At 33.0% G+C, this 72,089-nt stretch overlaps 2 protein-coding genes across 2 annotated transcripts; both read left to right on the top strand.

Annotated features, from left to right (window-relative positions):
• The first annotated feature begins 10,578 nt into the window (after positions 1–10,578).
• LOC107418832 (cytochrome P450 CYP736A12) lies at positions 10,579–13,651 on the top strand. The gene is given in 3 exon segments (XM_016027518.4): positions 10,579–11,082; positions 11,084–11,503; positions 12,634–13,651. Coding segments are annotated over 3 exon segments (1,521 nt in total). The 5' UTR covers positions 10,579–10,821; the 3' UTR covers positions 13,474–13,651.
• A 38,245-nt stretch (positions 13,652–51,896) lies between these two features.
• LOC107418833 (cytochrome P450 CYP736A12) lies at positions 51,897–54,860 on the top strand. The gene is made up of 2 exons (XM_016027519.4): positions 51,897–52,710; positions 53,844–54,860. The coding sequence occupies exons 1-2, from the start codon at positions 52,030–52,032 to the stop codon at positions 54,681–54,683; spliced, it is 1,521 nt and encodes a 506-aa protein (XP_015883005.1). The 5' UTR covers positions 51,897–52,029; the 3' UTR covers positions 54,684–54,860.
• The last annotated feature ends 17,229 nt before the right edge of the window (positions 54,861–72,089 follow it).

Genomic DNA, 72,089 nt, shown 5'->3' with positions numbered 1-72,089 from the left:
TTGGATTTGCAATTTTGTTGTTAATTCTTGCTACTGTAGTTGAGTGAATATCCTATGAATAAAAAATAAAAAAAATAAAAAGAGAAGAAAAGCCGAAGATTAAAAAAAAAAAATTCAGTTTGTTGAAATTTCGAGTTGAATTTGTGTGCTGGAATTTTGTTGGAACTGCTGAGTTATTGCTTATTCATCAATATTTGGAGTTGCTGAAGTTTAATTTTGCTGCTGGATATTTGAATTTTGGGTGCTAAAATTATTTGGATTAAAATTAGTTACAGGATTTGATACAAAACTTGAATTACAAAGAACAACAACCAACAACTATCCTATATTCTTGTTCGATTTGATTCTTATTCGTGTTTGAATTTCTTCTCTATATTTTATCCTTGAATTATTGGCTCATTCATATTCTAGATAGCTTTTATTTCATTCCAAAAATTTTCTTATTGATTTACCTTGTTTTTGCTTAGAAAAGCCGAGAACTAGGCTTTATTAATTCACTCGGTATTACTTGCTTTTTGCTACTGTTTTGTTGATAAGTTTAATTAAAACATACTTGTAATCTAATTGCTTTTTAGTGGGTGTTTTAATTAGAACTTTGAGATAATTCTTTAAGTGGAAAAAGGTAAGAGTGTGTGAGCTTAAAAGAGGGTCAAATGCCAAAACTAGTGTGCAACCATGGGTGTTGAGACCTTATTTAAGTGAAACACGTAAGGGAGTGATTTGGTAAGGATTTATTTTATTTTTGTATTATTTATACTAACATGGCAGATCCAAGGGTGAAGAGAGGAGATACACCATTAAGAATTAATGAAGAAGAATCCGTAGGGTTCAAGGGTGATTCCCGAGCTTCGGGGAGTGGAGGTGAGCGCACAAATATGATGACGATCATGGAGCAATTACAGCGGATGAATGCTCGTTTTGATCACCTAGATCAAAGAATGGACAGGTTAGAGATTTCTCAAGGTGGACCAAATTCGAGGCAAGAATTCCATGAAGGCCGAGGATGACCTAGAGAGGAATTTAGGGAAGGTAATTTTGGAGATAATTTAGAGGATGAATTTGATGAAGTTTTTGCTTACCAAGGAAGGCAAAAACATGGGAGACCAACAAGGGAAGAAGATGATGATATTGGAAATAGTAAGGTCAACATACCGCCTTTCATGGAAAAAAGTGATCCGGAAGCCTACTTGGAATGGGAGGAGCATATGGAAATGATCTTCAATTGCCACAACTATTCGGAGACTTAAAAGGTAAAAGTGGTAGCAATGGAATTTGGACATTATGCACTTCAATGGTGGACTAATGAGCAAAATACCCGAAGGAGAGTAGGTGATAAATTGATTACTACTTGGCGACAAATGAAAGGAGCCATGAGGAAGCGATTTGTACCGACTCATTACCCTAGGTTGCTACATCAAAGACTCCAATCATTATCACAAAGTAGTAGGCCCATGGAGGATTATTACAAGGAGATGGAGATGCTCATGATGAGATTGAGCATGAGTGAAGAAAAAGAAGCAGTTATGGCATGGTTTCTAGGTGGATTGAATCATGAGATAGCTAATCAATTGGAATTGAAACAATATGTTAAATTAGAAAAGATGTTACATGTGGCTATCAAACTTGAGAATCAATTCAAGAGGAGAGGTACAAGCTCATGGTTTGGAGGTGTTACAAATAGCGAAAGGTCACATCCAAGTGCTTGGAGAAGCAATCCTGTCTGTGATTCAAAGCTAATACCGAAGTAAGGTGAGGAGAGCTCCAATCGACCAAAGAAGGAAGCCAAGACCGAATCTGTCCAAGCACACGAAAATGAATGTAAATTTGATCCATAACTTACTAGAACTCATGAAGTTGTGTATTTTAAATGCCATGGATGATGACACATTGTCAATCAATGCCGAATAGAAGAATCATGGTGCTGAAAGGTAATGGCAAACTAGAATCCAAAAGTGAAGAAAGTGATGCTGAAACCAAAATTGATGGTGGGGAAGTAGGAGATGAAGAACATAATGAATCTGAAACACTCAAAGCATCTAGGGCTGATTTGAGTTAGGTAGCAAGGAGGGTTTTAACCGTATAAAAAGATGAGAATCAAATCCAAAGATAGAATATCTTCCACACACGATGTGAAATTCAAGGTAACATTTGTAGTATAATAGTTTATAGTTGAAGTTGTGCAAATGTAATTAGTAATTTGGTAGTTGATAAATTGGGGTTAGCAACCATTAAACATCCAAAACCATATAAATTACAATGGCTTAGTGACAGTGGTGAGATGAAAGTGAATAAACAAGCCAAAGTAAAATTCAGCATTGACAAATATGTGGATGTTGTATTATATGATGTTGTTCCCATGCATGCAAGTTAGGTAGGCCATGGCAATTTGATAAGAATGACATACATTATGGGAGAGAGAATTCCATTATATCAAAATTTAAAGGAAAAAAGGTTAAGCTGGAGCCATTAACTCAAAAAGAATTATTTAGAGATCAACTTCAAATGTAACCAAGGAGGGAGGCCGAAAAGCTTAAAGAAAAGGCTAGTATGGCATCCACAGCTTCAACAACTATTCAAGGGAACAAGGTCATGCAAGAACAACCAGGTAAATGTCCTAAACTCAATGGTGAGGAGAAAAACAATGATAAAGCTAAGAGTGAGAAGAAACTTGAAAAAGCCGAGAGTGAGAAAACAAATGGAACCCGTGAATGTAAAAAAATAGAAAGGAAAGAAAAGAAAAAGAAAATTTTTTATCTTAGCTTAGGTGAACTTAAAAAGACATTTGTGAGTAATAAACCTATGCTGGTTATGATTTATAAAGATGCTTATTTAAAGATATTTTTGTTGTATAGAACTTTATATGCATTGTTGAGAGCTTTACTTAGTAGAAATTTAAAAATTTGGGAGAGATTATTTGTTAACTTTAAAAAGTGTGATTTTTGTAAAAATAAATTGGTATTTTTAGGATTTATTGTTATAGTGTTTGATCCATGAGATTTGGTTTGGTTGCACTTAAGAAAGGAGAGGTTTTCCGAACAAAAAAAGTCCAAGTTTATGCTGCGTGAAGATGGACCCTTTCAAGTTTTGAAGCGGATTAATGAAAATACTTACAAACTTTATTTATTGGGTGAGTATAATGTTAGTGCTACATTTAATTTTGCAGAATTATCTTCTTTTGCTGCAGGTGATGATTTTAATTTGAAGGTAAATCCTTTTTAAGAGGAGGGGAATGATGAGACTCCGCCCGTGCCCACACAACCGATAACCCGCTGGGGTGCTGACCCGATACGGATGAAGACCAGGCCGATCACTAAACCTCAAGCTGAGTGATTTAAGAACACCTGGCTGGTTTATATAGGGAATAATTAATTCTCAAAAGGACTTGTCAATACCCAAAAATACAAAGCATGTTTTAAGCATCCAAGTGGTGGAAGCTGCTACAGACCCGAGTAGTTGTTTTAGTGCAAATATTGACTCTGGGCAGCAACGAATGAATCCAACACTTCTTGGATTCAATGGATATCACCAAAAGGCCATGGAATCATGTCAAGGCAGAATCAAAAGCAGCTAAAACCAGCTTGTAAGGACAACATCTTAATTTGGCCGAAAATGTGCTGTTTAGCCACTGACTTTGACTTTTCTTCTTGTTCAAGCAAGTTTGACTTATTTTAATCAAGGGGCAATGTGTGGGAATCTTTATTACTCATATTGGGCATCATACATGGCATATGAAAGCTGATTTAGAGCTCAAATAAGCTGAAAATTGGTCAAAGATACCTTAGTAGTCAAACTAATCAACTGGTTTCCTAATTTGATTTTGACATTTTGTTTTAGGAAATTAGTCTTATATTTTGTTTCTATTTATTTATTTTCTGGATAAATCAACTTACAAAAGTTATTATTTTATTATTTTCATTGTAAATTAATTAATTTCTAATTCAAAATAAATAAATTAATTAATCCAAATTAGTTTAGGAAAGTAGATGAACTTCGGCCAACACGTTTCCTTTTCTCTTTGGTGGCCAATTTTAACCTCAACTTTTAGGGTTTATTATTTTGTGACTCTAGACTATTTAAGGGCTTGATTTTAAAAAAGAACACACCATTAATAATATTCAAAAAATTAATTTGTGAGATTGAATTTTTCTTTGTTCTCTTTGAACACCTAAAACATCATTAGAGAGTGAATGTTTTAGTTTTGAATTATCAATAGGAAATCCATCACCTATTGTGGTGTCCTCATTATACCAAGGTTTTTAATCATAGGTTAGTTAGGGTTTAAGCTTTTTCCGTAAAAAGTTGAACTTAATTGAGATCCGGACTTATATAATATAGGTTTAAGCGCGAATCGACCTAGGTTTGTATCAAATACTGGGGTCTCCAAATTGGGTATTTAGTTTTAGTAGACTAGTGGGTACTGAGGACAAGGCATATACGTAAGCAGACTTCTGATGCTCAACCAGCATTTGGTAGCAATCTGCATCTCAAGCCATAGGCATAAGTCAAATGGAACAACTAATTGGCAAGGGCAGGGTGTATGCTATAACTAGATAAAAGGCACATGCCACTTGTTATTTTGTGATAGGTACACTTCTTATGTTCTTATTGACCCAAGGGCCACTCATTCTTTTATTACACATAAGCAGGTTACATAAGCCGAGATGACTCATATTCCTTTGGGTATTTTTTGGAGAATTCCACATCCATAAGAAATCAAATTCTCAATGGTAGTCTATTTTGTATTAAGGGCCAAGCTATGGAAGCATATTTGATATTGTTAGATCTTTAAGGGTTGGATTTAATCTTTGGGACGAACTAACTTGCTTCAAATAATATTTTAGTTGATTGTTTCAACAACGAGGTAACATTCAAATGACTGGGTTTGCTAATGGTAATCTTCTATGGAGAGTGCAGATAGACACCCTTAGGTTTGATTGTTATTTTTTTTTGCAGACATTACTTCAAAAAAGTTATAAAGAGTATCTAGCCCATGTGATTGATAACCGAGTTAGTGGGGTAAGGTTAAAGGATGTACCAGTGGTGAGTCACATTTTAAATGTATTTCTAAATGAGCTCCCAAGTCTACCTTTAGAATGGGAGATAGTCTTTCCTATTAATTTAGTTCCTGGTATAGTTTGGATTTCCTTGCCACCTTATAAGATGACCTCAATAGAGTTGAAAATGTTAAAAACTCAGTTTCAAGAGTAAGTGTACAGAATGCTTATCAGACTTGGTGTCTTACCATAGAGAGCACCTGTTTTATTAGTAAGAAAGAAGGATAATACTTAAAGGTTGTGTATAGACTATGGATAATTGAATAAGGTTACAGTCCACAACAAAATTCCCTTTGCCTGATACGAATCTAGGTCAACTTACTCCTAAACTCGTATTACACTAGACTGAATCAAAATTAAGTTCAGATTCTAATTGTCACCTTGACTCCTAATAAACTTGTGATTAGAAATTTTGGTATATGATGAAGACACCATAATAGGTGATGGATGTCCTATCGATAAGTCAAACAAAAATACTTGATATCTTTTAAATGTTTTAGGTGTTTAAAGAGAACAAAGAGAATTCTTCTCACAGATAGTTTTTGAATAATAATCTAAGCTGCTTTCTCATTGAAAAATAAGCCCTTAAATAGGCTAAAGATACAAAACAAAAATCCTAGAACATTAGGGTAAAATTCAGCCAACATAGATAGGAATTAGGAAAGGTCAAATTTTTCTATGTTTCCTAAAACTAAATTGGATTAATTAATTTCTTAATTTTAAAATAGAAATTAATTAATTTACAATCAAAATAATAAAATATCAACCTTCCTAAAGTAATTTTTCCAGCAATTAGATAAATAAAAATCAAAATAAAAGACTAATTTTTTAAAACAAAAGTCAAATTTCAGATTAGAAAACTAGTTGGCTAGTTTTACAACTAAGCTGTCTTTGTCCAATCACCAACTAGTTTAGGCTTCAAATCAGCTCCAATATGCCATTAAGGATGCCAAATAGGATTAATATTGATTCCCATACATTGCCCCTGATTGGAATGAGAAAAACATGCTTGATCCACAAGAAAGGTCACAACTAGCGCCAAAACCATGCATTTTTGGCCAACTTGAACTCCATGCACAAATGATGGGTTTGAATGCTTTTGCTTATGCCTTGGCATTATTTTATGATCCCTTAGAGTACTCAATCACATCCATAAGTCAACAAATTCATTTCTTGCTGTCCGAAGTCTATAAAAGCATCAAAACAGCTTGCCAAGTCCATTTCGACCTTCATAACTTGGATGTATAAGATGGGCTTTAGATCTTCTGGCATCATCATGCCCTTTTGAGATTAAATCACTTCTTGGATAAAGCTAACCAGTCTTTGAATTTCCTAGCTTGTGCCCTAGTGATTGGTCCAGTCTTCATTTGTATCGGTTGTACGGGTACGGACGGATTCTCATCACAGCTATCCCCCTCCTTGGGTGCAAAATGGTTGTTATGGACTAGTGCTGAGGTTATATTCATGATTGTCCTTATGAGAGTAGGCAGATATAATGCAGAGTGAGCATCAATCGTCTCCTTTCGTTGGCCTCAAGATGGCTGTCATTATAGATTAGCATGTATGTATGTATGGCCATCTTGTGGGAGTTATGGGCCCGAGATATGGCAGGTATAAGGCAAAGTGAGCATCAATCGCCCTCTCAGTCGAAGGACGATTGTTTTAGCCATGGCAAGTTATAAGCAATCGGCACCATAGGATGCCAAAGTGATCGATTGTACGTTTCTCTCTTTAACCTCCTCATCAAGTAGTAACGGGACACTAGGTACTATTTGGCATCACTAGCATATCATATGTTGCATCAAGTATTTTTTTCATTAACGTATATATATATTAAGTTATGTTATGTTTGTATGTACCACACAATTCAGAGACAACGATCCAATCGGCCCTTGAATAACTTAGCTTCATGACTCTACTGCCTGCGAGTCCAGGGGATCGGATAACCATTATAGGCAACTACCCCGGACTATATTGGTAGCAAGGTACCGGCAATAGCTGATATCATGGGATTATGTATTAACATGCTATGCGGTATCGTATGTACCACCGATACAAGTGTGCATATTTTGTAGTATATTTATGAATTTTAAAATTTTATTTTACTTTATCTTATTTTATCTATTCATTATTATGATTTTTAAGTATTACCTTTATTTGCCTTTATTATTATTATTATTGTTGTTGTTGTTGTTGTTGTCGTGATTAATATTGTTATTATGTGTTTATTATTGTTATCATTGTTATTATTATTATTATTATTATTATTATTATTATTGTATTTTTTATTTGTATTTATCACCATTATTTTATTGTTATTTCTATTATTTATTATCATTATTGTATTAGTAATGTTACTGTCATTATTATTGTTTATATTTTTTATTTATTCATTATTGCTAACATTACTATTACTTGTATTTATTATTATTATCATCATTATTATTTTTATTGTCATTATCATTTATTATTATTATCATCATCATCATTATCATTATCATTATTATCATACGATAGCTTTGGGCAGGTGTGATAACTCTTGGACAAGTATGATTATGTGATAGCCCTTAAATAAGTAGTAGCTTTCGGGCAGATACGATAACCCTAAGGTAGCTTTGGTTATATGGTAGTCTTAGGCAAGTTGTACTAATAATATTATTGTCACTACTGTTATTAATATAATAATAATTATTATTGCTATTGTAGTTGTTGTTTTGTTACATTCCTTTTACATTGATGCCTTGGTATGTTCATTAAATGGTATGGAGATATGGAGCTGTACTAAGTGGGTGGTATAGACGGATATGAGTATTTAAAGGTATTTGTTTGTTAAGTTATTTCTATTATATATATTTTTATATGTTGGTATCGAACTGTTGCTATTTATGGAATTATTTGTAGTAAGGTGGGAGGGATAAGGTAGTACTTTTAAAAGTGTGTTTTATGTGCACGAAATTTTGTGGCATGTCCAATTCTTATGGGAAATGTTGTCGAATTTTCCATAGGACAGTCCGGTAGGATTTCTATTGGGATCAGGACGTATCTAGGATTTCAGAATAAGATCCTAAATGGGTCCTGACATATGTATTTATATATTTATAACAAGATTTCTAGTATGTTGCAGAAGCTACATATATAAATATATATATATATATATTATGCAGATTTTGATACTAGTACTATTGGCAATCAGACATTTTATTTCTCTTTCGTGGGACATGAATTACACTTTTTATTTTTTATTTGGCGTAATTGATCTTATTGACATACAAATATTTCTAGGTTTGGTAAGTTGCAAGTGATTATCTTCGATTGTTGACATTCATAAACTTGTATTTGGGATTAAGGAAAGTGTTAGAGACATTATAAAAATATAACATATGAATTGGAGCAAAAGTATATCATCTGGACTATCCGCATGTGGAACTAGAGAAAAGACGATGGTTTTTAAAAAAATAACATATTTTCTCTCACACAGAAGGAAAAAAAACCATCATCTTTTCTCTGGATCCATATGCGGATGGTCTGAATGGTAAAATCATCCTTTAAAACTATATAGAAAGCTTAGAAATAAAATAAATGACAATAAATATAATATATATATATATTTAATTTACATGAATATCTAAAGTATATAATTTGGACAAAATAAAAAATAAACAAATATATTAATAAAAACAAGATTAATATGAGAATCAAATATAAATATATAATATATATATATATATATATATATAAAGAATCCGTCTGTGGTGCGGACAGTCCATATGTAAACCATGAATACTGACAATGGTTTTTTATGAAACAGTCGTCAATACTATCATATAGAAAGAGTATTAACGATGGTTTCTTCAAAAAATCATCGTCAATACTGAAGTTTGCATGCGGACCATCCGCATGGTAAAATTTTCCTATATATATATATATAGTTAGAGAGAGAGAGAAAGAGAGAGATTAAAAGAAAAAAAGGGGGGAAATCAAAAGTGCACTACACGTCTATGGAAGTGAAAGGAATTGATTGGGAGTGACAGGGCAGAGGGGCCGGGGGCACAATAGAAATGTATGGGAAGAAAGCAATGAATGGCAGCGTGCCCTCTTGGCCCAATATTGGTCCACCCATGCACAACACGAGTTAAACGTATAGTAATTGACCGTATGCCAATCTTTATATCTATAAGAGGCCCATACACCAGATTTTAGGAGTACACATGAGTTTCAGTTTTTCTCTTTACCTTTTTCCTAAATGAAAAACATTAGAGTTTATCATGAATTCTAATTTTATATAGTTAATTTTAAATATAAATAAATTATTTATCATATTTTTCTCTGCTTAATATTCTTTTCTGCATCAAATTAACATTACTTCTTTGGTGGTGTGGCAGAAACCATTCTTAAAAAATTTTCGGTGAACTTGTATTGAAGAATTAGTTCCAACAATAATGTCTCCTTATGCAATGGCCATTCTTTGTGTTTTCCTTATACATTTGTTTACCTTCATCTTATGGCCTAAACACCAGAAACATGGTTATAAACTTCCACCGGGACCCTGAGGTTTACCGATCCTTGGCAACCTCTACCAATGAGGGATCCGATGTTCAACACAGTATTCTTTAAGACATATTCCCTCCTCATTAGTACTTGTGAATCTACATGCGTCTATCTTCTAGGATATAATGGACTATAGAAGTTTCACGTTACATCTTTGAGCTTCTCTTGGCGAATTTGAAATTATCCTCCATCTACTACACTGAAAGACCCTAAACAATTCTAAGAATAATTACATAAGGATACGTGAAAAAGGTACAAAACTCCTCTAGCTCTCCCTCTGTTCCATCTCAAATCCACCGTCAAGATTGAAGAAGGAGGTTAGGCTATAGGTGTCACCTTTAAACCTTCGCTTGTAAAAATATTTATTTTACTGATTAAATATAACTGACAGAGAAAAGTTTCTTGACATATCTTAGTTATTTATGTTTGTGTTGACCATGAACATCTTCCTAATTCTGCAAGAATTCCTAATTCTGCAAGAATTCTTAAAAACTAAACTCCCACAATTGTCTTTTGAAATGATATTATTAAACAAACCCACCCCACACCCCCCCCCCCCCCCCCCCCCCCCCCCCCCACCACCACCAACCAACAACAACTTCTTTCTCCCTTGCCGTCCTCCATTTTCCTTCTTTGCAAATGGATATATTATATAAATATAGATATATATATATATATATATATATAATTAGAGAGAGAGAGAAAGAGATTAAAAGAAAAAAAGGGGGAAAACCAAAAGTGCACTACACGTCTGTGGAAGTGAGAGGAATTGATTGGGAGTGACAGGGATTGACAGAGGGGCAGGGGGCACAATAGAAATATATGGAAGAAAGCAATGAACGGCAACGTGCCCCCTTGGCCCAATATTGGACCGCCCACGCATTACACGAGTTAAACGGTACAGTAATTGACCATATGCCAATCTTTATCTCTATAAGAGGCCCATATACCAGATTTTAGGAGTACACATGAGTTTCAGTTTTTCCTCTTTACCTTTTTTCTAAATGAAAAACATTAGAGTTTATCATGAATTCTAATTTTATATAGTTAATTTTAAATATAAATATATATATATATATATAAATTATTTATTCTATTGTTCTTGTGTTTAATATTTTTTTCTGCACCATGCGTTTAAAATTTTTTTCTGCACCAAATTAACATTAATTGTTCGGTGGCGCTGCAGTGTCCTTGTATTGAAGCATTACATCCAACAATAATGGCTCCTTATGCAGTGGCCATTCTTTGTGTTTTCCTTGGACTTTTGTTTACTTTCATCTTCTGGCCTAAACACCAGAAACATGGTTATAAACTTCCATCGGGACCCTGGGGTTTACCGATCCTTGGCAACCTCTACCAATTAGGGACCCTACCGCACCACACCCTTCGAAACTTAGCCCAAAAACATGGACCCATAATGTCCATTTGGCTAGGTAATGTGCCAACCATAGTAGTCTCGTCCTCTATTGCTGCTGAGCTCCTTCCTCAAGACCCATGACTCTGTCTTTTCTTCTCGACCCCCAAATCAAGCTGCTGATTATATTCTATATGGAAGAAAGGGCATTCTATTTACTGAACATGGTCCGTATTGGCGCGCCGTGAGGAAACTGTGTGCTTCGCAGCTTCTGGGTTCGTCGAAAGTGGAGTCATTTGCGCCCATAAGGAGGGAGGAACTGGGTTGTTTGGTCCAAACACTTGAGAAAGCTGCTGTAGAGCATGAGCTGGTAGATCTGAGTGAGAAGATCAGTGAAGCTATGGAGAATATAATTTTTAGGATTGTTTTGGGACGGAGCAAAGAGGATGGTATGGATTTGAAAGGGCTTGTTGAGGAGGCATTGAATTTGGTAGGCGCTTTCAATCTTGCAGATTTTGTGCCTTTCCTTGGGGCGCTTGACTTGCAGGTGAATATATATATATTTTTTTATATATATTTTTTTTTGGCTTAAAGACTTGCTGGTGAATTAATTGCACAAAATTATTAAAATTAATCTCTTCTTAATAATCATAAGTTTTTTTTATATTAGGATGTTGTACATGTAGCAGTTTTTCGCAATTTTTTTTTTTTTTTATTATGAAATATACATTCATCGTGTATATCCTATGATCATTATTATCGTTTACACTTTACACGTGTAAAACGTGCTTGGCCAAGCACATGGCAAGAGTATAACATCACTTGTGTTGTGTTATGCAAGGCAGGTAGTACACCATGTATGAGCCTTAAAAATTGGCACCAGTTAGTTATAAATAAATATTTAGTATATTAATTAACATGTATTAAAAATTATTTTCTTAAAGGAAAAGATTCAATGTATCTAGGTATTTAGGAAGTTGTAGATGGTTATTTTCACGAATTATACACCATAGATCTAACATCCATTCAATAGACGAGATTGAAATTTATCAAAAAATTTTGTCGAATATATTAGTACATAAACCGTCTTCTTTGTTAATATTTTAAAGTTGATCAATATAAAACTTTATTAAATATATTTTAAGATTTAAACTTTTTATTTATAAGTTTTTTTTTTCCAAAAATCATTTAATTAATTAACGGTGAAATTGTTTGTTCCTCTTTTTTTAAGTAATAAATACTTGTATAATAAATCATAAAATTAGTTTTTCTTCTAGTAAATTTAAGTTAATGAATTAAATAAATAAATAACTATAGTTTATGTAGGTACAAATATAAGACGGATATAAATACTTATTAGCATGGTACTAAAAGTAAACACGTTTGTACAAACACAATATGATAAATAAATGAATCCGTACAGGCATAACACAAACACCAATGGCCCAATAGTGCTGCACCACCCATTCGACACCTCTACACTTCCGTTATACTGATTCTTCTTTCTTAATATTATTTTGACGCCTCTACACTTTCGTTATACTGATTCTTCTTAAATGTCCTCTTAATTTAAGTTTTCGCTAATATTGCTGAAATACCAAACCATCTTAGGATCATATTACTTTAATCAATTTAATTCGTAGTATAATAAATTAACATGACATTTCTTTTTCACAGGGACTCAAAGTGAGAATGAAGAAATTCACAACAAACTTCGAGAAAATCCTTGATAAAATTATCAGCGAGCATGAACAAGATTATGGTAGGATGCGTCAAGAGAAGCCTAGGGACTTCATAGATGTGCTGCTTTCATTGATCAACCAACCCTTGAATCCACACGACGAACAAGTACACATAATCGAACGATCAAACATCAAAGCTATCTTGATTGAAATGCTTATAGCTACATATGACACTTCCACCATTACAATCGAATGGACTTTCTCGGAACTCATGAAGAATCCATCGAAAATGACCCGTCTTCAACAAGAGCTTAAAGATGTCATCGGAACACACCGAATGGTGGAGGAAACAGATTTACAAAACTTGCCGTATTTGGATATGGTGGTGAAGGAGACTATGAGATTGCATCCGGCAGCGCCATTGCTTCTTCCGCGCCAATCCACCGAGGATATCGCCATCAATGGCTATTACATACCGAAGAATTCTCGTGTTTTGGTGAATGCATGGGCTATTGGGAGGGACCCTAATGTGTGGTCGGAAAATGTGGAAGAATTCTATCCAGAAAGGTTCATTGATAGCAAGATTGATGTTGGAGGACAAGATTTGGAGCTTATTCCATTTGGGTCTGGTCGTAGAAAATGTCCTGGAATGCAGTTAGGGCTCGCAACAGTTCGCTTTGTTGTGGCTCAGTTGGTGCATTGCTTTACTTGGAAGCTTCCCAATGGAACTCTTCCTAAGGACTTGGACATGAGTGAGAAATTTTTCATCACTAGCCAACGAGTTCATCACTTGCTTGCCTTGCCAACTTGCCGTCTTGTGCATACTTGTCCATGAGGACTTGTGAATTGTGATATTATATAACTAGCAATTTATAAATTGGGCGTAATGAATCCAAAGTGTTATAAACTAATAAAACATGCATGGAAGGTTAATTAACTTGCATGTTGCAATCTATGTTATTAGAAGTGTATTTACTTATATTAAAATAAGGATTTTTGTTTGGTTAAGAAGATATAGATATTCAAAAAAATTTCGTTATGGTACCAAACAGTAATGAAAATATCGGTATCGATGGAAATATCGAAGGTACAATTTTATGGAAATGTCGATATCGACGGAAACGTCGATAAAATTATGAAAACTGTAAACATGTGTTGATTGTTGATTAAAAAAAAAAAAACAAAATATAGCATTAAAATTCCATACTTTCTAACATGCTTACAAGTTTTAAACACAAATACATAATTTATTTTTAAATTTTTAGAATCTATTTTAATGAGTATTTATTTTTCCTTTATTTGTTAATTTGATTTTATCATTTTTTAAAATGATATTAGTATATTTATACTTATTTATATATTTATTATATTTAAACTTATTTATATATTTTTGTTACCAAAATATTTATATATTTTAAAAATTTTAGAACATTGAAACCTTTTGAAAAGTACTAAATCTATTAATAATGCATTATTCAAAACATAAGCTTTATATAATAATAAAAGAATGATAACTTTATAATATTGCCACAATAACCCTGTGCCGCCATCGAGCAAGATGCAAAGAAGTCGTTCTGTTTCAAGTCATGCAGAAACTTCCACGGATATTGTTCGATATTTACCGTTGACAATATCGATGTTGTCGTCTATTTTTTCTTCCATGTCCCTCGAAAACCCGAAAATCCCACTGACTTCAAACGATATCGGCGAAACTTTTCGACAACGGCGATATTTCTCTGACACATCTAACAGAAATTTCTTCCCCCCCCCCCCCCTCCTTTGTTGATGTTGCCGCTGGCCGAAACACGATAATGTCATCAACATTTCAAAGGTCTAGCCAGTTTTTTCTTCCATGGTCCCAAATAGGACAAGTTGCTAGACATTTAATATTAACACAAGTTGCATGATATTTAAGATTTAGATACAAGTTGCCAGATATATAGATCCAAGTTGCAAGATATTCATACAACATGTCAAATAATTCCCGTTTCTCAAATAGCACAAGTTGCTAGATATTTCAAATAATTCCAATATCTCAAATAGACTACTTGCTAGATATTTAATATCAATGCACACAACTCTCAAATCAAACACATATATCAAGTCAAAGCCCAATTCCAATTTCTCAAGCAGCACTGTTTGCTAGATATCTAATATTAATGGACACAACTCTCAAATCAAACCTATGTATCAACTCAAAGTCCAGCTGACAGGACTGCTCCTAAAGTCCTTTTTGGACATTCAAAGTAGTTCTATTTAAAGAAGCTCTAACAAATTTTCTATCAAAAATTCTAGAAATTTAAATATAACCTAACAATATAGATAAATATCGTAAACATTGTTAAGAGAATCTCACAAAATCACCAATCAAAAACAATATAAAAGGCATAAATATTAGGTTAAAATAAAAATAAAAATGAGAATGCCTGGACGTAATGGATGCAACCTGTCAGTTGAGGTCTAGGGAAACAGTTTAAAAGCCAAACTATGAGATAAATTCAGTGAGGGAAATAAAATAATATAATATGAAAATAGTAATCAAACTTTTCACTCAACATCTCACTTCCACTCTTTTAAAAAGTTTACCTTTTTAAAACCTTTTTCATAAAATCCAACATATATCCCAAATCAATATTATAAAATAAACATTTCATAATTAAGAAAATTAAAATATTAATAACCAACTAAAACATCAATTTAATGTTGGACAATAAATAATAAAATCATAATCATAAAAGTGATAATGAAAACGTAGCAAAACCTCCAACATATGTATATCTGCAAGAAAATCAGGCAATGTAGATGTAAAATGGGGGATTAAAGGCACCAGCTAACACGTGCCATGTGTCAGTGTGAGAGTCATTCCTGTGAGTACACAATAAGCCAAGGAGTGCTTTAATTTGTTTTTTTTTTTTTTTGGGTGGGGGTTTGGATTTCTAACCACCTCTACCTATCTCCGGCCACCTCCCTACCGCACACTCTATCCCACCCTGAACTTGACCGAAGGACCAAAAATCTTGGCGAAATCGATTGCAATGCATTGAGATTGGGCCATTCCGGTCTTTTCCCAAAATTTTATTACCAGTGGACTGCTAATGCACCGACATCGATGACTTTTTACGACGACGATAGTGATTTGTTGATCTCCTATTTTCAGCAAGTTTCCGATCAACCCACCATTTTTTACCCTCCTAAACCTAAATCTGAGATCTACTTAGCTTAATTGGTGCTAGTTTCTTAGATCTGAGAGCATTAAGTTAGCCAGATCTTTCCGGCGAGATTTTGACCATCACCGGTTAAATCTCCAATAAGTAAGAACCAATTCGTGATATTCATACTCTAGGCTTCAATTTGGTATATAGGTTGTTAGTTTTGGTTGAGGTTTATACTTAAACCCCCAAGTAAATTATGTGATAAATATTTGATAAAAAATAATATTTTAATGGATGTCGCAATTTGTTGGTAGTTTGGGTGCCCCTATAAACTGAGAAACAGATTCCATTGAAGATTTGGAGTGATTCTCGATTTTAGGTAAATGGTACATTTTCCCAAACATTTTTGGGAATTAATTTATTTCATGCTATTATGAATGTTTGTTAAATATTGTGCTAATTAATTTTAAAAAATTGTTATTTTATGTATGTGTGATAAACATGTTTTTATAATTATTTTTGTTAAAATGGTTGACTGAGATTTATCAAATAAATTTTAATAAAAAAATTATATATATCTTTGGTAAAAGTCGTGATTTTTATAAATATGATTTAAATCAACTAAATAATTCATATGGGTTTGGTATATTGTAATAACTCGGTAAAAATTTATAAAATGGAATTATGGTGAGATCTATATATGTATACTATTTTTAGATGCACCATATAGTATTAGTGTTCTGTATTGCATTGTTATTCAGTAGCGCACATGTATTATTTAGCCATCCTCTAAGAGCTAGGTGAGAGAGGGTTGATACGTATTCTGCATTGTGAGTATTTGTCACCCTCCCCTTAGCCATAGAATGGCAAGTTGTTAGCATTGGTGCCTTAGAATGCCAAGGAATCCAATTGCATGTATTTCTTTCGATCTCTTTTTATCAGGGGGTAATTGGGATGTAAATGTCACCTGACATCATGCGGTATATTATGTGGTGCATCAAGTATATACTTGGTATATATTCTTAAAATTGTTTTGATATATATTTATTTAACTTATGGTTTTAAAATGTTTGATTAATTATTTATTAATTTATTTAATTGTTTGAATATAATATTTATTATATTATATTATTTTCACCTTACTTTTACTTATTTATTATCTAAATAATATTTTATTTCATCTTCCATAATAATATTTAAATATTTAGGGATGTAAAATTATGAGTTTTATGAAAAGAAATTTAAATAGGGAAACATTTCAAAATTTTGTGAATTAGTGATGGTTTAGGGAGAAAATTATTTTTCTAAATTTTTAATTTAATTTTTCAAAATTGTCTTTATTAGTAGTATATTTATTATTATTATTACCGTTATTAATTATATGGGTGCCACTTGCTAGGATGATTAACATATCATTAGTTTTTCTTTATTTTTCAACCAATTCTCCTAGATACGGATTACTAGTGCACAAATTGCCAAGCTGCGTGCCCTTTTGACTACCTCTTTCTGTTGTTGTATTCAAGTAGAGTTCTTCTTTGCATCCCTCCTCTATATTGTTATTTTTATTTCTTCAGACTCTAACATTTATGCTTTTTTAAATAAATTTTAGACTGCTCTAACACTGAACTGTGGACTAAAATGTTTTGTATAAAACTATTTTGGTTAATTATTCATTTCCACTTTGTTTCTTTATTTTTTTGTAGTGCTACAATCTTGTGGAAATTTTATAGTAAATGGGGAGGACTAGGGAGGTTTAATATTTTGGAATGTATTTTCTGTGCAGGAAATTTTTTGAAAAAGTCCAATCCCAAGGAAATACTACTAGATTGTCTGTAAAATTTTCGATGGGGTTTCCCATAATCAGAGCTAGCCTAAGGTTCTTGTAGGGAATACTAGAAGGGTTCTAACAACCACAATTCAAAATTTAATATTCAATCCCAATCAATTTTTCAAACATTCCAAATCATTATTTTATGCTAAAACATAACTTATTTAGGCACCTTGAAATACAAAACACTTATATATACTTCGAAATATACAACTTCCAAATTTCCTTCCTTAGAACCAATTATTTTCTAAAAACAAAAAAATAAAATAAAAAATCAATTCAAATACCATGATATTTAGATACCAAGATTTTCAAGTTTATCATGAACCAATTTGAAATTAAAATCATTAAAAAGCTTATCAAAAGTCACATGAATAACTCCCTTTGGTATTCTATGCGTATTTTTACGTGAACCAATACGTCTATTCTTACGTGAACCAGTTCTTGGTATACGTTTTGCCATATTTTATCATCTCATAAATATAAGTACTTAAACCAAACCATAAATATGAAATATTCAAACCATATATATAACACCTCGCCTTCATTAGCAGACATTTCACTCTTTGTCGATATTGTCTCTAATTTAGGAACCGCACTCAATATAGGATTTTTTTTTTTTTTAATTTTCTCAAGACGTCACCCAGAACATTTAACTTCAAAGTTCTCTCAAATCTTGAAACAACCGCTTCGAAAAGACCTCAGTATGCGATTTTTTATTCAAAGCTTCCCAAAACATCACGTATCTCTAGACTGCTCTCTCCTAAGCATACTCAACTTTGGATTCTCTTGAATCCTAAAAGAACCGCTCTGAAAAGATTTTGGTGTTATGAAAGTGATTATCATTACATTTGAATCATCACCAATTACTACCCAGGCAATATGGGATTGGCTACTAGGTAGCTTACTAGTGCATCTTGCACCTCTCCACACTAGTCTTCATAATCCACCCTCATGGGGTCCAACGTCCTTGATACGTTTCCAATTAAGTACATGCTTTGATACCATTTGTTACACCCTGCCACCATTGGCATACTTATCATTCTATGTCAATACTGTTTCTAATTTAACCATTGCACTCAGTATGAGGTTTTTTGTTTAGAGTTTTCAGAAAGTCATCTATCCCTGATTTACTCTCGCCTGAACACGCTTGACTTTGAAGTTTTAAACCCTAAAGCTAACCGCTACAAAAGGACCTTGACATTATGAGAATGACTATCATTACATTTGAACCAACCACCATTTCACACTAGACGAAGTCGGATTGGACACCACTAACATGCCAGTGTCTCTTGCACTAGCCCACGCTAATCGTCGTAGTACATATATATTTTACTAATATGCCAAATATCATTTAAAAACAGAAGCCACTCATAGATACAGCTGATGTCTACTCCTACTCATCCGTAAAGTCACCTCCAATCTCACTACAAGTGCCTAAAATATAATAAAAATATTTCTCAAAATTAAAAAATCAAATCCAAGATATTAATCCATATCAAATGTTCCAAATAATTTTAATAGCTTGAAAATTTCTAAAATTGGACGTCAAACAATTCAATTATATCGTGGGCCTTAAATACTTAACACCCAAAATTTGGGTTTTCACTCGAAGGCCAAACTTAATAAAAGTAAACCTTCCATTGGGTCGTTAACACTTAATTATACTAATCCAACTTTGATTTTGTCCAATTTATCCAATTAGCCCTAAAAATAGTTCAAATTTACCTAGTATTAAACTAATTTGATTCAAAAATAGAAAAATTATCAAAACATCATTCAAAATTTAAAAATTTAAATCGACAAAAAGCCCTTAAGATGAGAAATATAATGCTTTATTCATCTTGATCCAAAAGCCTAGTCAGCGGTTAAAAAACCTTTTCCAAATTTTGACCATACTTGATATTGATGGATCTCTCAAACCATGAGAAATTTCAATAAATACAGGCCAGATTCAAGCACAGAGGGTCCAAAATAGGAGGAAGAGGTGTATGGCATGGCTTGAAATGGCCGAAAAACACATGAACTCCAGTGGCATAGCCAAACCACCATCATCGGCTTTACCAGGCCAATACAGTCAATTCCAGTGGTGGTTGGTGGCCAAGGTCAAAGGGGGATAGGCAAAATGGATGGCCAACATGTGTAGGGTTCCGGTTGCTTGGGATGGTAAAATCCAATTGACTAAATGGGTCTTAACAAGTTAGGTTGGGATTCCACAAGCCATAATTTGGGAAATTTTTAGGTATTTTCTGAATCATTATATTCTTGACACACTTTTCCATGTACTTATAGACTTTTGGATTACTAGTGGATAAAAATCTGAGACTGATTCGGACATTAATATAATATTGACATTTAAAAATTTCCCAGAACAATAAATTTTAACCATAACTTGGCATTAGGTGTGTCACTAGTGTATGAATTTGTATTGACAAGCTCCACGCTATGGTATAAGAGTAAAAGTCAAATCAATCTCCAAAGAAAATTCAAACTTAGTCCCACTTAAAAGTCCAATTTAGATAAACTTGGTCAAACCATCCAAAATTTAAAATTCTTAATGTTTTTGCGAGATGGATCATTACAACCTACCATTTCGTCTTGAAAATTCATATTAAGACATCAAAATATGCTAACCTTGCTTGGTACAATCGTTCAAAATCCATAACTCAACTTTTCTCAAAACTACAAAATTTCCATTAGCAGAAACTACTTGTTTGTAAGATATCACTCATCCCAACCAAGCTCACACTTGGAAAGCATTAATACCACAATGCAAACCACTAAGCACTCTTTTTCCAACCCTAAAATGATAACACCTTTGACTTCACAAAATAAAATTCGACATCTTGAATACCACAACCACAATGTAGAACCAACTTTAATATCTCCATAAATGATCCAAAAGCAAGAACCAACCTAAAAAGATAGACAACGAATCCACAAAAAAATACAATGGTAACAAGAGATCTTTATTAACTCCACAAACATAATAGTACAAAAATTTATCTTCTAATGATCAATTCCAAAGTAATCCCAAAGCCATTAGCACCATTCTTACAAAAAATCACATCTTTTACCATTTATAATTAACCTTTATAATCTATTCATCCCTAAAAGAAAATTTATATTTTAAGTATAATTCCTCAAACTAAATACTAGTGACCCAAAATTAAAATAGAGATCATTCATTTTGCCTTTTCTCACATCCTCTCAACTTCTTGTCTTTCTTATCCATAATCTTCATTAATTTTCTAATTCTTCAAATCTCAAACAACATAGTCTTACCAATTATTCTATTAGCGTCAAAACTCGCCTCAAAAAGTCCTATAGGACTCCTAAAGTGACCTAACTAAGAGAAATCCCATCAAAAATTTTATAGGAAATCCACCATAACCTCTTTAGATTATGGACTTTCCCCAAATTTTGGCCTGCAATGAAAAATAAACTCCCATAATCATAGTAGCTGCCCTGCATGTAAGAACCATACTAAAATACTCCTATGATATAAATTTGACTGAGTTTGACCAAGTGAACCATATATAGGTTCCAATTGACTTTTTTCATAGTAAAGATTTTAGTTTAACTGATGTACTATTGAGAAAGCTCACTAATATGAGTAAATAGGCTAGCCGCACTTCAAATTTTGAGTTATAGTTAAAAGTTATAGTTTAGAAAAATTTTACACATTGATATTATATCATTATCCAAATTAGTCTTGGATTTTAGTTTGCTAATGATGTAAGGCCCTATATAAGTTTTGGAGAGCATGCCTAATAGTTAACACATCCCAAAATTCCTATTTTATCCCCAAAATATGAAAAACCTCTTTCCAAACCCAAGGATTGGAGTCGAGTTTACCCAAAACCGCTTTAACGCAAAATTAGGTCAGCCCGATTTTAAGTACATTGTAACACCCCGACCCGAGGAAGTGCTCCAAATTTGAACTTTTGACCAAGTTTGATCGGGATTAATCAGGGTTAACGAAGTAGGTTCCACGGTTGACATATTGGTGCAAGAGGAATTTCGCTTTGAATTTCGTCAATTCAGTGGGATCTTTCCACCCCACACACTAAGACAGGAAATTCAAATAAAAAAATGATAAGTTATTGAATTTTTTTTTTCTGTAAATTTTTTTGGTTCAAAGGACAGGCCAAATCTCTTTATCAATGATTGCTTCGATCAAATATTTCAGAGCTATAATGAAAAATAATGGAAAGAAATTAGGGTCGACCAATCTGGAAACAATTCATTACATTGATACATTTAGAACACTATAGAATATAGAAAAGTATGTATAAGATCTTAGTCAAAATTAATAGATCATTGAAACTAATTGATTAAGTTTAAAATGTGTCTTATCACTTTCTAAATTATTATTTCTCTAAGTTCGTATCACTATATATCTCTAACTTTCACCCCAATTAATAAAAACCCTTTTATCTTTAGAATGCTTATTGCAATAGCATTTTCATATGGCATGGAGATACATCAAATGGATGTATTAAAAAAAAGAAAAAAAAAAAAGAGAACATTTTTAAATGGTGAATTAGATGAAGAAATACATATGGAACAACTGGAAGGTTTTTTGTTACAGGTCAAGAAAACAAAGTCTATAACATGTTAAGTTTTTATATGGATTTAAATAAGGACTAAAACAATGGTATGAGAAGTTCGATCGTTCAATGTTATCACATGGTTTTAAAATAAATGAATGTGATAAATGTGTATACATGAAAAATTTTAAAAATTCATATGTAATAGGTTGCTTCTTTATTGATGTCTTGTCAATATTGGGAACTAATAAAGATGTGATTTTGTCGACAAAGAGAATTTGAATACTAGTTTTGACATGCAAGACTTAGGTCTAGCTTATGTCATTTTAGGAATTCAAATTAAATGAAATAATTTAGGTTACATACTCACTTAATCCCATTATGTAGAAAAGATATTAAACAAGTTTGGTCAATCAAACTTTAAGGTTGCAGTAACTCCTTTTGTTGCAAACTATAAACTACCAAAAAAAATAAAGGAGATGCAGTTTCTCAATTAGAACATTCTCAAATAAATGGGACCTTAATATATTTAATGAACTCTACTTGACCAGATATAGCTTATTCAGTAAGTAGGCCTAGTAGATATACTCATTGTCTAGGGCATGATCATTCAGAAGCATTAGCAAAGTTTCAAGATATTTAAAATACACTTTAAACTATGGATTATATATTTAATGAACTCTACTTGACCAGATATAGCTTATTCATTAAGTAGGCTTAGTAAACATACTCATTGTATAGGACATGATCATTGAAAAGCATTAGTCAAAGTTTTAAAATATTTAAAATACACTTTAAACTATGGATTATGTTATACAAAATATCCACCAGTACTTGAAGGGTATAGTGATTCCAATTGAATTTCTAATAGCTTAGAATCCAAACCCACCAATGGATATGTGTTTATATTAGGTGGAGCTGCAGTTTCATGAAAGTCCACTAAACAAATTTGTATAACAAGATTTTAATGGAATTAAAATTCGGTCCTTGATAAAAGGTTGCCGAAGAAGGAAAATGGTTAAGGAATTTCTTAGGGAACATTCCAGTATGTCCTAAATTATGACTGCTATTTGTATATATTATGATAGTATGGTAGCTCTAGTCCAAGCAAAAAGTAGTATGTGTAATGGCAAGTCAAGTCATATAAGGCGAATGCATAATACTCTTAGAAAGTTTCTATATAATGGAGTAATATCCATTAAATATGTGAGATCAAAAGAAAATATAGTAGATCCTTTGACAAAATGATAAGGATCCGCCTGTACCCGTACAATCAACTACCCGTTAAGGTGTTGATCCTTTACAACTGAAGCCGGGACCAATCACCAGGGCACAAGCTAGAAAATTCAAAGACAATCTGGTAAGCTTAATCCAAAGAGTGATTCAATCTCATGAGGGCATGACTTTATTCAAAGATCCAAAGCCTGTCTTGTGTATCCAAGTTATGAAGGCGAAAATGGACCCGGCAAGCTATTTTGGTACTTTTTTTTTTATTTCGAACAGCAAGGAATGGATCCAACAGTTCATGAACTCAATTGATATCACCAAGAGGCTATAGAATCATGTCAAGACCTTAGGTAAGCCATTCAAATGAGGCATGTGCGCATGAAGCTTCATAACGGCCAAAAAGCATCAATTTAGGTGATGACTTTGACTTCTTTTGTTGTTCAAGCAAGTTTGACTTATTCCAATCAAGGGGCAACGTATTAGAATCATTATTAATCCTATTTATCATCCTACATGGCATATGAGAGCTAATTTGGAGCCTAAACTAGCTGGTGATTTGATAAAGATAGCTTAGTTGTCAACTACTCAACTAGTTTCCTAATTTGAGTTTGACTTTTTGTTTTAGGAAACTATCTTTTATTTTATTTTTTGTTTGTTTATTTGCTAAAAAAATTAACTTAGGAATGTTATAATTTTATTATTTTGATTGTAAATTAATTAATTCCTAATTCAAAATAAAGGAATCAACTACTCAACTAGTTTCCTAATTTGAGTTTGACTTTTTGTTTTAGGAAACTATCTTTTATTTTATTTTTTATTTGTTTATTTGATGAAAAAATTAACTTAGGAATGTTATAATTTTATTATTTTGATTGTAAATTAATTAATTCCTAATTCAAAATAAAGGAATCAACTACTCAACTAGTTTCCTAATTTGAGATTGACTTTTTGTTTTAGGAAACTATCTTTTATTTTGGTTTTTATTTGTTTATTTGCTGAAAAAATTAACTTAGGAAATTTATAATTTTATTATTTTGATTGTAAATTAATTAATTTCTAATTTAAAATAAAGAAATTAATTAATCCACATTAGAATATGAAAGAAGGTGGAATTTGGCCACATTAAGGAAACCACTATGGTGGCCGATTTTGACCTAACTATTTAGGGTTTTATTTTGTGTTTTCAAAACTATTTAAAGGCTTATTTTCTCAATTAAAAAAAGAGAGTACATATTCATACAGAAAATAATTAATTTGTGAGAAAGAATTCTCTTTGTTCTCTTTGAACACCTAAAACACCATTAGAGAGTGAGTGTTTTAGTTTGACTTATCAATAGGGCATCCATTACCTATTATGGCGTCTTTGATATACCAAGATTTCTAGTCACAGGTTGATTAGAGGTTGAGGTGATCATAAGAACTTGAGCTTAATTTTTTGCTCCGGACTAATATAATACGAGTTTAAGCGCAAGTCGACCAAGGTTCATATCATTTGGTATCATAGCTAAGATTTTGTTCGAGTTTGATCAATCTTATTTTTTTTATTTTGTTTTATGTTAATCTGCAATTTTAGCATTAGGTTAAGGTTGCATCTATCTTCTTCACGTTCTGCTTTTAAAAAAAAAAATTTTTTTTTCTTCATAGCCGAATTTGTTCCTTGTTTTATCTAAATTTTTGCTTCCTAGTTTGTTGGTTGTTTTACATATTAGTTCTTAGTAATTTCGTTTATGGTTGATTTTTGTATTCCATTTTAATCTCAAATTAGTTACATTCATATATTCAAAAAAAAAAAAAAAGGAAGAAGGATTTACGGCAACATATTGCAAACTCACAAAATTTGCAATTTGTGTGGCCACGGCTTTGAGCTTGTGTTTGGTTTGGAATTGCAGTTTGTGTACTGATTGGTGCTGCTGGACATTGTGTTTGCATCATTCTATTTGTGATTAAAAAAAAAAAAAACAAAGAAAAAGGAAAAGCCAAAAGCCGAATAAAAAAAAAATTAATAAGCCTGTTTTGGTTGAATGTTTGGAATTTGAATTTATGATATTTGGAGTTGCTGGAATTCAATATTTGCTCCTGGATATTTGAATTTTGAGTGCTAAAATTTTTTGGATTTAAATTGGTAAAGAATCTGAGACAAAAAATTTTGTCAATTCACTCGGTATTTGTTTGTTTTAATTGCTGTATTGCTGATAAGTTAAATTAAGATATACTTGTGATCTAGTTACTGTTTTGTGTGCTTTAATTGGAACTTTGAGATAATTCTTTGAGTGGAAAAATGTAAGAGCGTGTGAACTTAAAAGAGGGTTAAAAGCCGAAACTAGTGTGTAAACACGAATGTCGAGATCTTGTTTGAGTGAAACACGTGAGGAAGTGAATCTAGTGAGAGTTTTCGTGTTATTTATACTAACATGGCAGATTCAAGAATGAGAAGAGGAGTTGGTTCATTTAGAATAAATGAAGAGGAATCCGTAGGGCTCAAGGGTGATTCTTGAGCAACGAGAAGTGGAGGTGAACCTAGCGACATGATGGCAAACTTGGAACAACTCCAAAGGATGAATGCTCGCTTTGATCACCTAGATCAAAGATTGGATAGAGTTGAAAATTCTATAGGTGGCCCGAATCCAAGGATCGATGTACATAGAGGGCAAGGTCAAGGCTGAAGAGGCCGTGTGCGACCTAAAGAAGAATTTGGGGATGATAATTTTGGAGATAATATTGAACAGGAAATTGATGATATATTTGCACTCCAAGAAAGTCCAACTCATGGGAGACAAGCTAGAGAAGAAGATGATGACCTTGGAAACATTAAGGTTAACATAACACCATTAATGGGAAAGAGTGATCCGGAGGCTTACTTAGAGTGGGAGTAGCTAATGGAGATGATATTCGATTGTCATAACTATTCGGAGGCTAAGAAGATCAAATTGGCTGCTTTGGAATTCGGACATTATGCACTCCAATTGTGGACTAATGAGCATAGTACCCGAAGGAGAGTTGGTGATGAATTGATTACTACTTGGCGACAAATGAAAGGAGCCATGAGGAAGAGATTTGTGCCGACTCACTGTCATAGGTTGCTGTATCAAAAACTCCAATCATTAACTCAAGGAAATAGGACTGTGGAAGATTACTACAAGGAGATGGAGATGTTCATGATGAGGTTAAGTATGAATGAAGACCATGAGGCAACCATGGTGAGATTTTTGGGTGGTTTGAATCATGAGATAGCCAACCAAGTGGAGCTACAACAATATGTACAATTGGAGGAGATGCTTCCTGTGGCCATCAAGATTGAAAACCAATTCAAGAGGAAGGGTACAATCTCACGGTTTTGAGGTGTTTCCAACAGCGGGAGGACTAATTCAAGTATTTGAAGGAGTAATCACCTATGAAACAAAGCCAAAACCGAAACATTAAGAAGAGAGCTCCAACTGGCCAAGGAAAGACAAGCTGGCCGAACACCCACCAGCACCTAAATTGAGTGGTAAGCTTGACTCTAACCCTTCTAGAACTCGTGACATTGTTTTAAGTGCCAAGGTTGGGGACATTTGCCAATCAATGTCCAAATCGAAGAATAATGGTTTTGAAAGGCAATGGGGAGTTAGAATCTGAAAGTGAAAAGAGTGAAGGAGAAACCAAACTTGATGAGGAAGAAATTGAAGTTGAAGAACATGAAAAAGCCCAAACTCTCAAAGATTCAAAAGCCTAATTAAGTTTGGTTGCAAGAAGGGTTCTAACCGTGTACAAAGAAGGGGACTAAGTTTAAAGAGAAAACATCTTCTACACCCTATGTGAAATCCAAAGTAAAATGTGTAGTATGATAACTGATAGTGGAAGTTGTGCTAATGTAATTAGTAATATGATAGTTGAGAAATTAGAGTTAACAACCATTAAACATCTCGAACCATATATATTACAATGGCTGAATGATAGTGGTGAGATGAAAGTAAACAGGCAAGCCAAGGTAAAATTCAGCATTAATAAATATGTAGATGTTGTTTTATGTGATGTTATTCCCATGCATGCCGGCCATATTTTATTGGGTAGGCCATGGAAATTTGATAAAGATATTATACACTATGGTAGAGAGAATTCTATTGTATTTAAGTTTAAGGAAAAGAAGATAAAGTTAGAGCCATTAACTCTAAAAGGGGTGTTTAGAAACCAACTTCAAATACAAGAAAGGAAGGAGGCCGAAAAGCTAAAAGAGAGGGCAAGTGTGGCACCCACAGTTTCACCAATTGAAAAGGGAAATAAGGCTGACTCATTCATCCAAGATAAGTGTTCTAAAACTGAACTTGAGGGAAAAGAAAGAGAGGAAGCCTAAAGAGAGAAAATGATAGAGAAAGCCGAGAGCATGAGGGTGAGAGAGAAAACCAAGAGTGGGAAGGAAAAGAAAGGAAAGGAAAGAAAAGAAAAAGAAAAATATTTATCTTAGTTTAGGTGATATTAAAAAGGCATTTGTGAGTGATAAATCATTGCTGGTCATGATTTATAAAAATGTTTATCTAAATTATCAAGCTAATTTTGAAAATCTTGAATTGCCAAGTTCTATTTCTCCTCTTTTGCACGATTTTGAAGATGTCTTTCCGGAGGAGATTCCTAATAGTTTACCATCTATCCGAAGGATTGAACATCAAATTGATTTTGTGCTAGGAGCTACAATTCCTAATAGCCTACATATAGGAGTAATCCCGAAGAGACAAAGGAGCTCCAAAGGCATGTAAGTGAGTTACTTGACAAAGGTTATATTCATGAGAGCATGAGTCCATGTGTTGTCTCTATTTTATTAGTACCTAAAAAAGATGGTTCATGGTGCATGTGTGTAGATTTTAAGGCCATTAATAATATAACTATTAAATATAAGCATCCAATTTCTAGGTTAAATGATATGCTTGATGAATTACATGATGCATGTATGTTTACTAAAATTGACCTTAGGAGTGGATATCATCAAATTAAGTTGAAAAAGGGTGATGAACAGAAAACCGCATTTAAAACTAAATATGGATTGGATGAGTGGTTAGTTATGCATTTTGGTTTAACTAATGCACCTAGTAATTTTATGAGGTTAATAAATCATGTCATGCATCCATTTATTGGAAAATTTGTGATTGTATATTTTGACGATATTTTAGTATATAGCCAAAATCTCGATGAGCATGTAGGACATCTTAGGCAAGTTTTAAATATTCTTAGGAAGGAAAGGTTATTCGCTAACATGCAAAAGTGTGATTTTTGTAAAAATGAACTTGTTTTCCTAAGATTTGTTGTAAGTGCTGCAGGAATTAAAGTTGACCAATCTATAGTTCAAGAATTCAAAGGTGGCTGAAACCTACCTTTATTACTTAAGTGTGGAGTTTTCATGGTTTGGCTAGCTTCTATAAAAAGTTTGTCAAGGATTTTAGTACAATCACAACACCTTTGACTGAGGTTGTGAAGAAGAATGTTGGGTTCAAATAGGGTGAAGCACAAGAGAAGTCTTTCAATTTGTTGAAAGAAAAATTATCTAATGCTCCTTTATTAGTATTGGTGAATTTTGATAAAGTTTTTGAAATTGAATGTGATGCTTCAGATGTAGGTATTGAAGCTATTTTAATGCAAGATGGAAGACCCATAGCATACTTTAGTGAGAAGTTGAATGGGGCTACATTGAAGTACCCAACCTATGACAAAAAGATGTACGCGTTGATGAGGGCTTTGGAGACATGGCAACATTACTTGATGTTGAAAGAATTTGTGATTCACACGGATCATGAATCATTGAAGCACATCAAAGGCCAAGGGAAGCTTAACCAATGGCATGCTAATTGGATTGACTTCATTGAGACTTTTCCTCATGTTACCAGCTACAAGAAAGGTAAGAAAAATGTGGTTGCCGATGCATTATCCCAAAGGTATGTATTTTTTTCTACCTCAGATGCTAGATTGCTTGGATTTGAACAATTGAAAGAATTTTATGAGCATGATAGTGATTTTGGTGAAATTTTAAAAATTTCTCTAAGCATGGTTATAATAAATTTTACATCTTTGAGGGATATTTGTTTAGGGACAATCAACTTTGTGTACCTAATTGTAGCATTAGGGAGTTACTAGTTCGGAAAGGTCATGGTGGGGGTTTAATGGATCATTTCGGTATTTTAAAGACTTTATCCTTACTGTAAGAACATTTTTATTAGCCTAAAATGATGAGAGATGTGGAAAGAATATGTGAAAGATGCCTGAACTGCCGAAAATCCAAGTCAAAGTTGAAACCGCATGGTCTTTACATGCCTTTGCCGATTCCATCCTTTTCTTGGTTAGATTTGTTTATGGATTTTGTTCTTTGTTTACCTAAGTCTAAAACAGATAAGGATTCAATTTCTGTTGTTGTGGATAGGTTTTCTAAGATGACATATTTTATTGCATATAATAAAACTGATGATGCAACTAATGTAGCTAATTTATTCTTTAAGCAAGTAGTGATACTTCATGGTATGCCGAGAACTATTGTTTCAGATAGGGATGTTAAGTTCTTAAGTTACTTTTGAAAAAATTTATGGGCTAAGTTAGGGACTAAGATTCTATTTTCAACTACTTGTCATCCACAAACTGATGGACAAACTAAAGTAGTAAATAGGATTTTATCTACATTGTTGAGAATGTTAATAAGTAGAAATTTAAGAACATGGGAGGAATGATTGCATTTGCTTATAACAGATCTTTACATTCAGCTATTAAATATACTCTATTTGAGATTGTTTATGGTTTTAATCCTTTGACTTCGTTAGATTTAACACATTTACCTTTAAGTGAATGTGCTAATCTAAATGGAAAGTAAAAAGCTGATTTTGTCAAGTAGATTCATAAGAAAACAAAGTCAAATATTGAGAGGAGGACGGAATAGTATGTAAGGAATGCTAACCAAGATTGAATTAAAGTTGTTTTTGAACTAGAGATCAGGTTTGGTTGCATTTAAGAAATGAGAGAGTTTCCGAACAAAGAAAGTCAAAGCTTATGCCTCGAGGGGATGAACATTTTCAAGTATTGGAGAGGGTCAATGAGAATGCTTACAAACTTGACTTACTGGGTAAGTATAATGTGAGTGCCACCTTTAATGTTGCTAATTTATCTTCATTTTCTGTAGGTGATTGAGGGAAAATCCTTTTCAAAAGAAGGGAAATAATGAGAATCCGTCTGTACCCATACAATTTACTACCCGCTGGGGTGCTAATCATTTACAAATGAAGCCGGGACCAATCACTAGGGCACAAACTAGAAAATTCAAAGATAATCTGGTAAGCTTCATCCAAGAAGTGATTCAAACTCAAGAGGGCATGATTTTATCCAAAGATCCAAAGCTCATCTTGTGTATCCAAGTTATGAAGGTGGAAATGGACCCAACAAGCTGTTTTGGTACATTTTTGGACTCCGAGCAGCAAGGAATAGATCCAACACTTTATGAACTCAATTGATATCACCAAGAGGCCATGGAATCATGTCAATACTGAAGCTAAGCCCTTCAAATGAGGCATGTGCACATGAAACTTCATAAGGGCCGAAAATCATCAATTTAGATGCTGACTTTGACTTCTTTTGTTGTTCAAGCAAGTTTGACTTATTACAATCAAGAGGCAACGAATGGAAATCATTATTAATCCTATTTGGCATCCTAAATGGCATATGGTAGCTAATTTGGAGCCTAAACTAGCTGGTGATTGAATAAAGATAGCTTAGTTGTCAACTACTCAACTAGTTTCCTAATTTGAGTTTGACTTTTTGTTTTAGAAACCTATCTTTTATTTTGGTTTTTATTTGTTTATTTGCTGGATAAATTAACTTAGGAAAGTTAGGATTTTGTTATTTTGATTGTAAATTAATTAATTTCTAAGTCAAAATAAATGAATTAATTAATCCATATTAGATTAGGAAATGAGGTGGCATTCGGCCACATTAAAGAAACCACTATGGTGGCCGATTTTAAGCTAATTATTTAGGATTTTATTTTATGTTTTCAAACCTATTTAAAAGCTTATTTTCTCAATAAAATAAAGTACATTATTCATACAGAAAATAATTTGTGAGAAAGAATTCTCTTTGTTCTTTTTGAACACCTAAAATACCACTCTCTAGTTTGATTTATCAATAGGACATATATCACATATTATGGTGTCTTTGATATATCAAGGTTTCTAGTCACAAATTGATTAGGGTTCGAGCTGACCATAAGAACGTGAACTTAATTTTTCGATCTAGACTAATATAATACGAGGTTTAGGTGCAAGTTGACTTAGATTCATATCACAAAAAGCCTACCTAAAAAGCAAATAAAAACATACTTCAAAATGAATGAGATTAAAGCCAATAGGATAAGTTGAACTAGACGAATACCTAATGTAGTTGGTTACAGGTTCAATAGGCAAACTAGTTTAGTGAGACTCAAATAAAGTACGCAATTAATCCAATCCAATCCTAAAATGTTAGTGTGTTGTCAACTGATGTATAAGTTATACTTTATATTTAATGACTTTTATAATTTTAAATAGAAAAACTTAGCTCAAAAACTAATAAGATAGTTCTAAAGATAGGCCTAGTGTCACAATCCTACTCTTTCGAGTGTGCAACATGAGCCGTGCAGTGCTTACTAGCCCCTCGTGGGTAGTAAGCCAACCGTTAGTGTTCCTTGCAAACAAATAACCCACACGATATTAGTATTATGAAAGCACAAAGCAAGCAATAAAGCATATAACAAAAATAGTTAGAAAAAGGGACAAGCAAACAAGGCAACAACACAATTGAAGAAAATATGCTCGTTTTATTCGGTCTCAATGGAGAGAATAGCAGAGAGGTTTACAAGTACGCTATTAAAAGTTTTCACCTATGCTAGTAGTCTAGCCCAACAACTCGCTGACTAGCCACCCCCTTTTAAAGAGCTTATTGAGCCATTTTCATTCTGACAGGAATATACATCAAAATATACGAGGAATCATAATGGCACTATTTCTTACAATAGAAACTAGAAATGCAAGCAAGTGACCATAGGCTTGACTAATGACCTTGGATGAACTTGGATTGGTAATTACAGTCAAAATGCGGAGGTGTGTGTGACTCTTACATACTCCCCCACTCATTTTGTCGATGCCCTTGACGACTCAGCTGCTGTGAACTCCTTGATCTTCTGCTTGTAAGGTGCCAAGTTGACTTTTTTCTCCCAGTTGGCTCCTTCCACTTGATGAGGTACTCTCGTACTGGCTGTCGATGCACGTGTCTGATTCTTTCTGCTAGTATCTCCTCCACTTCCTTTGTCATCTTCGGCAGCTTGATGTTGACTTTGGCTCTTGCTAGATAGTTGCGCGCTAGGGTCCTCCTTGTCTAGGTAACATGGCTCGAGGTTGCTGACATAGAGTACCAAGTGCACTTTTATCCATTCTGGGGTTACCACCTTATATGGGCCTCTCCCGACTTTGGCGATAATCGACATTGGTCTCTTATACTTTCTTATCAATCTGGGGTTCCTATCCCGTAGCCAGCAAAATTACACTTAGGTTAGCTTAACCATTACCATATCCTCCACATTGAACTCCAGGGGTCTCCATTCTTTATCCGCTCATTTCTTCATTTGATTTGCCGCCTTCTCCAAGTAGGCCATGGCTATCTCCATGTTATTCTTCCACTCTTTAGTGAAGTTGAAGGCCCTTGGGTTCTTACCTTGATACTCATGGACTATATGTGGAAGTAAAGGCTTCTTGCCATTAACTATTTTGAACAGGCACTTACTCGTTGAAGATCCCTTTTATGCATTGAAGTAGAATTGGGCTACATCAAGGAGTTGTGTCCAATTCTTCTGGTTGGCACTAACAAAGTGTCATAGATACTCCTCCAGCATGTCGTTGAATCTCTCTGTCTGTCCATCTATTTGCTGGTGACAACTGAAGGAGATGTTAAGTTGGGACCTGAGAAGTTTGAATAGTTCTATCCAGAAAGACCTCATGAACTTTGCATCTCTATCAATGACAACGTGTCGGGGCACACCCCAATAATTCACCACAAACTTGAAAAATAAACAAGTGGTCTCCTCGGTCGTACAATATTTTGAAGCTGGGATAAAAGTTGCATATTTCAAGAATCTATCAACAACCACCAAAATGCTTGAGAGATCCTCGGTCTTGGGAAGGTTTGTGATGAAATCAATCGACACACTTTCCGCATTAACATCTTTCTTAGGTCTCTGGCCTTTGGGACAAACAACCTATTTCCTTTTATCCACAGCAGGCCATCCTCCTCCTAAAGTTGGAAAGTTTTTCCCTCCTTGCACAGTTTTAGGATATTTTTATAAGAATCCACCTGAACCTGCATAACCGACAACCCACTGGGGTGCTAATCCCATACGGATGAAGACTGGGCCAATCACTAGGACTAAAGCTAAGAGATTTAAGGACAACTTGGCTACTTTTATACAAGGATTTATCAATTCTCAAAAGGGCTTGTCCATACCCAAAGATACAAAACTTATTTTAAACATCCAAGTGGTAGAGATCGATACCGACCTGGTAGCTGTTTTAATACAAATATGGACTCCGAGCAGCATGAAATGGGTCCAACACTTTATGGATTCAACGAATATCATTAAGAAGTCATGGAATCAAGCTAAGGTAGATTTGAAAGCAACCATAAAGGGCATTTGCGCATAGAGGGATTAGTTGGCTGGTTTTGCTGAATTTGTTGCTAGCTTTACTATATTTTATTGAATTGACATTTTCTCTTTGTTCCAAGCAAGGGCAATGTGTGGGATCCATAACTAATCCTATTTGGCATCCTACATGGCATATAGGAGCTGATTTTAAGTCTTTACGAGCTGAAATTTAGTCAAAGTTAGCTTAGTAGTCAAACTAGTCAACTAGTTTCCTAATTTGAGTTTGACTTTTTATTTTAAGAAATTAGTCTTTCATTTGGTTTTTATTTACTTATTTTCTAGACAAAAAAAATTATGAAAGTTATTATTTTATTATTTCCACTGTAAATTAATTAATTCCTAATTCAAAATAAGGGAATTAATTAATTCAAATTAGATTAGGAAAGGGTGTGAAATTAGGCAATTTCGTAATTGGATTCTATGTTGGCCAGAATTTCCTAATCTTTTTAGGATTTTATTTTTTTCATTCAAAGCCTATTTAAAGGTTTATTTTCAATGAGAAATTAGCTTACATATTATTAAAAAAATTATTTGTGAGAAAGAATTATCTTTGTTCTCTTTGAACACCTAAGACACAATTAGAGAGTGAGTGTTTTAGTTTGACTTATCAATAGAACATCCATCACCTATTGTAGAGTCTTCATTATATACCAGGGTTCTAGTTATAAGTTGATTAGGGGTTGAGGTGATCATAAGAACTTGAACTTAATCGTGATCCGGGCCAATATAATACAGGTCTAGGCACGAGTCGACCTAGATGCATATCATATTTTATGCACACTGCTCTCCCCCTAGATGCTGCTTTATCAATTCTCACATTGAAGTGGTGATAGTGCTGGCAGCCACGTTAGTTGGAGCCTTTAACGCTGCAAGCTCTGTCTTACGACTCAAGGCATCCGCAGCCTGGTTCTTGGCCCCCTCTTTGTGCTCGAAATGAAGGTCAAACTCCACAATGAATTACTGCCAACGAGCTTGCTTTGGGGTTAGTTTGGTTGTCTGAGGAAATGACTGACAGCGGTGATCAATCTTTACTATAAAACTTAACCCCAATAAATAGTGCCTCCAAGTTCTCAAACAATGAACTACAGCAAGCATCTCGTTCTCTTGAGCCGTATAGTTCCTTTCTGCCCCTGTTAACTTTCTGCTCTCATAGGCAACAAGATGATGGTCTTGGAGTAGGACTTTGCCTAAAGCACAGTCAAATGCATCGGTTTGGATTTTGAAGGGTTTTGTGACGTCTAGAAAATCCAGCACCATGTCATTCATAATAGCTTTCTTTAGATCTTCGAATGCGCCCTCGCATTCTTGGCTCCACTCCCAAGGCACATCCTTCTTCAGTAATTCCATTAAGGGAGTTTCTTTCTTCGAGTATTCTTTAACGAATTAACGATAGTAATTTGCCAATCCTAGAATTGATCTAAGTTTTTTCATATTAGTGGGAGTTTTCCACTTTTGGATGGCTTTTACCTTCTCCATGTCCATACGGATCTTCCCCTCCTCAATGATATGGCCTAGAAACTTAATTCCTCTCTTGGTAAATGCACATTTTTACTTCTTCACAAATAATTTATTTTCTCGAAGCTTTTGGAATACCATTCGAATATGGTCAACATGTTCTTCCAAGATAAGATTGAAGATTACAATGTCGTCCAAGTACACGACCACAAACTTGTTAAGGAAGTCCCAGAATACCTGGTTCATAAGAGTGCAAAATGTTGTCAGTGCATTCGTTAACCCAAAAGGCATCACCAAGAATTCGAAGGCCCCATATCATTTGACGCAGGTGGTTTTCTCTTCACCCCCTTTGGCAATTCTCACCTAGTAGTATCCTGATCTCAAATCCAATTTGGTGAAGTATTTGGCTACATGTAGCTGGTCGAATAAGTTAGCTATTAAAGGGATCGGGTATTTGTTCCGCACTGTTACCTTATTCAGCGCTCGATAGTCTACGTACAGATGCAAACTTCCATCTTTCTTCTTTTAGAATAGAACTAGAGCGCCATAAGGTGTCTTCAAGGGTCTCAGGAACCCTGCCTCCAGGAGCTCCATCAAGTGCTTTCGTGGTTCTACAGCTTGGGCGGGGCCATTCAATAAGGTGCTTTTGCTAAAGGTTTTGCTCCCAGTATTAGTTCAATTTTATGGTCAATGTCTCGTCGATGAGGTAGGATCTTTGGTAGACTGTTTGGCATCACATTGTCAAATGATTTCAAGGCATCTAATACCATAGGAGGGGTTGTTTCATCATCTTCACCCTCATTTGCCACCACTAATGCTACGTAAGAAGTTCTTACATTTCAACCCTTTCTTAAATTGGAGAGTTGATAGGAATTTGGAATTGCTTAGTAACTTCCTTTGTACTAGGACTACTAGCTTTTGTTCTCCCCTCATCAACAGACCATTAGCAGCTGGAATGGGGATTGCCTTCTTCTTCACTAGGAAGTCCATTCCCAATATGACATCGAAGTCATCCATTGGTACCACGATCAAATCTACCCGATCCTCCTAAGTTCTCAATTTGAGAGGTACTTGTTTCGCCAAGCCCATCATGAGCAAGCCTTTGGAATTCACGGCCTTCATTTGCCCTACATCCTCATGCGGGCGTAAGCCTAACCTTTTGGTTTCACTCTCTGAGCAAAAGTTATGGGTGGTGCCCTTATCTACCATCACACTTTTCACAGCCTTCCCATTGATCACCGTATCCACGAACATAAGACCTTTCTCATCGATCTTCTTGGCTTGAACGACCTGTCCGTTAAGAGCATTCAAGAATCTTAGTACCCCCACTGAGGCATAGTCTTTTCCTTCTTTTGCTATCTCCTTTTGCCTTCCCTCATGCTCTTGGGAATGAATGGAAGCTTGTAATGCATTGAGGGCAGTCCTGTGAGGGCATTCAGCAACTCTATGGGGACCATTGCATATGAAACATGTCATAGGTCGAGATTTGAACCCGAATGCATTAGGGGTCCACGATGGAGGCTCTCTCATATTTGAAGGTTTCTTATTGTCGCCTCCATAGGTCTTGTGAGATTGGTAGGCCTAAAGAACCTACCACTGCTAGCATTTGAAGAACATGGTTGGGGTCTTCTATTGCTGGGGATTTCGGTTGAATAATCCATTAGGTGCTCTACTGCCCCTAGTGTTGAAGCTAGATCTTGTACCCTTTGTCGTTGGAGCTCTATCTTGGCCCAGGGTTTCAATCCTTCCAGGAAGTAAAAGAATGTGTCTCTTTCTAATATATCTTGGATATCTAGCATGAGTGCCGAGAATGCCTTCACATAATCCCTTACATTATCTGTCTGTTTTATCTCTCTTAAGTATCGACGAGCAATGTAGTCCACATTCTTTGGGAGGAATTGGTTCTTGAGTTCCTTCTATAGTTGCTCCCATATGTCAATGACACATATGTTGTTCTTAATATCCTCATATTTGGACTGCCACCATAGCTGCGCATCATTGATTAGGTACATTGTGGCCATTGTCACCTTCATTTCCTTTTAGTTGGTCCTCACCACTCGAAAATATTGTTCGCGCCCCTCCCTGGGCTCAGGGCTCAGGCACTTTGATTAGCCAATATTCCATTTCCACCGGGGCTGCCGGTTGGTTTTCCACTACCCGCATGGTAAGGGCAAGCTTGGTATTTATTTGCCCCATCTCAATTTTCAGTGCTTCCACATGTGGCTCAGAAGTCATCTGCCAAGTCACTCACAGTAGCTGCCACGTTGGATATTGCCTCTTCCACAGCTCCATCTCGCTCGTCCGCACCTGAGCTAGAGGGGTCGGCACCCCCTCATGGGGCCTGTCTCTTCTCGAGTGCACTCACTTGACTTGCTATATCATCAATCGCCTCCATCTTTTCAAAAACCTCTTCCCAGTTATGGCCTTCGATATGGGCATCCATGACCCCAATGAGCTCCCTGAGCTGCTGGTCGATGGTGTTGAACCACATTTTGTTCGTCAATTTCAGCATCCTTATGAATCAACTTGTAACCATGTTCTGATACCAACTGTCACGGTCTCACTCTTTCGAGTGTGCAACATGGGCCATGCAATGCTTACTAACCTCTCATGAGTAGTAAGCCAACCATTAATGTTCCTCGGAAGCAAATAACCCACATGATATTAGTATTATGCAAGCAAAAAGCAAGCAATAAAGCATATAACAACAATCGTTAGAAAAAGGGACAAGCAAACAAAGCAACTAGACAATTGAAGAAAATGCATTCGTTTTATTCGGTCTTAATGGAGAGAACAATAGAGAGATTTACAAGCACACTATTAAAAGTTCTCACCTATGCTAGTGGTCTAGCCCAATAACTCGCCGACTAGCCACCCCCCTCTAAAGAGCTTATTGAGCCATTTTGATTCTAACAGGAATATACATCAAATAATCGAGGAATCATAATGGCATTATTTCTTACAATAGAAACTAGAAATCTAAGCAAGTAACTATGGGCTTGACTAATGATCCTGGATGAACTTGGTTTGGTAATTACAATTAAAATGTGGAGGTGTGTGTGACTCTTACACCTAGCCTATAGCATTGGATTTAAGCTAGTTGAAAAAAAATAATAAATATATTTTTTAATTTTTTAATTTTATTTTTATAGAATTTTTATATTTAATATTTTATTTGATAATTGAAAAATTGTATATTTAGGAATCAATAAATATTTAAAAATATAACTTATTTATTTTAAAATTTTGTTAATTTGTTACCATTGTTTCATATGGTTTTAAATTTTTACTGGACTCCACAAAGTTGCACCCTTCCATGAATGGATATGTTTTTCCAAAATTTTGAATTATGACCTTCTTGTTTTAAGAAGGTCGTTTAGGGTTTAAAGTTGTACAAAATAATAGTACCCTATTAACAGCCCAAGCCCAATGATTGAGGTTGTTGTGGCCTATCTTTTGACAATTAATTAAATATATATATATATATATATATATTTATGGAGTAAGGTATTGTTTGACAAAAAGGCCTCCGGGTCCTTTTTGAATATCCAAAGAGGTCTTGCCTAGGGACAATCCTACTAGGCTTTCTACTGAAAATCCAACAGAGCCTCTCTATAATTTAGACATAATTCTAATTGTACTTATGGATAAGAACACTTCTAATACTATTCAACGATAACAATAGCCTCATTGGCCATTACAGCTCCAAATGTATATGTATTTCCAAACATCATAAGCAATGGGTCTCAAACCTTATTATCTCGAAGAAAGAAAAAATAAGTAATATGTTATTAGACACATCAAGGTTAGTCCATCAGAGTAATTCTAGAAGTACAAATATTTAATATAAGGGAGGAAAATATATATATATATTTAAGTACAAGTCCATCAGAGTAGCAAAAATAATATGAATACATATATCGACAGTAGAAGATGGATATGATAACAATGCTTGGACATGTGATGTAGTAACCAATAGTAGTAGCCTAGGGAACAGTTGAAAACATATAAAATATGGAACAAGCTTAGTAAGTAAATATCAATAAAAAGGAAAACATATATATATATATACGTGTATGTATCCAAAAATCCATTCCTTTCAGAGCCTTACTTACTTACTTTTAGAATTTGGTGTGCCGCCAGTCTGTGAACTCGTATCAACGAGATCTACACAATGGTACCTCAGTCAAACCAAAAATATTGGCTATTGAAAAAGTCAACTTGAACCCATATATTATTCACTTGGTCAAACTTGATCAAACTTAGTCAATTTGGTCAAACTTATTTAATCATGTATATTGTTTAGTACGAGGTGTTACACATTTGTTGCCATCCTCTATTATAAAAAGTGATGCCGAGATCCACCATAACACCTTGGAACGCCAAGGGTAGTGATGAATTTTCTCTGTTCTCCCATTGTTTTGTAGTGCTTGAGATGTCGACGACTGTTTAACAATGCCTGGTATATAGTATGGTATATAGGGCCATAGATACATAGTTTTGGTTTGATAATTATTATGTAAACTAAATGCTTTGGTATGCAATTAGATTTTGATTAAATGTTTGGCATTTGGGTTAGCCATAATAATTGAACTAATGTGATTTATTCAGTGAATACTATATTTCATTTAGCGAGACTTTTGGTGTCATGAATATGGATTATGTGAAATGATTTTAAAAAGACAACTTTTTGAAACAGTGGAATGTAAGGTTTTTAGAAAATGGTTTAGAAGGATAAATTATTATTTTCTTATTATACTATATCACTCATTGAAATATCTTCATATCATGTTTTATTTGTTTTTAATTTGTTTCCTTGGGACCAGGCGTTTAGCAGATAGTCTACCTCGCGTATCACTTGTCATTCCGTAGTTTCCACAATAGCAACAATATTTATCATTCTCTTATTTATCGTTATTTTTATATAAACCTGTTCATATCAGTAGTATTACATAAATTTATCACTACACATAGAATGCTTTGATCAAAATTATAGACATAATAATGACTCTAATATGTATATGTAGTAATGGCAAGTAATATGATAGGCTGTAGATGTTAACTGTAATTGAGGACTTGCATGTTGTTACGGCTTTATCTATATATATAGATGTACTAATTTATATTGAATATGTTTAGCTGCCCACGATTTGGGTGGAGTTTTATTGGACCTTTTGAGTGAATTAGAGAAAGATTGGTTAGTAAAACTTCACAAGACGGAACCACTCGAAATTCCTAGGAGGGTTTCCAAGGCTATTTCTATTATATTATCTTTATCACATATTAAATGTTGATAGCTACTTTTGTTACTTTCTATAATTTTATATTATAATTTATTTATTTACTCACAACTTAAAGATCTTGGCTCAATGCTTGGATTCTTGATTCAATTGATTTAATAAAAAGAAAAAAAAACGTAAAATCTTAATTTACTTGTAATTAATCATGACAGTAAAGAAAGAAAACAAGAAGAAAAAAAAATTTTCTAGTTGCACTACCAAACAAACTCAATAGTTTTATTATAAATTTATTTTTTACCCCCATTCAAAATTATTATTAAGAATATTTACTAATTAAACATACTTATATTCAAAAGTATATAAATGCATATTTCAAATGTATTCACAAATATATGATTAAACATTTTAAATATATTTAGAAATATGGGATCGAATATTTTTATTTATAAATATCTCATATGTGTTTAGAAATATGCAATTGAACATCTCAAATGCATTTAGAAGTATTCAATTAAATGTCTTTAGAGATGAACTTCTAAAATATGTTTAAAAGTATATAATTCAACATCTCAAATACATTCAAAAGTAGACAACCAAACATCTTTAGAGACGTCCATACTTTTGAAACTGAACACTTCAATGAATACATCTTTTTATTGTCCAAAAATGTTTTAACTAGAAAAAAAAAATTGTGGAATTTTCATGACTATCAATTTCGTTTAAAAGTGTTAGTAAAGAGTTTTCGTGAAGTAATGTTTAATTTGTAAGTGATTTATATAAATATATTTATATATATATGATGGGCAATATCAAAATATGGAGATGTTTTGGGGTGAGATTGAGTGATTGGAGTAAAGGGTTGGTTGGGAACTAAACTATATGGATTATAAGATTTGACAAGAGCGGTTTGGTAATTGATTTGGCTGATTGGAATGGGTTGAGATCAGTGGGTTGATTCAGTGGAGATTAAGTGGGTAAGATCATATTGGAAAGCTTGGGCCTTAGGTGATTGGATTTGATCTATTTTAGGAGGATTTGGATTTGGAAGAGGGGTAGATGATCCCTTTTTGCGAGGCATGATTAGGCCTCGGTAGAAAAATTTTACCTTGCAAAAATTCATGGGTTAAAAAATCAGGAATGCAATTTTGAGATGACCCTTTTTGCGAGGCATAGGCCCCGGTAGAGAAATTTTATCCTGTAGAAATTCATGGGTTAAAAAATTAGGAATGCAATTTTGATTACCTTTGATGTATGCAATTTCAAAATCAAAAATACTTAGTATAGCTTGCCATCGGGCAAAACTTTGTTTTGATGTAATATTTTGAACATCTTTTTCCAAAATATATTTGGCACTCTGACAATCAATATGTACGAAAAAATTTTGACTAAGTAAATCATCTTGAAATTTAGATATACACAGTACGAAAGACAAAATTTCTTTTTTAATAGTACTATAATTGATTTAAGAAGAAGTCCATATTCCAGAATGAAGATAGACTATTTGTTCGAGGGAATCAGGGTTGATTTGTTGAAGTAGAATTCCTCTAAAACCAATTTCAAAGGCATCAGTTTGAACGATTTTGAAGGAATCAGGGGAAGGAATGCCAAGACAAGGAAGAGTCCTAACATGAGTTTTAATTTCTTGGACAAGCTTGGTATGAGCTAAAGGCCAAGGTGGTGGTTCAAATTTTAATCTGTCAAATAAAGGCTTTCATTTAATTCTTAAGTTACTATAGAAATCGGCAATGTAATTTAATGATCCTAAAAATCCTTGTAACTGATTTTTGTCTAAAATTTCATCAGGAAATTTATCAGCAAATTCTATGGCTTGAGTGATTAGGGTAATCTGGGATTGGTAAATATGGAAGCCTAAAAACCAAATTTTGGTTTGATATAATTTTAATTTGGTGGCTGAGACAAGTAAACCATGTTTTTTGACAATAGCTAAAAATAGGCGTTAGTGTTTCCAATGTTGATCAATTGATTGGGAATAAATTAGAACATCATCTGTATAGATAGTCGTAAAATGGCTGTAATTATTAAATATGTCATTCATCATTCTTTGAAATTCACTGGAAGCATTTTTTAATCCAAAAGGCATCACATTCCATTCATAATGGCCAAATGGGGTTACAAATGCAGTTTTGTATCTATCGTCTTCACTAATTTCTATTTGCCAAAATCCTGATTTCATGTCAAATTTTGAGAAAATAGTGGCTTGATTAAGTTGATTGATTAAGTCTTTCTTATTTGGAATAGGGTATCTAATCCATTGTAGACATTTATTTAAAGGTTTATAATTGATTACTAATCTAGGTGATCCTCGTTCTAATTCAGCATTTTTTTGAACATAGAAAGCGAAACAAAACCAAGGAGATTCACTTGGATGGATTAATTTTTTAGCCAAGAGCCCGTGAATTTCGATTTTACAATACTCCATTAATTCTTGATTCATTTGAATGGCTCTAGCGTTAGTTGTAATATTTCTTTCATCAAAGTCCTTTTCATAAGGAAGTTTAACTATATATTTGGCCCTATGCCAAAAAGCATTAGGTATTTCAGCACAAATTTCTTTGGTTAATTGGTGTTGAAAATTAGTGATTTTGTTTTGAAGATAGGAGTTAGACAATTGATTTTCTGTCAGTTTATATTTAATTTCTTCTTGTAAGAAATGTAAATGTTTAGTTTTATTTTGAATGCGATTGATTTTTTTGGAGATTGAATCTTCTTTTAATGTTTGAATATTGTGTGATTTTTGAATAAATTCAAATTTAACTTGCTCTCCTAAAGGGTAGCTAATTATTCCCTCATTTTTTGTGGTAAATGGATATAGTAAAGAAAGAAATAGAATTCCTAAAATTACTTGATTTGTTATATTTCTAATAAGGACAAACGATGTTTTGAAACATATTTTATTATGACAAATATGTGCGTGATTGATTTCATATTATAAATCCATTTTGCTTCCATTAGCAGAATTTAATTTTTCTTTTATTTTTAGTAAAATATTTACTAGGTATAAAACTTTCTTGAACACAATTTAAATCTGCACCTAAATCTAAAAGTGCGATTGTTGTGAATTGAAAATCTTTAATGATTATTGTGATCTTTATATACCATTTTCTAAGTTTGATTTTTTAAATTGAAGGTAAACAATTGTCATGGGAAGATCCTTCTTCCTGTTCTTCAATTTGATTATAGATAAGTTTGTGAGGCTGTTCTTGAATAAATTGTAATTGATGTTTGATTAAGTGGTTTTCTAATTTTAATTCTTTAATCTCAGACTTTATTTTTTGATTTCCATTTGTAAATCTTGGACAATTATCTATTTATTTTTTGATTTATTAAATATTTGCAAGGCTTCTGTTAAACAGATTTTTTGAGTACTTTTATTAAGTTGGTTTGTTTCTTTGTTATTATTAGTGATGATTTTTTTTGTATTTTTTCATGTATTCTATCCTTTTATCAGGATTATCTAATTTTCTAAGTAATTCTAATATTATATCTTCATCTTCAGTAGAATTAATTAAGACATTAATTGGTTTAGTGCAACAAGTTCTAGACAACAAGCATCTAAACATCCTAAAGTGATATTAGGATTATCTGTGTTACTAGTGGATATAGAATGATTAGTTGATTCATCAGAACTTGATTCAGTATAGATGTTATTTTCACTATATTCACTATCTGTGTTGTGAATGCCTAAGACATTGATTAAGTGTTGTTTTTTATCTTCTAGAATTTCTAATTGTTTGATTGTTTGCTTAACTGTACATTCATTAGCAAAGTGACCAAATTTATTACATTTAAAACATTAGATTCTAGTTTTATCTTTTTAATCTTTTTTATATTTATTAGATTTGTAAAATTTATTAGGATTGGATTTATTGAATTTATTGGTTTTGTAATAAGTTTTATGGTTGGAATATTTATTGTTTCGGAAAGTTTTCCGATTTGATTTTTCTTTAATTTTATTTCTCCTAGAGGGTACTATCGTAGATAGACCATATTGTTAACAAAAGTTTCCTAATTTATACTTAGTTTTTCTTTTATCATTATTTAATTGATTTTCTATTTTCATATCTGTACATATTTTTAATCCTTCTTTTTTTATTATTGAAACTATGTCTCCATAAGTTAATGAATCATAAGCTATGCGACCACTATCATTACTTAAGACATTTTTTATTTTTCTAACAAATAATTGGGGTAATCCATTAATGAATTCTTCTTTCCAAAAAGGTTTATTACTGTCGTCTCTCATTATAATTATGTTGGTAAATGTTTGCAAATAGTATTTGAAATCACTAAGAGTTGAACAATGTAAATTTGTTAATTGACTATGAATTCTTTCTGTGACAGCAGTAGGGATTCCTATAAAATGTATGATTATCGTGGCTAACAAGGTATTGACTCCATCGGGGACACCTTGACCTATGGTTTCATTACATATTGGAAATCCTTCTTCATCTAATTTAGTAGCATAAATGATTTCGGATTTAGATTGATCTATTAAATGTCTTTCCCACCAGTAGTGTAACATATCGGTAAAACATATGACTAATAATTCAACAATTTTAGGTTGGGGAAGATTTTGATTAGTAAAATAACTATTAGCGACCATTGACATATGATGTAATTTGTTTAATATTTCTTGTTCTTTTAATCGATCAATATTCCATTCATATAATTTATCGGAACTGACAGAGAATTGATTTTTAGGATTTGATTCTTGATTTTTAAGCCTATTAAGATAATTATCTAATGAAGATTGATTTGAGTCTGTATCAGATGAATTGTGATTTTTAATAGTAGCAAGATTGGAAGAGGAGGCTTCGTTTTTAGATGTTGAAGCTTTTAATTGTAATTCTTTTAAGAGTTGATGGAGTTTATTTGTTTTTGTTGGAAGGGTTGGAGTTTTTGTAATATCTGGAAATTTTATAAGGGGTTGTCGTTTAGTTTCTTCTTTAAATGAATTATCAATTTTGGTTTCTATTTTATCTAATTGTTTGCCTACTGTACTAATACTTTGATTTTTGTAATTATTTTGTTCAATAACTTTTCTAATTTCATTAATTAAATATTTACTTTCATGGGTGAAAGTTTTAAATGGTGAGGCTACGATTTGGCTGTTTAAATGAGGAATGATTATTTTCTCAACTGGAGGGTGACTAGATAGAATTGTTGATTGATCTGACTTAATCCATTTTTCTTTTGTTAAAGTTTTTAAATCTCTTAATTGCTAATAATATTTTTCAAGAAAATCGAAAAATTGTATATCAAATTTGAGTTGTAACATTAACTATTTCCAGCTTTGCCAGATATGTTCTTTCTGTTCTCTATTCTATGATTGTCTATATTTCATTAAATAAATAAAGAAATAAGAGCAGAGAATATGAGCAGAAGAGGCAACAAAGCCAGCCAAGAACAATTAGTGATTAAATAAAATATTTTGAAGGCGGTAGAATTAGCCAAGCAATATAAAATAAATACTTAAAATAAATAATTTAAAATAATTTAAATTAAATAGTTTAAAATAAATGTATAAATGCTTACTTGATTACAGCGAAGTACTAAAGATTGGTATCTCAGTTGATTACAATATGCACTCAGTTCACTCAGTATACTAAGCACAAAATATTTTGATTACAAAATAAAAATGAGAAGAGAGAAGAGAAGGAAGAAAATCGAAATCTGCCAAGAAAGAAATTCTCCTTAAGCTCTTTCTAACTCTTCCTTCTTCTTGTGGAGAGGCTCCTTTATATAGGCAAAGGAGGGCTTGGTTGAATGATTGCGTTTCGTGTTGATCTTGTAATTATGTTGGTGAACAGTATCTGTGAACAATAGCTGCTTTTCAGTGCTTTTACTATTCATAAATAGTTATTATAAACAGTAATTTTCATGATCTGCTTTTTATGAGTGGAACACCGAAAGTAACTCTGCACTGTCAGCAATTCCAAATTTTATGCAGCTTGATTGATTGTGACTCAGCCTTCCATCATGTTGGTGATGTTGATGGCTTCTTCATCTTCTAAAGGATATGTATCATCTTCGTCTTGATTAAATACTAAGTTTTCTTCTGAGTCTGGATCATCTTCAAGGTTGACAACCCATTCTTTTGTTAGCATTTTTGCACATGCTCCAATAAGATTAGGGTAGAGTGTTTCGTAATGGAATGAAGTGTAGACATCTGCCAAACTGCTAAGAAGCTGTTATGTATGTATATCTTGGTGTAAGTATTTTCTTTGGCCAAGAAATATTTTTTATTGATTCCTTGGAGACCAAAATTATCTCCAAATACAGAGGCTCTCCATTGGCGAAGTTGTTTCCGGAAAGAGGCAGAGCATCTTCGTACCTCTTGGTCAAATCGAAGGTGATTATGAGCATGTCTTGATTTTTCGAAAGTGATTAAACGTCTTGCTGGTTCCCACCCATGAATCCATTCAGGAGGGGTTGATGTGATGTGAACAGCAACATACCCTTGTTTTAAAGGGCTATAACGATGGGGTATGAAGAAACATGTAATCCCTATTTTCAGTAAATCTAGGCAGGCTTAGGCTTGATCCATGTGGGAAAATATGATTGTTCCAATTAATCCCCAATCAAATAATTTAGCCCATGTGATTGTCTTTTCTTGAAATACAAAATTATGAAATGTTTCTGCACGCAGTCCAACTTTGTGGACAGCATAGTTGATCTCGTGTTTGCATCCCACGTGATAAAGTAGAATCGTGGTAGGGTCACGTGTGTCACATTTTTTATGGAAAGGTAAGAGAGCGACCTCAGCATACACATACATGCCACAGGGACAAATGTCTGGGTTTTCTATAAAGAAGATGAGCATTCTTTGGAGAAAACTATACTCCTTATAGAACTGTATCTTTTTTATTTGCCCAAATTTTGAAATAATTTCACTGGGCAAGCCAACTTGTTGTAACCATTGATTAGGATAGAAAAATACACAAGCATGACACCAAGGTAAGGTGTGAGATTTGGTTTGAAATTTTGGATAACAAAGGGCATTACTGTTTTTGGAACTAGTAGATCCTTTGTCATGTTTGGGCCTAGACACTTAGGATATTATTCCTATGCATTAAGATTTGGACTTGGTGTTCTAGACAGTATTTTTCATGCTTAAGTTGATTGACCTGGGCTTCTAAGGGGTGAGCTAAATAGGGACTACAATTAATAAGGTCAAATGGGCTCTTTTGTGGGGCAACATGAGCATATTGATTATGTGGATTAACAAGAACAGTGATTGGAGGAATGTAGGTTGTTGCATCCTATGAGTTGTTCTAGAAGTGGAAGATCGATTAGGGTAATCTCTTTCGACAAAACGAAATGTTTTGGAGAAGTTTGGATCCATTCGTACCCAAGAGTGAATAAAAGCCTGTAGGCCTAATTCACGGAAGGTGAAACTATAGTATCCTCTATATTGGACATTGATTTGGCCAGCAATTTCATGGGCCACTTGGAACCAAGTTTTATAAAGGCTGGGGATTTGACCACTGAGTAGGACTTAATAGGAAAAACACTGACTATCTGATTTTTGGCGAATTGATTGTAGATAAAAACAAAGATTATCTAAGGCATTGATAAAATCAGACCTTTGATCTTCACTGTTAAAATGTGTGGCATTCCATACAGAGTTGATCAAAGATCGTTGGGGAACATCTAATTTAAATTGTGTTGGGAAATTGCTTTCCTCAACTTCACCACTCCAAATTGAAACGGAACTGTTGTTGATTATCATATAACCAATTAGATGAGATATTCTGTAATGAAAATTATTAAAGAAAATATATTTTGAAAACATACATATAATAGGAAATAAAAGTTTAATTGTTGGAAAAATATATATATATATATATATTTGTTTAGTTAAGACTATAAATAATAAATATTTTAAATATTAAAAATGTTATAAAAATTATTTTATATTTTTTATATATTTAAATAATAATATATAAAAATAAATTCTGTATATAAATTTTAAAAATTATAAAAAAAATTTCTCAAAATAAATTTAACAAGATCACAAAAATTGTAGATTCTTTAAAAAAATAAAATTCAAAATAAATAAAGAGTACATAAACATTAACAAAAGAGGGCACATAAATCTAAATTTGATTTGATGAAAGCTTTCTTGTGTCCGGCCTATGGCCACCATTTCCACCAAAAGTAAAAAAAATCCAATGGCCCTGATTTCTTGATTATGCTAACAATGTCTACGTCAACAGTAATGATGATTACAATTTTGATTCGTGTTTACTTATTTATTTTTCATCTTGAACTCCTTATTGTTGGTTGGGATGTCCAATTTTGTTACTTTTTATAATTTTATATTATAATTTAGTTTTTTACACACAGCTTAAAAATCTTGGCTCCATGCTTGGATACTTGATTCAATTGATCTAATAATAGAAAATTTCAAATCTTGATTTACATGTAATTAATGATGACAAAAAAAGTAAAATTCTAAAATCTTTAAATAGAGCATACGTAAACGCCAACAAAGGAGTGGGGCACATAAATCCAAATTGGAATTATTAAAAATTTCATATGGCCGGCCAATGGCCCCCATTTCCACCAAAATAAAAAAAATAAAAAAAAATAAATAAATAAACAATGGGCATGAGGCTCTTATCAATATTATTCTAATGTATCGGACAATGTCTACGTCAACAATAATGATGACTATAATTTTGATTTGTATTTACTTATTTAGTTTTGATCTTGGAGCTAAGCTTCTTGTAGTTGGTAGGATGTCTACTTTTGTTACTTTTTATAATTTTATATTATATATATATATGTATGTATATTTTACACACAACTTAAAAATCTAATAATAATAATAATAATAAAAGTAAAATCGCAATTTACTTGTAATTAATAATAATAAAGAAAGTGAAGTCTTAATTTACTTTTAATTAATCATAACAAAAAAAATTAATTTAGCATAATCACAAAAATTGTAAAATCTTTAAAAAAAATTAAAATAAATAAAGATTGCATAAACGTTAACAAAAAAGGGGCGCATAAATCTAAATTTTAATAGATAAAATTTTCTTATGTCCGGCCAATGGTTCCCATTTCCACCAAAAAAATAAAATAAAAAATAAAAAACAACGGCCCCTGATTTCTAGATTATGTTAAGTCGGTGAGGCTCTTGTCCATATGTACTAGTATATAGGACAATGTCTACTTCAACAATAATGGCAATTATAATTTTGATTTGAATTTACTTATTTATTTTTTATCTTGGACCATTTGCTGAGGTTCTTATAGTTAGTTGGAATGTCTTCCCATCTCATGTCTTACAAGTACCCTTTTTTTCAAAAGCTTCTTATACCACGAAGACCTAACATCCATGCACAACCATAACCTTGAAGTATGTTGTTTTAAATACTGTTAAGACTTCAAATTTGACATATATCAATTTAACAAAAACTTTCATTAGCTGGTTATACAGCTTAGGTGATAATAATTTCTTCTAATTTAATAATATTTAAAATGAAAAAAAATAAAATCAAAAATTTTCTTGATATAACTTAAAGGCAATGAGCATAGGTATTAAGGTTGTGAAAGATTCAAATTTTAGGCATTTGCTGGATAACGTAATCGGTTAGGCATTAAGCTGTACCCGTAAATACAAAGAAAAAAAAAAAAAAGGAAAAAGAAAGGAAGAAATTTGTTTTGCCTATATATGATCCAACAATATAAATATAAATATATATATATATATAATAAAATAAAAGAAACAAAAAAATAAAAAATAAACAATAAAAATAGGAGGCATCCATTAATGGTATAGTATGACGAAAAGACACGTAATTTACCTGTCCCCTACTCATTAAGAAAATCAAGAAATTTATTGGCAAGTGGAGCCATAGCACTCGGTGGAAACACCCGTTTGAAAAATGCTGAGCCACAAATTTTCTTTTCCCTGGCAGTTTTAATTTTGTAAGAACTAAAGCATGAGGCCAAGTCATATGATGTGCTAATCACCAAACAAAAAAATAAAAACAAAAATAAAAAAATTCATCGTATGTGCTAAATTACTTAGCATTAAAAATGACAATGCTGTTTGCTACAATATATGTCTTTAGAAGTTTGAAAATGTCATCTCGAATTGGAGTATTACGTCAAAATTTGTCGTTATAATATTTTTTATTTGGTAATTATATCAATTTAATATTTTCATTAGAAAGCTTATATCAATATCATACTTTCAATCGATAATGTCATTTTATTATGTTAAAATGCTTTCCATTTGAGATGCTGCAAATACTTGATTAAGACATCAGTTGTTTAGAAGACTCATAATTTGATTAGTAATATTTAAATCTTGATTATTAATCATAGAAATTTTTTTTTCTTTTTTTAATTGAAAGCATATATATGCTTTCTATACATTAATTTTTTTTGGGTATCATTTATAATTCATTAGTATAGATGAAAAATTTGTGTAAGTATACTATTATTGATTTACAATTAATTGAGTTTATTATGGTTACTTTACGTGAAAATCCAAAGTTAAATCACATTGGTTTAGTTAGTGTACCTTTTATAACTACACTTAAAAAGTGGTATATTTCATATGTTTGAGGCATATAACTCCTTTAAATTAAAAATTATTATAATAATAACAACATAAATATTCAATATAAATAAATAAAATTCCCAGGAGCATGTTTTCCATCATCCTAGGGGTCAACTAATCTATAAAAGGTATTAAATGATAAATGTTATAATATTATTGGTTTATATAAGTTAAATTTATCCTATAAGAGATTTAATTAATCATAATTAGGATAGATTAAAATTTAAACCAATAATTTACTAAAAAAATTCAACAAATAAAATAAACATATCACATCATCTCAACAGATACCATATAATTATTCGATATCAGAGAACTTATTAAATTCCCTCCCCCACAACCCCAACCACCCAACCCTCAGCCCACCCCACCCCTAATCCCAACTTCTTTCCCCCTTTTCCATTTTTTAATTGAAAGCAAAACAAATAGATATATTGTATATATATATATATATAGAGAGAGAGAGAGAGAGAGAGAAATTAAAATAAAAAAGGGAGAAAATATATATATATATATATATATATATAGAGAGAGAGAGAGAGAGAGCGAGAGAGAGAGGGAGACAGAGAGAAATTAAAATAAAAAAGGGAGAAAATCAAAGGTCACTACACGTCTGTGGAAGTGAGAGGAATTGATTGGGAGTGGCCATCCAACAATAATGGCTCCTTATGCAATGGCCATTCTTTGTGTTTTCCTTGGACTTTTGTTTACCTTCATCTTCTGGCCTAAGCACCAGAAACATGGTTATAAACTTCCACCGGGACCCTGGGGTTTACCGATCCTTGGCAACCTCTACCAATTAGGGACCCTACCGCACCACACCCTTCGAAACTTAGCCCAAAAACATGGACCCATAATGTCCATTTGGCTAGGTAATGTGCCAACCATAGTAGTCTCGTCCTCTATTGCTGCTGAGCTCTTCCTCAAGACCCATGACTCTGTCTTTTCTTCTCGACCCCCAAGTCAAGCTGCTGATTATATTCTATATGGAAGAAAGGGCATTTTGTTTACTGAACATGGTCCGTATTGGCGCGCCGTGAGGAAACTGTGTGCTTCGCAGCTTCTGAGTTCGTCGAAAGTGGAGTCATTTGCGCCCATAAGGAGGGAGGAACTGGGTTGTTTGGTCCAAACACTTGAGAAAGCTGCTGTAGAGCATGAGCTGGTAGATCTGAGTGAGAAGATCAGTGAAGCTATGGAGAATATAATTTTTAGGATTGTTTTGGGACGGAGCAAAGAGGATGGTATGGATTTGAAAGGGCTTGTTGAGGAGGCATTGAATTTGGTAGGTGCTTTCAATCTTGCAGATTTTGTGCCTTTCCTTGGGGCGCTTGACTTGCAGGTGAATATATATTTTTTTTTCAAATTTTTTTTTTTTTTGGCTTAAAGACTTGCTGGTGAATTAATTGCACAAAATTATTAAAATTAATCTCTTCTTAATAATCATAAGTTTTTTTATATTAGGATGTTGTACATGTAGCAGTTTTTCTCCTTTTTTTTTTTTTTTTTTTTTTTATATGAAATATACATTCAACGTGTATATCCTATGATCATTATTATCGTTTACACTTTACAGGTGTAAAACGTCCTTGGCCAAGCACATGGCAAGAGTATAACATCACTTGTGTTGTGTTATGCAAGGTAGGTAGTACACAATGTATGAGCCTTAAAAATTGGCACCAGTTAGTTATAAATAAATATTTAGTATATTAATTAACATGTATTAAAAATTATTTTCTTAAAGGAAAAGATTCAATGTATCTAGGTATTTAGGAAGTTGTAGATGGTTATTTTCATGAATTATACACCATAGATCTAACATCCATTCAATAGACGAGATTGAAATTTATCAAAAAATTTTGTCGAATATATTAGTACATAAACCGTCTTCTTTGTTAATATTTTGAAGTTGATCAATATAAAACTTTATTAAATATATTTTAAGATTTAAACTTTTTATTTATAAGTTTTTTTTCCAAAAATCATTTAATTAATTAACGGTGAAATTGTTTGTTCCTCTTTTTTTAAGTAATAAATACTTGTATAATAAATCATAAAATTAATTTTTCTTCTAGTAAATTTAAGTTAATGAATTAAATAAATAAATAACTATAGTTTATGTAGGTACAAATATAAGACGGATATAAATACTTATTAGCATGGTACTAAAAGTAAACACGTTTGTACAAACACAATATGATAAATAAATGAATCCGTACAGGCATAACACAAACACCAATGGCCCAATAGTGCCGCACCACCCATTCGACACCTCTACACTTCCGTTATACTGATTCTTCTTTCTTAATATTATTTTGACGCCTCTACACTTTCGTTATACTGATTCTTCTTAAATGTCCTCTTAATTTAAGTTTTCACTAATATTGCTGAAATACCAAACCATCTTAGGATCATATTACTTTAATCAATTTAATTCGTAGTATAATAAATTAACATGACATTTCTTTTTCACAGGGACTCAAAGTGAGAATGAAGAAATTCACAACAAACTTCGAGAAAATCCTTGATAAAATTATCGGCGAGCATGAACAAGATTATGGTAGGATGCGTCAAGAGAAGCCTAGGGACTTCATAGATGTGCTGCTTTCATTGATCAACCAACCCTTGAATCCACACGACGAACAAGTACACATAATCGAACGATCAAACATCAAAGCTATCTTGATTGAAATGCTTATAGCTACATATGAAACTTCCGCCATTACAATCGAATGGACTTTCTCGGAACTCATGAAGAACCCATCGAAAATGACCCGTCTTCAACAAGAGCTAAAAGATGTCATCGGAACACACCGGATGGTGGAGGAAACAGATTTACAAAACTTGCCGTATTTGGATATGGTGGTGAAGGAGACTATGAGATTGCATCCGGCAGCGCCATTGCTTCTTCCGCACCAATCCACCGAGGATATCGCCATCAATGGCTATTACATAGCGAAGAATTCTCGTGTTTTGGTGAATGCATGGGCTATTGGGAGAGACCCTAATGTGTGGTCGGAAAATGTGGAAGAATTCTATCCAGAAAGGTTCATTAATAGCAAGATTGATGTTGGAGGACAAGATTTGGAGCTTATTCCATTTGGGTCTGGTCGTAGAAAATGTCCTGGAATGCAGTTAGGGCTCACAACGGTTCGCTTTGTTGTGGCTCAGTTGGTGCATTGCTTTACTTGGAAGCTTCCCAATGGAACTCTTCCTGAGGACTTGGACATGAGTGAGAAATTTTTCACCGCTAGCCAACGAGTTCATCACTTGCTGGCCTTGCCAACTTGCCGTCTTGTGCATACTTGTCCATGAGGACTTGTGAATTGTGATATTATATATCTAGCAAATTTATAAATTGGGCGTAATGAATCCAAAGTGTTATGAACTAATAAAACACGCATGGAAGCTTAATTACCTTGCATGTTGCAATCTATGTTATTCGAAGTGTATTTATTTATATCAAAATAAGGATTCTTGTTTGGTTGAGAAGATATAGATATTCAAAAAAATTTCATTTTGGTCCCAAACAGTGATGAAAATATCGGTATCGATAAAAATATCGAAAATATAATTTTTTGAAAATATCGATAGAAATGTCGATAAAATTATGAAAACTATAAACATGTGTTTATTGTTGATAAAAAAAAAACAAAAAACAAAATATAGCATTAAAATTCTATACTTTCTAACATGCTTACAAGTTTTAAACAAAAATACATAATTTATTTTTAAATTTTTAGAATCTATTTTAATGAGTATTTATTTTTTCTTTATTTGTTAATTTGATTTTATCATTTTTTACAATGATATTAGTGTATTTATACTTATTTATATATTTATTATATTTAAACTTATTTATATATTTTAAAATTTTAGAACATTGAAACCTTTTGAAAAGTACTAAATCTATTAATAATGCATTATTCACAACATAAGCTTTATATAATAACAGAAAAATGATAACTTTATAGTATATAGGAATACTGATGATAAAGATGACTAAGTAAATTTAATAGATACTTAAAAAAAAAAAAACATTAACTATAGATATAAAATCATATTTTCTATTAAATTATAATGTATCTAAAAATTTAAATATAAATAGTAAGTATTGCAATATAATTGAGATAATAGGAGTTAATTAAATATTATTGAGTGGTTAATTATTTAGTTAGTTACCTAATTTATTGTGTGGTCAATCTATTATATTATCTATAATTTATCTGTATTAACAAAATTATATAACATCATTTTTCTAAAAGGATTAAAAACTCTTTTACTTTAAAAAGCCCAATCCATCTCATTTTATGTCTAAGAATTAGAAGCCCAAATCCAAAACCCATAATTTATTTTCACTTTAAACTCCTCAGCCCATATTTATTAAACCCTAACACATTGCCACATTAACCCTGTGCTGCCATCGAGCAAGACGCGAAGAAGTCGTTCTGGTTCAAGTCATGCAGAAACTTCCATGGATATTGTTTGATTTTTACCGTTGACAATATCAATGTTGTCATCGATTTTTTCATCCATGTCCATCGAAAACCCAAAAATCTCATTGACTTTAGAAGATAGTGGCAACACTTTTCAGCAACGGCAACATTTCTCCGATAAATCTTACAAAAATTCCTTCCCCCCTCCCCCCCCCGGCTCCCGGCCCCTCTGTCGATGTCGCTAGTCTCTGAAACACGATAATGTCAGCAACATTTTGAAGATCTCGCCAATTTTTTTCTTCCATGGTCCCAAATAGGACAAGTTACTAGACACTTTATATTAACACAAGCTGCATGATATTTAAGATTTAGATACAAGTTGCCAGATATATAGATCCAAGTTGCAAGATATTCATACAACATGTCAAATAATTCCCATTTCTCAAATAGCATAAGTTGCTACATATTTCAAATAATTCCAATATCTCAAATAGACTACTTGCTAGATGTTTAATATTAATGCACACAACTCTCAAATCAAACATATATATCAAATCAGAGCCCAATTCCAATTTCTCAAGCAAGCACTGCTTGCTAGATGTCTAAGATTAATGCACACAACTCTCAAATCAAACCTATATATCAAATCAAAGTCCAGTTGATGGGACTGCTCCTAAAGTCCTTTCTGGACATTCAATGTAGTTCTGTTTAAAGAAGCTCTATCAAATTTTCTATCGACAAATCTAGTAATTTAAGTATAACCTAACAATATAGATAAATATTGTAAACATTGTTAATAGAATCTCACAAAATCACCAATCAAAAAAAATATAAAAGGCATAAATATTAGGTTAATCCACTAGAGCAATTTAATAAGTACACAAGAATAAATGCAAAATATCGAAAGTACTCAATATAATGTATAAATTGAAACTAGCAAATAAAGTATAATTGCTGTCATCAGATTCAAAGGAAAAAAACAATACATTAGCAGCAAAAAAAAAAAAAAAAAAATACAGATGACAAAGATGCTTGGACATAATGGATGTAACCTGTCAGTTGAGGTCTAGGGACACAATTTAAGAGCCAAACTATGAGATAAATTCAGTGAGGAAAATAAAATAATATTAATATGAAAATAGTAATCAATCTTTAAAACTTTTCACTCAACATCTCACTTCCACTTTTTTAAAAAGTTTACCTTTTTAAAACCTTTTTCATAAAATCCAACATATACCCCAAATCAATATTATAAAGTGAGCATTTCATAATTAAAAAAATTAAAATATTAATAACCAACTAAAACATAAATTTAATGTTGGATAATAAATAATAAAATTATAATCATAAAAGCGATAATGAAAATATAGCAAAACCTCTAACAAATGTATATATGCTAGAAAATCATGCAATGTACATGTAAAATGTGGAATTGAAGGCACCTGCTAATACATGCCATGTGTCAGTACAAGAGTCATTCCTATGAGTACACAATAAAGCAACAAGTGCTTTAATTGGGCTACTGGTTATTTTGGTGGGGTGGGGTGGGTTGGGTGTGGAGAAGAGATTTCTAACCACCTCTACCTATCTCCGGCCACCTCCCTACCGCACACTCTACCCCACCATGAACCCGACCGGAGGACCAAAAATCTTGGTAAAATCGATTACGATGCGTTGAGATTGGGCCATTTCAGCGGCAGCGGCTGTTGGCTTTCCCAGCCAAATTCTTCCCTAACCAGCCACCATCTTGCCTCCTTATCACTACCATCCTCTTACCCACTAAAAAACTAGCATTTTCCCAAACTTTTACTGTCAGTGACTGCTGATGCACCGGCATCGATGACTTTTTACGACGACGATAGTGACTTGTTGATCTCCTATTTTCAGCAAGTTTCCAATCAACCCACCATTTTTTACCCTCCTAAACCCAAATATGAGGTCTATTTAGCTTAATTGGTACTAGTTTCTTAGATCCGAGAGCATTAAGTTAGCCAGATCTTTCCAGAGAGATTTTGACCATCATCGGCTGAATCTCCAATAAGTAAGAACCAATTCGTGATATTCATACTCTAGGCTTCAATTTGGTATATAGGTTGCTAGTTTTGGTTGAGGTTTATACTTAAACCCCCAAGTAAATTATGTGATAAATATTTGATAAAAAATAATATTTTAATGGATGTTGCAATTTGTTGGTAGTTTGAGCACCCCTGTAAACCAAGGAATAGATTCCATTGAAGATTTGGCGTGATTATTGATTTTAGGTAAATGGTACATTTTCCCAAACATTTTTGGGAACTAATTTATTTCATGCTATTATGAATGTTTGTTAAATATTGTGTTAATTAATTAAAAAAAATTATTACTTTAGGTATGTGTGATTTTTATAATTATTTTTGTAAAAATGGTTGACTGAGATTTATGAAATAAATTTTGATAAAAAATTATATATATCTTTGGTAAAATTCATGATTTTTATAAATATGATTTAAATCAACTAAATAATTTATATGGGTTTGGTATATTGTAATAACTTGGTAAAAATTTATAAAAAAGAATTATGGTGAGATCTGTACATGTATACTGTTTTTAGATGTACCATATAGTATTAATATTCTGTATTGTATTGTTATTGATTAGTGCACATGTATTATTTAGCCATCCTCTAAGAGCTAAGTGAGAGAGGGCTGATACGTATTCTGCATTGTGAGTATTTGTCACCCTCTCCTTAGCCGTATAATGACAGGTTGTTAGCATCGGTGCCTTAGAATGTCAAGGAATCCAATTGTATGTATTTCTTTCGATCTCTTTTTGTCAAGAGGTAATTGGGACGTAAATGCCATTTGACATCATTCGGTATATTGTATGGTGCATCAAGTATATACTTGATATATATTCTTAAAATGTTTCTGAAATATATTTATTTAACTTATGGTTTTAAATGTTTGATTGATTATTTATTAATTTATTTAATCGTTTGAATATAATATTTATTATATTATATTATTTTCACCTTACTTATTTATTATCTGAATAATATTTTATTTCATTTTAATGTTATTTTATTTCATTTTCCATAATAATATTTAAATTATTATGAATGTAAAACTATGAGTTTTATGAAAATAATTTTAAATAGGGAAATGTTTCAAAATTTTGTGAATTAGTGATGGTTTAGGGAGAAAATTATTTTTCTAAATTTTTAATTTAATTTTTCAAAATTATCTTTATTAGTATTATATTTATTATTATTATTACTGTTATTTATTATATGGGTGCCAAATTGCGAGGATGATTAACATATCATTAGTTTTTCTTTATTTTTCAACCAATTTTCCTAGATACAGACTAGTAGCACACAGATTTCCAGGCTGCATGCCCTTTCGACCACCTCTTTCCGTTGCTGTATTCAAGTAGAGTTCTTCTTTGCATCCCTCCTCTATATTGTTATTTTTATTTCTTCAGACTTTGTAACATTTATGCTTTTTTAAATAAATCTTAGACTGCTCTAACACTAAACTGTGGACCAAAATGTTTTGTATAAAATTATTTTGGTTAATTATTTCTTTCCACTTTGTTCCTTTATTTTTTTGTAGTGCTGCAATCTTGTGAAAATTTTGTAGTAAATAGGGAGGACTAGGGAGGTTCAACATTTTGGAATGTATTTTCTGTGCAAGAAAATTTTTGGGAAAGTCCAATCCCAAGGAAATACTGCTAGATTTTTGTAAAATTTTCGATGGGGTTTCCCATAATCAGGGCTAGCTTAAGGTTCTTGTAAGGAATACTAGAAGGGTTCTAACAACCACAATTCAGAATTTAATATTCAATCCCACTCATTTTTTAAAGCATTCCAAATCATTATTTCATGCTAAAACATAAGTACCAATAGTAAAATATTTATCACCATAAATTATTTAGGCACCTTGAAATACAAAACACTTATATATACTTCGAAATATACAACTTCCAAATTTCCTTCCTCAGAACCAATTATTTTCTTAAAAAAAAAAAAAAAAAGAACCAAAAACATCAATTCAAATACCATGATATTTAGATACCAAAATTTTCAAGTTTATCATGAACTCATTTGAAATTAAAATCATTAAAAAACTTATCAAAAGTCACATGAAATAATAATACATACAATCATATATATATATATATATATATCTAAGCATATGTTCATATATGTATATGATAAGTACTTAAACCAAACCATAAATATGATTTATTCAAACCATATATATAACACCTTGCCTTCACTAGCGGACATGTCACTCTCTGACGATATTGTCTCCAATTTAGCCACCGCACTCGATATAAGTTTTTTTTTTTTTTTTTTTTTTTTAAGGCTTCTCAAGATGTTACCCAGCACATTTAACTTCAAAATTCTTTCAAATCTTGAAACAAACGCTTTGAAAAGACCTCAGTATGGGGTTTTTCATTCAAAGCTTCCTAAGAGTTCATGCATCTCTAGACTGCTCTCTCCTGAGCATACTCAACTTCAGATTCTCTTGAATCCTAAAGGAACCACTCTGAAAAGACTTTGGTGTTATGAGAGTGACTATCATTATATTTGAATCATTACTAATTGCATACCCGGCAATATAAGATTGGCCACTAGATAGCTTACTAGTACATCTTGCACCTTCCCATACTAGTCGTCATAATCCACCCCCCATAGGGTCCAACGTCCTTGATATGCTTCCAATTAAGTATGCGCTATGATACTATTTGTCACACCTCGCCACCATTGGCGTACCTCCCACTCTATGTTGATATTGTTTCCAATTTAACCACTACAATCAATATGAGGTTTTTTGTTTAGAGCTTTTCAAAAAGTCATTTATCCCTAAACGACTCTCACTTGAACACGCTTGACTTTGAAGTTTCAAACCCTAAAGCTAACCGCTATAAAAGGGCCTTGACATTATGAGAGTGACTATCATTAGATTTGAACCAACCACCATTCCACACTAGGCCAAGTTGGATTGGACACCAACTAACACGCCAGTGTCTCTTGCACCAGCCCAAGCTCATCGTCGTAGTACATATATATTTTACTAATATGCCAAAAATCATTTAAAAACATAAATCACTCATAGATACAACTTATGTCTACTCTTACTCATCCATAAAGTCACCTCCAATCTCACTACGGGTGCCTAAAATATAATAAAAATATTTCTCAAGATCAAAAAATCAAATCCAAGATATTAATCCATATCAAATGTTCCAAAATAATTTTAATAACTTGAAAATTTCTAAAATTGTATGTCAAACAATTCAATTATAGTGTGGGCCTTAAATACCCAACACCCAAAATTTAGGTTTTTCACTCGGAGGCCAAACTTAATAAAAGTAAACCTTCCATTGGGTCGTTAACACTTAATTATACTGATCCAACTTTGATTTTGTCAAATTTATCCAATTATGTCTAAACATAGTTCAAATTTACTCGGTATTAAGCTAATTTGACTTACAATAGAAAAATTATCAAAACATCATTCAAAATTTAAAACTTTAAATCAACAAAAAGCCCATAAGATGAGAAATACAATGATTTATTCACCTTGATCCAAAAGCCTAGCCGGCGGTCAAAAAACCTTTTCCAAATTTTGACCATACTTGATATTGATGGCTCTCTCAAACCATAAGAAATTTCAATAAATAAAGGCTAGATTCAAGCACAAAGGGTTCAAAATAGGAGGAAGAGGTGTATGGCATGGCTTGAAATGGTCGAAAAACACATGAACTCCAGTGGCATAGCCAATCCACCATTGTCGACTTTACTAGCACAATACAGTCAATTCTAGTGATGGTTGGTGGCCAAGGTCAAGGGGGGATGGGCAAAATGGATGGCCAACATGTAGGAGTGGGCAAAAAATTAGTCAAACCGAGTCAGACCGGTCAACTTGACTGAATCGAATGCCTACGGATCGAATTGGTTGTGCATGGTTGGACCGTTCAGTTATTCTTTGAGGAAAAAAAGAACGTTCGGTTCGGGTGTCGATTTTAATATTGAAATATCATCAGACCACCCGAACCGAACCAGATACGTTTAAATATTATAAATATATATATTTACATTTATATATATATATATATATATATATATATTTATATATATCTATATATAATAATAATATGTTTATAATTTATTAATTTTATATTTGATATTAAAAAGAATAAAAATAAAAAATAAATAAAAAACCTCTATCTCACTCATAGTCTCGAAAGTTCTCTTCTCCCCCTCCTCTTTCAATCTCTGTCTCTGGTAAACCCTGGCTGTCACTCTCAGTCACCACTCACCATCTCTCCTACCGACGATGTCAGGACCCATCCAAGATCTCTCACATAAAGCCCAAACAAGCCCTGATCCTAGAAAACCCTACTGGATCCTCCAATGGAAAATCCAACAGAACCTCCCTAAGGGTTGGATTTACCACAAATTCCCTGCACTAAAAACACACTTCTATATACACCACCTTATTCCTCCCACCTTACTACAATTTAATTCCATAAATTTGCAGCACTTCAAATGAATAACAGGTAATCAGTGCATAATTAATAAATAAACATCCAAAACAATATACAGAGTTTTACCAAGATACAATTAAATATGAAATTTAATACAACAAAAAATAAAAGGAATAATACAAGGTAGGGAGCAAAAGAAGCGAAAGCTTCTTGGACTTTCAGCAACGAACAAAGACGTCGAACTCGCCTCCGAACGATCAATGTCTACTAACCTGAGCCTAGGGGAACGAAATTTAAAAATATAAGATGCTAATCATCTCAGTAAGTGACCCTAACTACGACACAATTATAATAATAATAATAATAATATAACGATAAAATGACCTTGATTAATTAATAATAAATAATCAATAAATGATAAGTACTTGAAATATTGCTTTCTCTCAAAACCCTCACAGTTCACTCAGTTGGAAAAGTTCCCCTTTTAAAATATTTTCACAAAACCCAATAATTGTACCCCAAAAATCAAGGAACAATTAATTAAATAAATTAAATTAAATTAAAGATCTAGAATGTATAATAAGAAACAAGAATAATTTTAATAACAATTATTAAATTGTACACAAAATGTCATAAATAAAATAAGCAAAATCATAATAAATTTACATTAAAAATAATCAAGGAAATATTAAATTAAATGGAATGCAATAATTTAGAATGCACATAAAATACAAATAATAATTTAGAACTCAATATATACATTAAAAACACTTTTAAAAAAATCCAATTATTAAATTTAGAATAAGATATCATTGGATAAAATAAATAAAATCATAAATAAACTTGGATTGAAGGAATTTGGCATAAAAAAATATAAACTCAAAATATAAATTATAAAATTTATTAGTTAAATCCATGGAATTATCAAAGAAAACTTTTAGTTAATTTTAAACTTCAACTTGAAATAGATTATGAAATATAAATAAAATTTATGTTAAAATCTCGAATTAAAACAAATAATAAAAATTTAGTAAAATACATTTAAACAATCAATCTAAAATAAGAAGAATACATCATTTAATTAATAAAGGAAATACCTAAATCAATTTAATCATCTATTTGAAGTAAATGGTAAAATGCAGGTAAAATTCATTTAAATAGTTAAAATCATGGTAAAATGCATTTTAGAAACATTGATTTAAAATAATTGACATAAAATACAAATAAACACATTTTAGAAAAATACTAATTGGAAATAGGTGATAAAGCAAATTAAATACATTTAATTTAAATATGATTTTAAAACTTTGGGATTTGAAATTTATATCTGAAAAAAATACGTGACGTACCACACTATATACCAGTGATGTCCTATGATACCCAGCGTCCTAAGCACCGTCTGGCAGGAGGTTAAAGAGAGAAACTTGCATACGGTCGCTTCGGCATCCCGACAGCACCGCTGCTTAAACCGTCATCTCGGCCATGGAATGGCAGCTTACCCTCGGTCCATAGCAACCACAGGAACATATTTTCTAAATGTTAAACTAACACAAAATAAATATAACTAACACCCAAAAATAGTTTTAAAGGTGGGTTACTCACCTCAAGCACGTGTATCAATCGAGATCCTATACAGGATCAACTCCTCTACCCACATGTGCACCTAAGATATCAACATTACACAAAATCGATTAAATTAATATTTTAATTGAGTAACTCACAAACGGGTATCCGACGGAGTGAACACAAACGACAACCAAAATTTACGAATTATATACCGAATTGAAGCTCCTGAGTGAGGATTACGGACCTGGTCTTACTTTCCAAATATCAAACTTGTGGTGGTCGGAATCTCGTTGGAAAGCTCTCAGGTTTTAGGTCCTCGATTCTCACAATCCATTAAGAATTCAAGGAAACAGACCTTGGATTTGGGTTTAGGGAGATCGAATTAGTGGGAGAATATGGGCGGTTTGACTGGGAACTCATCAGAAATTGATTTCCCGATGAGCCACCGTGGTCACTAGAAACCATCACTGCTGGCGGTGCGTCTGGTGGCCATTGGCCATGATTTTTGAAGAAAAGGTAGATCGAAGGATGGGTGAACGGATGAGACCAACGGTGAGGAAAATGGAGGCCGGGATAGGGAGAAATCTACCCTGGAAGGTTTTGGCGTTGGAGCCGGAAAATGCCCCAATCCTGGCCTGTAGGCGGTCGACTGGCCAGGGGATTCGGTGGGCTGGCCGAAAATGGAGGGGTGGTGAGGGTGGTCAAGAACGTGTACGGAAAGAGTGGTCGGAAAATGCCAAATCGACAGTGGGCGATGGTGGTGGTCTCTCCTCTCTTTCTCCTCCTATCTTTCTTTTCCCCCCGACCCACATGTGTTTTGGCCAAAATAAAAGCCACCCGTGGGTGACACTGTTCACTCACGGGATTGGCTGAGAACACGACATGTGGCACACATACTGTTCACTTAATTCAAAAAATATATTAAAATATTAAGGTATTCGGAAAATTTTGCAGGTCCATAACTTTTCAACGAAATGTCCAAATTAGGCATGCAATTAGTCTATGAACTCATGTCGATGAGCACTTCACAATCATAAATAAGTCAGAGCTCATTCAACAAAAATAAAAAGTCAACTCCGACACCCTTGGACAGTTTAGACTTTAACTTGTTTTGCTCATAATTTTCAAATCATAGCTCCGTTTTCAACGTGCTACTAGTCTACGGACTCGGGTCAATGCGTACTTTGCAATGGTGCCTCAGCCAATGCAAAATTCTGCCCAAAACAAAAAGTCAAAATTTTAACCCACTCGATCAATGGTCAACCTCGATCAACATGCAAAAATTCCGATGTACTTTGGGACGGGGTGTTTTAGACAAGCATCTCGTCCAGTCCTCTGCCATCTCTCTGACAATGGTAATCTTCCTTATCTTTTTCTTCCATTCTCTCACTCCCAATCTTTCACCATTTCACCTTTTCTAGCAGACCTCTTCACTCCCTCTGTCTCTATCTGTATCTCTCTGTCTCTCTCTATCTCTTGCTCTAAAATTCAATCTCTCTCTATCTTTTTACTCTCACTCTCCAATCTATCCATTCTCAACTTGAGGTAGCTGTTCGAAACCCTAGCTTAGATATCGTTACTTTGCGGTGGGCCAGTGGCTGTGAGACCATCAAAAGCCTCAATTACCATTATCCAGTCACCAAACATAACATTAATTCTCAGGTAATTTTGCAAATTTCCATTTTTCCCAATTTTTTTCCTTTTAAGGTTTAAGTTCTAAGAAATCACTATTTCAAAATTATATATTTTTCTTTGATGATCTCAATTCTGAAATATTAAATGTTTAGTAACTGTTGGATTTTAATATTAAAGAGAACATTAGCCGTTCAAGTTGAAGGATTCAAGGTGAGGTAGGTCCGTGGCTTGTGGCTATGTCATGCTCGTGGTGGCTCTGTGGCCTGTGTTTAAAGCTGCAATAACTTAAGCTAAGTTGTTCTGTTCTCTCAAACTCTTACTGGTTGTGGATGGATAAAGTGTGATTGCATAAATAGACTATAAATTTTGTTGTTTCTTTGTAATTTTGTGAAGGAAATAATCGGATTAGCTTCTGTGAGACTGAATTGTCTTTGTGAAATGTTGGATTGGTTCTAAAATAGTTTCATTATGATAGTTCATATGGTTTTAAAATGGTTTTTAGTGTGAAAGTTCATATAGTTTTAAAATGATGAATTGTATCTTTGAATTGTCTTTGAAACTCTTTTCTATGAAGTTTTGAATTCAAATCATTAGATTGCTTGCATTTCAGAGTCTTCGTGACTCCAACATTTTTTAAATTGCAATTTTAAACAGGTTAGCTTACATTTCAGAGTCTTTGTGACTCTGAAGTCTTAAAGTTGCCAATTTTAAACAACTTAGCTTTCATTTCAAAGTCCTTGTGACTCTGAATTTTAGAACTTGCTTTTCAATTGACAGTTTTTTTTGGAACTATGGAATATTGTGCAATTTCTAAATATTGTAGAATTCAAGTTGAAATCGGAATTGTTTAAACAAGTTATTTGCATGTTTGTAGTTGGAATTGTGCAATTTTAAACAAGTTAGCTTACATTTAAAGTCTTTGTGAACCATAAATTTTGAAATTGCTATTTAATTTGTAGTCTTTGGGGAATTGTGGAATATTTTTTAGTTGCTGTTTAATTTTGAGTCTTTGTGGAATTGTGGAATATTGTATGTTTGGACATGAATTTTTTATGTATATTCGGTCATAGTGCATATTTGGTCCTGGATTTAAACGGAAGTGTCTATTGTGAATAATGCATGTAGTTGGCAAAATTTCATGTGTCTGTGTATGATAGTTTGGTTTAGGAAAAATGTTTTGTTGGTGGTTGCTATCAATTCTGAAAACAAGGTAATTGTTGGTGGGAAAAATGTATTTTGTTAGTAGCTGTTTGTAGTTTTGTTTAAGGATTAAAGGGCTTAGACCCGATGGTTCCATGTTATTATTTAAGGAAGCAAGACTATTATATACTATTTAATTTATTGTAATTTAACTTGATTGAGATTGTGGAACTTGTGGCCTTGAACTGTTGATTGCTGTCTTGTTTCTATTTGTTTCCTCTTATGTAAACAGTGTCCTAGTTATGCTTTATATGGACCCAGATTCCCCATCATCAGTTAATGCACCTTCCTTTCAATCCCCAATAGGTTAAAGTCCATCACCATCACTGTCAAAACCTACACCAATCTGATGCCCAATCTACATTAGCTCCACGACCTCCATTGGGGAAGAAAAAACCTTCTAGGCCAGCAAGTGATGTATGGGATCACTTTGTCAAAATAGAAGGTGCTGATCCTGATGACCCTAGATGTGAATGCATTTACTGCCATAAGGATTATGCATGTGGTTCTAAGAGTGTGGAACTAGCATCCTAAGGAACCATATGAAGCAATGTCAGAAAAATCCTTATAACATAGATGAAAAGAAGCAAACGGCCTTAACTTTTGAGAAGAAGTCCGATGGTAGTGGTAGAAATTTGGTAGCTACTGTTTTCAATAAAGAGGCATGTAGGATGGCATGTTCCAAAATGATAATTTTGGATGAGTTGCCTTTTAGTTTTGTTGAAGACCGTGGGTTTAGATACTTTTATAGTATTGCATGCCCTAAGTTTGATCCTCCATCTAGAACAACCATTGTGAGGGACATTTACCAATTGTATTTGGATGAGAAGTTGGCTTTAAGGTCAATATTTATTGTAAAGCAACAAAGAGTTAGTCTGACAACTGATACATGGATTTCTATTCAAAATGTTTGTTATATGTCATTGACTACCCATTATATTGATGATGATTGGATGTTACATAAAAGAATTTTAAATTTTGTGTGGTTCCTAATCATAAAGGAGAGGCAATTGGAAAGCTAATTGAGGTTTGTTTGCATGATTGGGTATTGAAAAAGTGTTCACATTAACCCTTGATAATGCAAGTGCAAACAATAATGTAATTGCATATCTTAAGAGGAAAATGGTACATTGGAAAAATTGTATATTGGATGTGGATTTTTTGCAAATTCAATGTAATGCACATATTGTCAACTTGATTGTGTGTGAGGGTTTGAAAGAATTAGATGAGGCAATTGTTAGCATTCGTAATGCTGTGAGATATGTTAGATCCTCTCCTTCTCGATTGCAAAAATTTAAGGAATTTATAAGCCAAGAGAAAATTGATAGCAAAGCTTTAGTATGTTTGGATGTTCCAACTAGATTGAATTCCACATACTTAATGTTAGAGTCGGCTTTGAAATTTCAAAGAGCCTTTGGGAGAATAGAGGAAGAAGATAGACATTATGCTTCCTATTTTGGAGAGGATGATAGTGGTAGAAAGAAGGTTAGACCTCCTTTAGCTTGGCATTGGTTTGATGCCAAAGTATTTGTCCAATTTCTTAAGGGTTTTTATGATGTAACTCTTAAATTTAGTGCCTTTTTACATGTTAGCTCCAACATATACTTCCATCAAGTTTCTTCCATACAAAAATAATTGGATGACTTGTGTGTTATTAAGGATGACTGGTTATATGTTATAGTAAGAAAAATGAGAGAAAAGTATAATAAATATTGGGGTTCCATGGGAAATGTCAATAAATTGCTTCTAATTGCAGCAATGCTTGATCCAAGATATAAGTTGGATTATGTGTCATTTAGCTATTGGATGCTTTATGACAATGATGAAAGCATGGTTACTGAATTGACAAATGGTTTGAAAAAGACTTTAATGAGGTTGTATAATTGGTATAATGAAAAAGAAATGGGTTCAGATAGTAGTTGTCAATCTTCCACTGGTGTTGAGTCTTCTAGAACTAGTTTGGATAGTAATAGCAGTGGATTAGAACAGGCCAACTATGCTGACCAGGTTTGGATTGCTTATTTGAAGAAGAGAAAAAAAAAAAAAAACAAAAAACAATGCAAGGAGGTCAAAAATGATGTGGATAGGTATCTGGCTGACCTTTGTCAATCTGGTTTAAATAAGGATTTTGATATCTTAAATTGGTGGAGAGTCAATGGAGAGAAACACATTGTGTTAGAGAAGATTGCAAAGTATGTCTACGCCATTCAAGTCTCCACTGTGGCTTACGAGAGAGGTTTTAGCAGTGGAGGCAGATACTTGATCTTTTTAGGAGCTCTTTGACTGCTAAAATGGTGGAGCCTTTGATATGTTGTCAAAATTGGCCTAATGCTTCTCCAAGTTTGGACAGTTTTTTTTTAGAAGAGATGGAGTATTATGAAAGTTTAGATGCAAGTAATGTAATATGCAATTGAGATTATTTTCTGTTTGTATGCAAATCATTTTTTTTTTTGAATGTTTTTATAATACCTGCTTCAGCAGCAACAAAAAGGATTGATCATGCATTGTGGAGTGGAATCAGTGGATGGACTTGAAACTTGAAAGCTTTTGACAATGATGAAAGTAACTCTTTTTGTTTTATTTTTCATTTCTGAATAATCATCACATTATTTAACTAATAATGCATTGGTTTAATTTATTTTGGCATCCTTTGTGATTGTAGGCTTTGTAGCCATGGCAGTGGAGGCTTTGGCAATGCTAATTGTAGGCTTCTTATTTTTTTTTTTCCTACTGTTTCTTTTATGTTTACCTTTAATGTATTACCACTTCTCTTAAGTCATTTGGAACACTTGCTTATTATTTGCTTTGATAGTAGTTGCCATTTTTTTTTTTTTTTTTGTTTCTGTCTCTTTGGGGAATTGATGTGGATGTGGGATTGTTATTTTGATATTTGTATTTTGTGTCTGCATTTCTCATTCTCAACTTTGGTGAGTGATAGTGGCATTGCATTTCTCAACTTCAACTTCAATTTTCCCTTTGATATATATTGAAGTTTTGATCATTTCATACCGCATTGGATAGTTTTCTGAAAAATTTTAAACCTTCAAAATAATTGAAAATGCAATTTCTAATTGGATATTGGATAGGTAAAAAATTATAGGTCTAAAAATAAACCCAGCCTGATCAGCTGAAAGTATACCTAAAATTATAGGCCTAAAGATAATTTCAGACCTACTAATTTGAAAACAAGCCCAAAATCGGAGGCCCAAATATAAGCCCAAACCGACCAGCTCGAACCCGAACCAAACTGACCCATTTACTCGATTAAATGATCGATTTTCCACTACTCCACTGGTCGGTTTGGGTTAGTTTCTGCGGGTAACCGAATGATGATTTGGTTGGAATTTTCAGGCGGAACAGATCTAAACCAAGCCGTGCCCACTCCTACCAACATGTGTAAGGTTCTGGTTGCTTGGAATGGAAAAATCCAATTGACCAAATGGGTCTTAAACAAGTTAGGTTGGGATTCCACGAGCTATAGTTTAGGAAACTTTTAGGTATTCTCTGAATCATTATATTCTTGACACACTTTTCCATGTACTTATAGACTTTTGGATTACTACTGGATAAAAATCCGAGACTGATTTGGATATTAATATAATATTAATATTTAAAAATTTCTCAGAACCATAAATTTTAACCATAACTTGGAATTAGATGTGTCACCAGTATATGAATTTGTATCAATAAGCTCTACGCTATGGTATAAAAGTGAAAGTCAAATCAATCTCCAAAGAAAAGTCAAACTTAGTCCCACTTAAAAGTCCAATTTAGTTAAACTTGGTCAAACCATTCAAAATTTAAAATTCTTGATGTTTTCTCAGGATGGATTATTACAAGCTACCATTTCATCTTTGAAATTCATATTAGGACATCAAAATATGCTAACCTTGCTTGGTCCAATAGTTCAAAATCCAACATAACTCAACTTTTTAAGAAACTGCAAAATTTCCATTAGCAGAAACTACTTGTTTGTAAGATATCACTCATCCCAACCAAGCTCACACTTGGAGAGCGTTAATACCACAATGCAAACCACTAAGCACTTATGTTCTAACCCTAAAATGATAACACCTTTGACTTCACAAAATAAAATTCGACATCTTGAATACCACAACCACAATGTAGAACCATCTTTAATATCCCCATAAATGGTCCCAAAGCATGAACCAACCTAAAATGATCAACAACGAATCCACAAAAAGTACAATGGTAACAAGAGATCTTTGTTAACTCCACAAACATAATGGTACAAAAATTTATCTTCTATTGATCAATTCCAAAGTAATCCCAAAGCAATTAGCATCATTCTTACAAAAAATCACATCTTTTACCGTTTATAATTAACCTTTATAATCTATCCATCCCCAAAAGAAAATTTATATTTTAAGTATAATTCCTCAAACTAAATACTAGTGACCCAAAATTAAAATAGAGATCATTCATTTTTCCTTTTCTCACATCCTCTCAACTTCTTCTCTTTCTTATCCATAATTTTCATTAATTTTTTAATTCTTCAAATCTCAAACAACATAGTCTTACCAATTACTCTATTAGTGTCAAAACTCGCCTCAGCAAGTCCTATACGACTCATGAAGTGACCTGACTAAGGGAAATCCCATCGAAAATTTTATAGGAAATCCACCATCACCTCCCTAGAATATGGATTTTCCCCAAATTTTGACCTGCAGTGAAAATAAACTCCCATAGTCATAGTAGCTGCCCCGCCTATAAGAACCATATTAAAATACCCCTATGGTATAAGTTTGACTGAGTTTGACCAAGTGGACCATATATAAGTCCCAATTGACTTTTTCCATAATAAAGATTTTGGTTTAATTGATGTACTATTGAGAGAGTTCACCGATATGAGTAAATAGACTAGTCACACTTCAAATTTTGAGTTATCGTTAAAAGTTATGGTTTCGAAAAATGTACACATTGATATTATATCATTATCCAAATTAGTCTTGGGTTTTAGTTTGCTAATGATGTAAGGCCCTATATAAGTTTTGGAGAGCATGCCCAATAGTTAACAAATCTCAAAATTTCTATTTTATCCCCAAAATACGAAAAACCTCTTTCCAAGCCCAAGGATTGGAGCCTAGTTGACCCAAAACCACTTAAATGCAAAATTAGGTCAGGCCGATTTTAAGTACATTGTAACACCCTGACCCAAAGAAATGCTTCAAATTTGAACTTTCAAAGTTTGATCGGGATTGATCAGGGTTAACCAAGTAGGTTCCATGGTTGACGTTTTGGTGCAAGAGGAATTTCGTTTTAACTGATGCACCATGGTGAAGTACTCGTTGATCTAAATTCATAAACTAATAGTATGTTAAAATCAAAGCTAAAATTAGAAAGTTATGGCCTAAAAAAATTTAGCACAGACCTAGCAAGCGAGTCT

Source organism: Ziziphus jujuba, chromosome 2 (genome assembly GCF_031755915.1).
Source record: "Ziziphus jujuba cultivar Dongzao chromosome 2, ASM3175591v1".
NCBI classification, from domain to species: Eukaryota; Viridiplantae; Streptophyta; class Magnoliopsida; order Rosales; family Rhamnaceae; genus Ziziphus; species Ziziphus jujuba.
The sequence above is the reverse complement of the archived record's forward strand: the minus strand, read 5'-3'. Positions and strand labels throughout refer to the sequence as shown.

What these genes read in the sequence shown, in the direction of transcription:
- LOC107418833 (XM_016027519.4), top strand. Translation starts at nt 52,030, where the DNA reads ATGGCTCCTTATGCAATGGCCATTCTTTGTGTTTTCCTTGGACTTTTG. An exon ending in TTGGGGCGCTTGACTTGCAG is followed by an intron (nt 52,711 to 53,843) that starts GTGAATATATAT and finishes TCTTTTTCACAG; the next exon opens with GGACTCAAAGTGAGAATGAA.